This window comes from Ursus americanus, chromosome 16 (assembly GCF_024610735.1).
Source record: "Ursus americanus isolate L20-20 chromosome 16, mUrsAme1.1.p, whole genome shotgun sequence".
Taxonomy (NCBI): Eukaryota; Metazoa; Chordata; class Mammalia; order Carnivora; family Ursidae; genus Ursus; species Ursus americanus.
This window is the reverse complement of record NC_142142.1, coordinates 4934491-4995438: the sequence shown is the minus strand read 5'-3', so window position 1 is coordinate 4995438 and position 60948 is coordinate 4934491. Positions and strand designations below refer to the sequence as shown.

The 60948-nt window shown below is 44.7% G+C and overlaps 8 protein-coding genes across 9 annotated transcripts in view; 3 read left to right on the top strand and 5 right to left on the bottom strand.

The window, feature by feature from the left end:
• Positions 1–519: 519 nt before the first annotated feature.
• LOC123782689 (olfactory receptor 51I2-like) lies at positions 520–1467 on the bottom strand. Its single transcript, XM_045782962.2, is given in 1 exon segment — positions 520–1467. A coding segment is annotated over 1 exon segment (948 nt).
• A 10919-nt stretch (positions 1468–12386) lies between these two features.
• Positions 12387–13343, top strand: LOC123782680 (olfactory receptor 52D1-like). The gene has a single exon (XM_045782952.2). The coding sequence runs from the start codon at positions 12387–12389 to the stop codon at positions 13341–13343; it is 957 nt and encodes a 318-aa protein (XP_045638908.2).
• Positions 13344–18488: 5145 nt separating this feature from the next.
• Positions 18489–19445, top strand: LOC123782697 (olfactory receptor 52D1). The gene has a single exon (XM_045782970.2). It carries the CDS (start codon positions 18489–18491, stop codon positions 19443–19445), a length of 957 nt encoding a protein of 318 aa, XP_045638926.1.
• A 12572-nt stretch (positions 19446–32017) lies between these two features.
• On the top strand, positions 32018–32974 carry LOC123782674 (olfactory receptor 52D1). The gene has a single exon (XM_045782944.2). The coding sequence runs from the start codon at positions 32018–32020 to the stop codon at positions 32972–32974; it is 957 nt and encodes a 318-aa protein (XP_045638900.2).
• A 4332-nt stretch (positions 32975–37306) lies between these two features.
• Positions 37307–38953, bottom strand: LOC123782670 (ubiquilin-1-like). The gene has a single exon (XM_045782938.2). The coding sequence runs from the start codon at positions 38951–38953 to the stop codon at positions 37307–37309; it is 1647 nt and encodes a 548-aa protein (XP_045638894.2).
• Positions 38954–49654: 10701 nt separating this feature from the next.
• UBQLN3 (ubiquilin 3) lies at positions 49655–51622 on the bottom strand. The gene has a single exon (XM_045782914.2). It carries the CDS (start codon positions 51620–51622, stop codon positions 49655–49657), a length of 1968 nt encoding a protein of 655 aa, XP_045638870.2.
• Positions 51623–56117: 4495 nt separating this feature from the next.
• UBQLNL (ubiquilin like) lies at positions 56118–57962 on the bottom strand. The gene has a single exon (XM_045782974.2). It carries the CDS (start codon positions 57960–57962, stop codon positions 56118–56120), a length of 1845 nt encoding a protein of 614 aa, XP_045638930.2.
• A 2220-nt stretch (positions 57963–60182) lies between these two features.
• The window catches only part of LOC123782702 (olfactomedin-4-like), a 5825-nt gene continuing 5059 nt past the window's right edge, over positions 60183–60948 (bottom strand). For both annotated transcript variants that reach the window (XM_045782975.2, XM_087868093.1), the window contains one exon: positions 60183–60948. This exon is cut by the window's right edge and continues 150 nt beyond it. In XM_045782975.2, the coding sequence (XP_045638931.1) occupies positions 60375–60948 (574 nt within the window). In that variant the 3' untranslated portion in view covers positions 60183–60374.

Below are 60948 nucleotides of genomic sequence, written 5' to 3'. Positions count from 1 at the left end.
GTAATATTAACTATCACAGCTGTCAAACTCTAAAATTTGATTTTTCAAACAGCATGATGGGCACTCTGACTCCTGGCAACGTCAGAAACCAATCACCCGAGCTAAACTTGCATACTGGTAAAGATGTGATATCTAGGCCGTAATTAACTCCTCTTTGCCCTTGTCTTTCTCAGAAGTGTGCGGGCCCATAACCAGAAGTCCAAGTATCACGTCACCAAGTATCTTGAAGATAGTTCCCTGCTCCTCCAGAAAATGACCTCACTCTCTAGTGATGTTTGACATTCTTTGGGTTATTCTTGAAAAGAGACCATTTTTCTTTAGATATCCTTTAGATAAAGGGCATTGAAATAGTTGATTTATGGATAAGACCCAAGATGGTCCTGGCAGGTATTGGCCCAATATACCAGACTAAATGTCTGATCATTGATCCTATATTTTAGAGTATAGCACTAACATTCTCTGCTGAATGGTTAGAACTCCAACACCAAATTTTCCACAGGGTCTAGCTCTACCAGAGACTCAGGACTTAACCCTAAAGAGCACCTTGAGGAGCCTGCGACGTATCTCCTTTGTCTTAATGGAGTAGATGATAGGATTGAGCATGGGAGGCACAAAAAGGTAGAGAATAGACATGAGGATATGGACAGCATGGGGCAGGCCAGCACCAAAGCGATGCACAATGGACACGCTCACCATGGGCATGTAGAAGACGAGCACAGCTAGGATGTGGGACACGCACATGTTCAGTGTCTTGATGCGCTCCTCTCGGGAGGCGATGGCAAGCACTGCTCACAAGATTAGTACATAGGAGATGAGTATGAGTGCAGAGTCCAGGCCAAAGGTGAATAGCACAATGGACAGCCCATAGTGGCTATTGAGGGAGACGTCAGTACACGCCAGCTTAATCATATCCACGTGAAGGCAGTAGGCATGGGAGAGGACATTCTGGGGGTGGCAGAAGGGCAGCCTGTGCAGCAGCAGCGGGAAGACTAGGATGAGGGCAAAGCTTCGGAGGACAGTACACAGGCCCATTGCCACAATGCGGGCATTAGTGAGCACTGTAGCATAGCGCAGGGGGTTGCAGATGGCCACGTAGCGATCGAAGCTCATAGCCAGAAGGATGCCAGACTCTGTCCAAGAGAAGAGGTGGATGAAAAACATTTGGGCCAAGCAGGCATTAAAGGAAATCACCCGGGCACGAAAGCAGAGGGCAGCCAGCACAGTCGGCAGTGTGGAAAAGGACACTCCCAAGTCATTGACTGAAAGGAGAGACAAGAAGTAGTACATGGGCTGGTGCAAGCTAGGCTCCTCCTTAACGATGAAAAGGATCAGGGCGTTTCCCACAATGGAGACAGCGTAGAGCAGAAGGAGAGGGAAGGATAGCCAGGACTCCATGGCCTCCATTCCTGGGAAGCCCGTCAGGATAAAGGTGGGAGAATCAGAGACATTGACTGTGAAGTTACCCATGAGAAGCTGGGGACGTTTGTTACCAGCCAATCCAACTTTTTGGAGAAATTATAACTTGTGTCTAAGACTACCGTTGTTCCTAGGAAGGAAAAGCAACATAAAAGTTTATTAAATGTGATTACACATAGATTTTATTCCTAAAATACACTGTGAGGATGAGGCGGAAGTCATGAAATGCTAACCATTGAAAGAAAGACTTCTTTCTTAGACATCTTTCAGAAAAAGAGTAGATTAACAGTTCTTCAGTGTAGTTGACCAGCTCACTAAGTTTCATCAGCAGCCCTCTGGATGACTTCCATGTAATCATTATCACAGCTCTCCTCCAGATTCCTAAGCTTGCATAGCCATGATCTTAGCTACTCCCCACGAGATGTTCACACTTACATCCGTCCTGACATATGAGGAACCAAGTATCCAAGAAAGGGAAGAGAAGTGGTCCAGGTTTTCTTGGAAGGTAGTTACATGGCTTGAACCAGATTTCACTAATCCAGTCTCCACCCTGAGGTGCTTACATGGTCTACAGCCCACATTTCACACTGGACGTGTCCATGCAGAAGCCCTGGAAATTTGGAATATCTCAAGAGGCATCGGAGAATACTAATTAAGAGCATGGCACCAAAACATCCTGGGTTTGAGTTCCAGTGACATTAGGTAAATTTCTTAAACTCTCTTGCCCTGTTTCTTTACTTTTAAGACAGGGATAAAAGAGAGTTGCCCTACGGGTATGGATACAGGCATATGTAAGATTGAAAGAGAGAAACAGAGAGAGGGCGAGAGAGAGAACTTGGACTTGAAACAGGCCCTGCCCACAGTAAGCATTATAGAAGGCTTGCTATAATTGTTATTATTTAAAAGTTATTATTTTAAGAGCATGTTTAGATGGAAAATAAATAGTACATTGTGCTTTCCAAAAGCACAAAAGTCGTTGAATGTATTTATATTAAACTTCAATATATGTATTTTAAAACATTTGTTATCGCATAATAGCTTATGGTATAGAAAAGCAGAAGTCAATTGCAAAAGCTTAAGAATTATTAAGAGAGAAAAACTATAATGCTAAAAACATTCTTTCCATTGCCTTATTTTTTCCTATGAGTTGTTCAAGAATAGAATTCTTTCATTTCTGTAACAGACAAGTGTTTTTCAGCACAGAGTCTGTCAAGTTCACCTGGAGTAGAGAATGAGAAACACTGCCTTAAACCAGCCAAACGAGGTTGTGAGGAGGGGTGATAAAGGAGTAATCTATGCATTTGCCATCTTCCTTGTACTGTGGAATTTCAGAAACAACCTTTTGGGGAGGGAGCTACATTTAGGAATATGTCATAATGTCCAAACCTCCTTGGAACCTAGTTTTGGAATTCAGGTGTTAGAGGCCCTGTACCTCTCATGGCTAGTTCCTAACACTTGAATGAAATTACTCAGCACTGAGTAATTTATTATTTTATGTATCTTTGGGGGGAAACTTGCTTTCTCTCTGCCATAAAGCCGGCATTATACCAATGACCAACCAGATTAGAAATCAGGGAGAAATTCCCTGCTAGAGGGATAAGGGTCTGGGACAAAGTTTCAGAGAACTACTGCCGAAGGGTGGGGCTGCTGAGCCACATCCCTGGACTGGAAGAAGCAGGAGGATGAACCAGAGAAGCCCTGGGAACCCTGCACGGTGTCATGAGCTCTCATTAGGACCACACAAAGAAACTGACCGAGGGTTTTAGAGGCGATGGTCTTAAGGAGATACCATGGGTCACTCCCTTCTTGAGCACTCACCCCTGGATTTCGTTCCATCCCAGCACACGTTCCACTCTAGGAAGTCTAGAATTGTCTTGAGTAAAAGCCTGCTGCTGCAAAAGGTCAGTGTCAGCACCTCCTTCCGGTCCTAATTAGAGATGTTAGAGTTCAGCGGAATGTTCTACTCTGTTCCTTGTTTACTCAGTGCTCATGCAAAGCAGAAAGTGGGCCAGAAGATGAAGAGAGACATGCTAGAGAGACAGAGAAGAACCGAAGGGCAGGGAAGAGACAAAGAGAAGGCGATAAAGAATATAGAAGAAATACTATGGAAATGGGAGAGTCAAGTGAGGGGAGGGGAATGCCAGACCAGAGAAGGAATTTTAGGAAGACGGTAACCAGACCATGAAACACGGAGAGGAAGAAAAAAGAGAAATAAGGCCAAGAACACCTCTTGAGAATACTGAGAACATCACAGGGCGATGCCCCAAGTGCTCCACAAGGATGGGGTGTAAAACACACCCCAAGCTAGGCCAAGTCCGTCGAAGACCTTACACACACCACATTTCATAGGAGCTGCCTGTCAGGCTCTGAGCAGTGGAGGGCCTCGCTATGGTAAACCCTTAATATGCCCCAGTCAAACCCTGCTGGGATTACGTTCCTCACAGCAGAATCCCGGTGGACTCTGCTTGCTGTCTATTCCCATGGGTGAGTCAGACCTGTTTGCCAAGGCCGAAGTAATGCCTCCTCTCCTCCTGCTGAGCAGGGCTTACCTGTCCCCACACCATGTCTTCATGGCTTCTGAGATTCTCTCAAATATGAGTTTTAAGACAGCTCTGGCAGACGATGAATTGTGAGCACCAGGGGGTCCAGTGCTAGTAAATGGGAAGCTAAGAATATAGCTCATTCTTCCAGATCTTCAGCTCCAGGGTTTCCTTTCCCCACACCAAGTCCCCACTCCAGGACTGTCTTCTTACGGGACTTTGGGAAGCCAGAATGTAGGGCTGGCTTGAGTCTTAGGTGATAGAAATGCAACAATCATCAACGATACTGGGTGTTTACAGTGTTTCCTAAACTCCATCAAGAACTTTCTGAGTCTTGTCTCTTTCTATTCTAACAACCACACTTAGAAAGAAATGTTCACTTTTTTTTTTTTTTTAAGATTTTATTTATTTTCTTGGCAGAGAGAGAGAGAGCACAAGCAGGGGGAGTAGCAGGCAGAGGGAGAAGCAGGCTCCCCGCTGAGCAGGCAGCCTGACTCTGGGCTCAATCCCAGAACTCTGGGATAATGACCTGAGCTGAAGGCAGATGCTTAACCAACTGAACCACCCAGGAGCCAGAAATGTTCACTTCCCATTTTACGGATGAGAAAAATTAGTGCCCGTGGGTTAAATCAGCTCCAAAGTTATAATACCACTGAGTGGCAGGGCTGTGTCCAAACATAGACTGTTCGTTTATTCACTTAACATTTTCAGAAAACCTAATAAAAATGTTTATCCAGCAGTGACCCTGGAACATACATCATATACCTATTAATCACTACCATCTTTATCTTTTTCCCTGTTTATCCTTTCTTTCATATTTGATTATCTTTCTTGTCTTTGCCTTTCCCTATGCAACCTCCCTCAAAAACAGAGAACACAGAAGGAAAAAAAGGATAAAATAAATGGAAACTATTCTCTGTCATCCTATGCCTGTAAATGTCTGGCTTTCCCATAAGGCCACTAGCGACTATCTGGGAGACAACCCTGACCCCCTTCTCAGGACCCCTAACCAAACCTAGGGCTTGCACCTGCTTTATGCATGGTGTCACATCTGTAGTGTCGCATAAACAGCTGGCAGTTGAACTTACAAGTTTCAAAGATTACACGATTCTATGATTTCCTTTCTAAAATTCTAAAATTTTGCTATTACCATATAATGCACACCCTGTAAAATTCAGTTTTTAAGTGTACAAGTCAGTGATCTTTGGTGTATTTGCAAAGTTGTGCAATCATCACCGATATCTAAGTGCAGAACGTTTTCATGACTCTGAAAAAAAGCTTCATCACTTACCCTAGCGCCCTGGCAACAACTCATTCACTTTCTATTGCTTTGGACGTGACTATTTCTGAACATCTCATCTAAGTGTAATAAAATGTGCTGCTGATTGTGTCTGGCTTCTTTCATTTATCATGTTTTCAAGGTTCATTATGTATCAGTGCTCCATTTCTGATATAATTTTCCATTGTCTACATAGACCACATTTTTCTATTGGTCACTTGATGGGTATTTGAATTGGTCTCATTTTGGGGCTACAAATAATGCTTCTTTGAATATTAATGTGTAAGCTTTTGTATGGAAATACGTCCTCAGTTCTTTAGAGTATATACCCAGGAGTAAAACTGCCGAGTCATTCTGTAACTCAACGTTCAACTGTTTGAAGAAAAGCCAAATGGTTTTCCAAAGTGGCTTCATCAATTTATATTTCACCAGCAATGCTAGAGAATTCTGAACACTCCACATCTTTGCTAATATTTGTTATTTCCTGTTTTGTTTTCCTAATATGTGTGCAATGGTATCTCATAGTGATCTTGATTTGCATTTGCCAAATGACTCATGAAACTGAACATCTTTTCATGTGCTTGTTGGCTCTTTGCATGTCTGTTTTTGCCAAGATGTCTATTCAAATCATTTGCCCTTTTTAAAATTGGTTCATTTGACTTTTTGTTGTTGAGTTGTAGGAGATCTTTATATATTTTGGATATGAAACTATTGTCAGATATATGATGTGCAAATTATTTGTTTCCCATTTTGTGGGTTGTCTTTCCACTTTCATGACACTATCCTTAGAAGCACAAAAGATTTTTTTAATTTTTATTTTATTTTTTTTTTAAATTTTTGTTATTATATTATGTTAGTCACCATACAGTACATCCCCGGTTTCCGATATAAAGTTCGATGATTCATTAGTTGCGTATAACACCCAGTGCACCATCCAATATGTGCCCTCCTTACTACCCATCACCAGTCTATCCCATTCCTCCACCTCGCTCCCCTCTGAAGCCCTCAGTTTGTTTCTCATTTGTTTTTTATTAAGTCCAATTTATCCATTTTGTCTTTGGTTGCTTGTGCTTTTGGTGTTGTACCAAAACAACCATTGTCTAATACACCTAAGTTTTCTTCTAAAGGTGTAATAGTTTTACACCTTACATTAAGATTTTTTATCTATTTTGAGTTAATTTTTTAAATTTTGAGTTAATTTTTATATATAAATTGAGACAGATCCCTCTCCAGTTTTTTTTCATGTGGATATCCAATTATCCCAGCAACATTTGTTGAAAAGCTTATTATTTACCCATTAAACAGTCTTCATACCATTGTTGAAAATCCATTGACCATAAATGTATGGGTTTACTTGTGAACTGTTCATTCTTTTCTGTTAGACTATATGTTTACCCCTTACATGAGTACCATACTTTCTAGATTAATCTAGATTTGTAATAGAGAGAGCAGACAGCATGGGAATCTGAGACACTGTCTCCGGTCAGTAACAGGACTTTGGAGAGTGCTCAGGAACGGACAGTAAGAACCAAAAGGGGTTTTCTATTTTCACGAGGAAAGACAGGCAAAGGTCCACTATTTTCTTCCCCTGCGTTCTTATTAAGGGCACTGACAGTATCAGCCACGGCCTGAACATTTCTATGCATCATTAACTATTTTGTCTCAACTGTGTTGTCTGATTAGTTGTCACATCTTGTAACATTTCTTCAAATTGTTTTGCCATATCTGCCCAAGAGTAGACCTTCAACACCTGAATTCCCAGAACAGACTTCTGTTGGCCCCTGCACCAAATCTGCCAGCACTCAGCCATTCCATCCCTCCATTGGCAGAGTGATAAACCCAAATCTTCCTGCTTAAGCTCTTCAAAACAGATCTCTTTTAGTTTAAAAGCTAAACAATGACAGAGGCATGTATAATTCTTTAGGTATTGGTCTTAACTCATCTCTCTACTTCTGACCTATTAGCTTTTTAGCTGAAACATCCAATCCCGTCTATTCCTCAAGTCTTATAAGGAGAGGTCCACTTTCTACAGCTTAGGGAAAGTGGATACATTGTGACCTACTAACGGGCATGCTCATGGGCCACCGCCTCTTCTCACTGTCTCTTCTTTCTTGTTCCTCGTTAACTCCGTAACAGACCATATTTTAGTGACGTCACACCATAAAACTATGCTTCCAAGGTCACCACTGACCTCCACATTACTAAATACAATGGACTCTCAGTCCAGAGACTGATTCAGTTGACTTCACTTCTTTCTTGATTTTTTTCTCCTTTCTTAGACCAGTAATGTCACTCCTTCCAGGTCCTCCACCTATCTCGGTGCCTCTCTTCAGTTTCCTTTACAAATGGCTTTCCCTCCATTCTCTCCTAAATATTAACATTATCCATGGTTCTTTTCTAAGCTAGCTTCTGTTTTGACTCTATGTCCTTTCTCTGAACCTTGAAAGAAAAATCAGATTTTCACTATCTTTGAAACACACTAATTAACTCATTTGTATATCCTGCTCTAATTTATTTCTTGTTTTCCAACTGACTACTTTGCACCTTTAATTTGCTGTTTCATAAGAACTTTAAAATCAAAATGCCCAAAATATGAATGTAAACTTTTTTCTTCTTAGATTCCTCTTCTCAATGAGTGGCATGACTTTGGTAGCTAAGGTGAAAAGCTGACTATCACTCCACACATCCTTTCTCTCATGCATTCTTCATATCTATTTAAGTAGTCACCAAATTCTGAATAGTTTAGCTGCTTAGCATAAGTGGTGCAGGAAGTTCTAAGAGATCAGTGGGTGTTGGAAATGGCAGTTAAGGGGAATGATAGAGAAAATTAACTGCATCAAATAGAATAATTGCTTGGTAAAGCTGAAGTATGAGGCTGCAAATTCATAGCGTGTTAATTTGCGGATATTGGTGATTTTTTTCTAGAGTATTAAGCAGTCCTAGGGATACCATCAGAGAAGCTAGTTGATAAGATTGGTTCAGGATAGATAACAAGGAGCTAGTTGAATGGAACAAAGCCTAAATTGCCAGAAAAACCATCTCTGATAGAAAGAGATTGATTTTTATGGTACTGATTTTAACTTTCTTAGGATTAGGATTATAAATTTAGCTATAAAAATTCAGTCATCTGAAAAAAAAATTTAAAATTCAATTTCATGCTTTCTTGTGTCCTTCTCTGGGTCCTAACCAACGAGTCGAGGGCTAATTTCAATAACTGGCTCAGAGCAAGCCACTTTATTAATTACATCACCACATACCAGCTAGGGTTTGCTGTCCCTGCCTTATACATATTTATTCTAAGAATAATAGGTGGCTTTAAATGACAGTATTTTGGCCATTTCGGAAAGTTCTAAAATTAAATATATTGTTAGGCTCTGCCAATAGGAGCCATTAGATGCAGACTGGAGCTCAAAGAAGGGGTTTACTTTTCCTGTTAGCTTTCTGCTTCTGTCATTGTCACCCAAGCAACTGTTTATCCTCGGCAATAGCAGTTGATTCGTATAAAAGGAGCTGGTTCCAGTCTGTGGTGGTTTTTTTCCACGCTTACCTCCCAACAGCCTTGCCATACAACTTACACATACCAGCGCTGGCTCCTGGTGGTCCGTTCTTGAAGGTCTGGGCCCCAGCTCTGTGGGCATGCTCCTTTAAGCTTCTATAAGCAGAATCCCCTCTCTCACAGCAGAAATTGGTTCCAGCACTCACTGAGTCTCTATTAAGTCAGTGTACCAAGCAACTCAAACTCCTTCCACTCGTAACTACTGAGTTCAAAACAAGATTTCCCAGAACTTTTATAAAAATTATATGGAGATAACTAAGGATGAACCTTGTCTCATACCATCAATATTGATTTTTGAATATATAAATTCATTGAAGGAATAATAAGAAAACCCCCATCAATCTTATTAAAAACATTGCATTAAAAATAGGTTTATGTGTAATAATTTATGAAATTAAAGTTTCTTTTTATTGCTTGTATGAATGTGTACTTAAAATAATTGTAATTGTAGAACATTTTAACACTCAGAGCCTATTGATTGAAGAAAATAAAATAATAATTCCAATTTGCATATAAATTTTTATTGCAAGCAAGGAAGGAAGAGTGATCATCACAAGATTTTTAAGCACAAAAATTAATATGTAGGAAAATGGACCAACTTCGAAGAGACAAAACAATAATGTTAAATTTATGACAGTTACAGGGGAGCCTGGGTGGCTCAGTAGGTGAAGCGTTTGACTCTTGATTTCAGCTCCGGTCATGATCTCAGGGTCGTGAGACTGAGCCCCTTGTTGGGCTCCATGCTTAGTGTGCAGTCTGCTTTGAATTCTCTCTCCTTCTCCCTCTGTCCCATCCCCCACCCCCCACTCATGCTCTCTCTCTCTAAAAAAAAATATATATATATATATATATATATATATATATATATATATATATATATATATATGACAGTTATGGAAACCCTGTTCATGTATTTTTAAATAGATAATAAAAAAAAAGGGGGGGGAAGAAAATTTCAAGGCTGTGCACATTCCATAGAATACACTTAAAAGACTGATGTGGTATTTTTATCTTAAAAACATCAATATTCACACTATACTGTACATTGTATCTTTTTCTAATATTTAAATAGTAAATGACAATTTTTTGATGTCAACTTAACATTTTTGAGGGAGTATATACTGTTGCAAAATTCTTTTGGAAAGTACCTAGGCAAAAATTTTGAAGATCCCTGGTTTGTATTAACATGAGAGGAGGGGTGCCTGGATGGCTCAGTAGGTTGAGTGTCTGACTCTTGATTTCAGTTCAGGACGTGATCTCCTTGCTCTGCAAGGAGTCTGCTTGAGATTCTCTCTCCCTCTCCCTCTGCCCCTCCCCCACTCTCTTGTGCATGCTCTCTCTCTCTCTCTCTCTCTCTCTCTCTCTCAAATAAATTAATTTAAAAAATGAGAGGAGACACGCATGGACAAGGGAAAAGAGTGCAGCACTCTGAAGGCTTTGATGGAAGGAACCTTTTCTGCAAAGGCTTGATAGATGGGTAATGTCAAAGGATCTGAGTGAATCTGGCTAGAGAACTGAGGGCTTCACTCCTAGGGTGAGCTCTGGGGGGGTAAAACCAATACAGTGGCATAATGCCTATGCTCAGAACGGTCCTGTATTTGATTTAGTATTCTACCGCCATGTTCTTAAAATTCTTAGTAACTTATTTTTGAACTTATGAAGGGTAACAATGGAGCCTAGGCCTCCCCACTGTCGTTTCTAACCACCCGATTTACATATAGCATTCATGATGCCAGGTGTTCACAGAACACCATGGGCCACTATACCTGGAAATTCAGAGATACCACAATTAAGGGGGAAAGCAGAAAAAGAAGAAAAGGAAAGAAAAGGGGAAGTAAGAGAAGAGACATAAAACTTAATAGATTTTATTTCCACTTTCCTTGAAAATTCCCTAGGGAAAATGTTCTTTCTTCATTTCTTCCTCTTTTTTCAACCCCTCCCAATTGTCTCCCTAAGAATGAGCACCATGGATCAAATCTCTAGAGCAAACAGCCTTGGGTTTTCATAATTGAGCATCAGAGAGAGTCAATAAATAACCTCACTTATCAAATTCTTTGACCAGAGGAGGCTAGAACTCAGAACTAAGCTGAAGATAGTCAGTGAGCTCACAGAGGTGAGGGAGGATCAGACTGTTGAACCCAGATTCCACACTCAGCCCCGATCACCCTCCAGATCACTCCATCCATCCTGCCCAAGAACACAGCTTTCACATCCCTGAAGGAACCACTGCGTTCAGACGCGCATCCCCTGCACAAGCTGTCGCTCTACCACGCACTCTCCACGCGGCCGCATGCTCACAGGTGACCCCGTCACAGACCTCCGGCCTCAGCATGCTCAACTTGTGAGCTCAGGTCGCTTGACACAGGTATGTTTTTGAAATCAGATTACAGAAAAAAAAATGTGCCAAGAAAGAACTCAGAGTTCAGTTATTAAAGTCTAGGTCTCCAAGGCTTCATACTGACCCAGAGCCAAGGCTGAGTGGGACGAATTTGGAAGGATGCCCGCATTGCACTCAGAGTGTTGCTCCAGCACACGTCTTTGTTCCCCTGGAAAACAACTTTGTTTGGACCTAGGCCTTCTGGTACCCACATAGAACGGCAGAGCGGCTCACAAACTAGTAACTTCCCTACAGGAATCTTTGGAAATCTTCCTTTGCCGGAAAGAATAGGCTGGGAAGGGAGAACAGGAGTTCTCTCCCTGGCAGTGACTCCAGCCCTCCATTCCACCACTCACGCTCTTTTCCTCCAGAGGCCGGGGCCATCACTCGAAGTCCCCAGGCACCTAGGAGGGGCTTTCGCTAGTATCTGTCTCTTCGAAGCCCAGATAATGAGTAAAGTGATTGCAGCATTAGATCCTGATATTAGAGTATCTGTGAAGGAAAAGATAGGAATTCAAGTATCGGTCATATAAGCGAGGCTAAGCGAGGTGAAAACACCAAACTTGAGATGTAATTTCAGTCTGACAGTAACATGGGTTGTGATGTGGGTTGCATTAGTTTATTTCCCTGAAATTGGGCTTCCCCTTGGTAAAACAGACATAGAATAAAGATAATACTCAATATGACTCCAAAACGTGGCTATAGGAAAAAGAGCTTACATAAATGGGGAGGACATTATTTTTTGTGTCCAAACATTTAAATCCCATATACTTAACTCTTTCCTACCCACAAAAAAATAATGTGAGATAAGGAAGCTGGGTGTTGTCATTTCCAACTTATAAATGAGAAAATTGAGTCTCAAAAATATTGTGAAACTTATCCAATGTTAAATAGGTAGAAAGGCTGCGACTAGGATTCCAGACTCATTGTTCGTCATACTTGGAGACTCTCCAGAAATGGGAAAAGATTTTTCTAAAGGTTCTACAACATTTTTGTGACAGATTAGGACTAACTTTTAGGAGTCCAGGTATCCTACAAAGGATTTTGTTAGGTATGGTTGGCGCTTGAAATGTGGAAATCAATACAAGTTAAAAACAGTATGTTTTTCTCAGACTAAACAAGATTGTTTCACAGGAAGGTCATCATTTTATAAGAATGAACCAAGGATCTGATGTCATACAATCACACCTTGGACTGAGCCCTTTATTTCCATGCAGAATGTCAGCTGCCGACCTCAGTGATGACAGCCTCCCAGCCACTCTGTTCCTGACGGGGATCCCAGGGCTGGAGTGGGCCCACGTCTGGATTGCCATCCCCTTCTGTGCCGTGTATCTGGTAGCTCTGGCTGGGAATGCTGCCCTCATCCTGGTCATTATGACAGACAGAGCTCTTCATGCTCCCATGTACCTTTTCCTGTGCCTTCTCTCACTCACTGACCTGGCTCTCAGCTCCACCACTGTCCCTAAGACATTAGCCATTTTGTGGTTCCATGCTGGTGAGATTTCCTTTGCTGGATGCCTGGCACAAATGTTTTGTGTCCATTCTATCTATGCCCTGGAGTCCTCAGTTCTTCTTGCCATGGCCTTTGATCGCTATGTGGCTATCTGCAACCCACTGAGATATACAACCATTCTCAACCATACTGTCATAGGCAGAATTGGCCTTGCTGGCATACTCCGGAGTATAGCTGTTGTCTCCCCATTCATCTTCTTGCTGAGGCGACTGCCTTACTGTGGTCACCATGTCATGGCACACACATACTGTGAGCACATGGGCATCGCTCGCCTGGCCTGTGCCAACATCACGGTCAATATTGTCTACGGGCTGACTGTGGCTCTGCTGGCCGTGGGTCTGGATTGCATCCTCATTGCCATTTCCTATGGCTTTATCCTCCATGCTGTCTTCCGCCTGCCTTCTCAAGATGCCAGGCACAAGGCTCTGAGTACCTGTGGCTCCCACCTCGGAGTCATCCTGGTCTTCTACATTCCTGCCTTCTTCTCCTTCCTCACCCACCGCTTTGGCCAGAACCGAGTCCCCAAGAATGTGCACATCTTTCTGGCGAACCTCTATGTGCTGGTGCCTCCTGTGCTCAATCCAATCATCTATGGGGCCAGGACCAAGGAGATTCGGAGCCGACTGCTGAGACTGCTTCACTTGAGGAAGGGCTCAGTATGAGTTCCAAGCAGCACTTGGAAATGATAAAGACTGCTAAATGGGCAGGCTACTTGTCTAGAAGCTTGTACATGGATGGGAGCCTACGATGTGAGACCCAGGAGGAAACACTGGAAGAGAAACGATCAGATAAATTAGATATGTTGATTATGATGGTGAATGTGGGCAATTCTAAATTGCCCTGAACAAGATCATATTTTTTCTGTCATCTCAGAAGGACTAAAATTTGCCAAGAAGAAAGGCTTTCCTGTCTGGAAATCACACTGCACCTCATAGTTGCAATATTTTGCTGGGAAGTGAGGTGAGAAACAAAAAGAACATTCAGTGTGCATTTGAATATGAAATCTAAAATTTGGGCAGTGGCTAAGAGCATGAAAACAGGAATCAAAGTGCTTGTGTTTGAATGGTGGCTCCTCCATTTACTAGTTTTGTGCTTTAAGAATGTTGCTAAATCCTTTTCTCCTTATTCTGGTCGACTGTAAATGGGATAATGATAATATTTAACTCTTGAGGTTGTGGTGAGGATTGACAAATTACTGAATGTATGTAGAAATCTTACAATACTGTCTGAAACATAAAATGCTAAATAAATACGTAAATATAAGATGTAAAAGTTATGTAAGTTCTCAAAACCTTACTATTTCAGTTTTATAACTTGTCTAAGTCTTGCATTATCTGAGCTCACATAATTGTTATAACTGGTGTCTAAAAGACAGTGTTGGGAATATGATTAGCGTGCAATAAAACCATATTTCCTCCCTTTACTCTCCACTCCTCTGATAATCAGGTTCGTTTCCATTTAGCATAATTTCATCCCTTATTAAGTTATTATAGAAGCCTGATTAGAGTTCCAGTACCTTTACGGATAGTCCTTTGTTGACTTCCGTTAACGGCCTTTTTACGTTTATCATACTTGGAATTTGTTGAAGTTTTTGTATGTAAAAAGTAATGTTTTTCAGCAAAAATCATATATATATATATATATATATATATTCTTTTCTCATTACTGTCACCCAAGCATCTGTTTTTGTCTTTGGTGATAGCAGTTGATTCTAATAGAAACAGTAGTTTCCAGGGGTGCCTGGGTGGTTCAGTTGGTTAAGTGTCTGCCTTTGGCTCAGGTCATGATCCTGGGGTCCTGGGATCAAGCCCGACATCGGGCTCCCTGCCCAGTGGGGAGTCTACTTCTCCCTCTCTCGCTGCCCCTCCTCTCTGCTTGTACTCTCTCTCCCTCAAATAAATAAAATCTTTAAAAAATAAAGAGAGAGAAAGAAGCAGTAGGTCCCAAGTGCACTGTTTTATTGTGCTGTACTTTGAACCCACACTGTCACATCCCTCAGAAATACCAGCACCACCTGGCTGGAATCACTCCTCATAGGTCTCGGTCCCAGACATAAGAGCACTCTCCTTTGCCAGAACGTCTTCCTTTAGGACCAGCGTTGATTACAGCAGTTACTCTCAATTATGGTTTGTTTGCCACAATGCAGAAACAAAACTCTCTCCACTCCCGACTAAGTTGCTTACAGAAACAAGGGTCCTTAGAGCTTACTTTTATGAAAATAAAATTAAGAATAAATAAATAAATACGAATCCACTACATTGACTCAATATTGACTTGTGAATACATGAGGTAATTTGGAAAAAAGTATCATCCATCAACCTCATTAAGGAATAATATTTTCAAAGCAAATTAGGCTTATGTCTATAATTTATAAAATTTGAAAGTTTTCATATTGCTTTGTATGTATGTATGATTATAATAATTGTTATAATGAAACATTTTAACATTTGGAAACTAGTCTTAAAGGAAGTAAAATAATTCCTTGTATTATTACAAGTATATAAGAGTTATCATACTGAGATATTCAAGCAAAAAATACACATGTGGGGGGCGCCTGCGTGGCACCGCGGTTAAAGCGTCTGCCTTCGGCTCAGGGCGTGATCCTGGCGTTATGGGATCGAGCCCCACATCAGGCTCCTCCACTATGAGCCTGTTTCTTCCTCTCCCACTCCCCCTGCTTGTGTTCCCTCTCTCGCTGGCTGTCTCTATATCTGTCAGGTAAATAAATAAAATCTGTGGGATAGTGGACCAACTTCAAAGAGACAAGGCAATAATTTAAAATTTCTGACAGTTAAGAAACTGTTGCTCATATACTTTAAATGAGTAGTGCTGAGATGGAAATTTCTAGGGCATAGACTCTCCATGGGATAAATTAAAAATTATGATATAGGACTTCTATTTTTAAATGCCAATATTTACAACATACTAGGAATTAAAACTGTTTCTACTCTTTAAACTTTTAATGATAATTCTTAGACTCAACTCAAAGTTATGAAAAGGGAATATAATATTTTGAAAATTCTTTTAGGAAATTGCCATATAAAATTATTCTTTTTAAGATTTATTTATTTATTATTTTAAAGAGAGAGAGAACGTGGGGGTGGGGTGGGGCAGAGGGAGAGGGAGAGGTAGAGAGGATCCCAAGGAGACTCCAAGGCCAGTGCTCTCAGTGCAGAGCCAACCAAGGGGCTCAATCTCAAAACCCTGAGATCATGACCAGAGCCAAAATCAAGAATAGGGCACCATCACAATATAAAATTTCTAAAGACCGTTAAACTGAAATAATTCGAGAGGAGAGCGGTATGTTACAAGGGAAGAGAGTAGAGTACTCTGAAGTCATGGAAGAAAAACCAATTAATCCTGGAACGAGTTTTGACAGAGGGACTCATTCGTGCAGGGACCTGATGGATGCCTGAAGTTCAGGTGTCTGAGGGGATCTACCTAGAGTATGGATGTCATTTCTTACCAGGTCTGGCTTCATGGCAAATGAACAGGGCGCTTGCATAGCTTCCATGTTCAGAAGGCCTTGTGCTTTCCTTAACGCTCTACAGACATCATCGTGAAATTCTTGATAATTTTATCTTTGGACTCGTGTTTTATACATGTAGCCTATAGTACAATGATGTACGCATGTGTCCACCACCTTATTTGCTGCCCAGGAGCACAGAATTCTTATGGATCCTCAGTGAGATGGAATTCAAGGAGACACACAGAAATAAAGAGAAGAGAAGAGAGGGAGGAAATAAGGAAAAGAGAAAGAGTTGAGAAGGGAAGAAAAAACCTAAAACAAAATATACCAGCTGTTTCATTTCCTCTTTCCTAGAAAAGTCATCAAGGAAGATTTTCCTAATTCTTCCTCATGTCATCAGCCCTCCTTCTCATTCTCTCTCTCACAATGTGCGTCACAGACCAAATCCCTGGAGGAGACCAATTTGGTTTACACTCCTGAACATCACAGATGGAGGCAATAAATAAGCTTGCTGATCAAGGGCATTGACCAGAGGAGGCTGGGACACAGAGCTGAGCTGAAGACAATCACTGAGCCCAGAAAACAGGGAACAGACAAAAGAACAGAGACATTTCAACCCGCATTGCACATTCAGACCCCTCTGCTCCCTCCCACCACACCCACCTGAGCCTGCCCTGAAGCACAGCTTTCACCTCCTTAAACAACACTGTGCATTCAGATACCCACCTCCCGCACAAGCTGTCACTCGAGCGCCCTCCCACACAGCCTCACACTCAGCACACCCTCTCACAGACCTCCAACCTCAGCGGGCTCCCCCTGCAAGTGTGTGTCTACCATACAGGTACGTTCTTCAAATCAGGTTGCCCAATAACCGTGTTCAGTGAATGAACACAGACTTACATTATTGAGGTCTAGGTCAGAGAGGGGGACCTCAAAGACAAGACCTTGGGGCAATTTTGGGAGGATGTCCCCATTAAGAACCAGAGTGGCACTCCATTAATATCCGCATCTCATTATTTCCTAGGGGAAAAAAATCCAACGCTGCTCTAAGCATGGGTTTTCTGCCCTCACATCCCAGATGGTCACAGAGTACTACTGCCTTATAATTTCACTTGAAAACTTCCATAAGGGGCAAGAATAGGCTGGGAAGAGAAGGGAAGGGAAGTTGGTAGTGATTCCAGTTCTCTGCCCTCCACCATCGAAGCCTCTCTGCCTTATAGGCAAGGCATGTGTCACGGCCAAGCCCAAGACCAGTTGGTGTCATCAGCAAAGGTCTTAATACAAAGAGAAGGGGCTCCCTAATTCTTTTACATTTGGAATTCAGATAACAAAAAAGTGTTTGCAGCCTTATGAATTGATATTAGACAAAATGCCTTGTTTGAAAGAGACTGGAATTCAGATATGGGTCATATGCATGGACATTTGGTCAAGTAAAACTTGAAACATGAATCAGGACCCCTAATTTCAGCTCTGCAATGAACATGCTTTGTGATCTGGATGACATCAGCTTACTTCTCTGGACATTGTCATTGATTAACGGTGCAAATGATTATCACACTCTATTTTCTCCGGAAGGGTGTTAGGAGATAAAAAGCTTGCAAAAAAAAGGGTATAATTATTTAGGGTGTTGAAATTTTTATCTCATGAAATGTATTATTTTTTGCAGAACCATAAACTTTGTGAAGGTAATAAACCATATGATGCCATTTCAAATGTAGAGATGGGGGGGGGGAGAAGGCCCGAAGACGTTGTGGGAGTATTCCAGTACCACATAAGGCACAGATGGAAAAGAGAGAATGACTACAGAGTGATTGGTTTTTCTGAATTAGGACAGGCCAAAGACGTAGAAGATTTGCTCAAAGTCACCCATCAATTTTGTTAGTGTATTAGGACTAAAATTCAAGTTTCTCAGAATCCCACACAAGTTTCTTTTAAGTACACAAGGTATTTACTAATGGGGAATGTTTTTAAATAGTACCTAGCCTTCCACAGCACAAACAAGTTCCCTTTCCAGAGTAGCTTCACTGTGAACAACCCCAGGACAATCCCTTGATCTGCCCCTGTCTGCATGTTCATCAAGCCTCAGAATTCAGCCATCACGCCGATGAGCCTGCAGGACCTCTAGCTGCTTTGCCAACGTAGGGACTGGTGTCCCCCAACTAGGATGTCTGATAGAGTCTTTAAGATTCTTGACAAGTTACTAACAAATACGTTTCTCAGCCTAAAAAAAGACTGTTTCACAGAACGGTCATCATTTTACGTGAATGAACCGAGGACCTGAAGTGACAGGGTAGTCATACCATGACCGCTTGGATTGAGCCCTTTACTTCTGTGCAGAATGTCAACTTCCAACCTCAGTGATGACAGCCTCCCAGCCACTCTGTTCCTGACGGGGATCCCAGGGCTGGAGTGGGCCCACGTCTGGATTGCCATCCCCTTCTGTGCCATGTATCTGGTAGCTCTAGCTGGGAATGCTGCCCTCATCCTGGTCATTGTGACAGACAGGGCTCTTCATGCTCCCATGTACCTTTTCCTGTGCCTTCTCTCACTCACTGACCTGGCTCTCAGCTCCATCACTGTGCCCAAAATGCTGGCCATTTTGTGGTTCCATGCTGGTGAGATTTCCTTTGCTGGATGCCTGGCACAAATGTTTTGTGTCCATTCTATCTATACTCTGGAGTCCTCGGTTCTTCTTGCCATGGCCTTTGATCGCTATGTGGCTATCTGCAACCCACTGAGATATACAGCCATTCTCAACCATACTGTCATAGGCAAAATTGGCCTTGCTGGGCTTCTCCGTAGTGTGGCCATTGTCTCCCCATTCATCTTCTTGCTGAGGCGACTGCCTTACTGTGGTCACCATGTCATGGCACACACATACTGTGAGCACATGGGCATCGCTCGCCTGGCCTGTGCCAACATCACGGTCAATATTGTCTACGGGCTGACTGTGGCCCTGCTGGCCATGGGTCTGGATTGCATCCTCATTGCCATTTCCTATGGCTTTATCCTCCATGCTGTCTTCCGCCTGCCTTCTCAAGATGCCAGGCACAAGGCTCTGAGTACCTGTGGCTCCCACCTCGGAGTCATCCTGGTCTTCTACATTCCTGCCTTCTTCTCCTTCCTCACCCACCGCTTTGGCCAGAACCGAGTCCCCAAGAATGTGCACATCTTTCTGGCGAACCTCTATGTGCTGGTGCCTCCTGTGCTCAATCCAATCATCTATGGGGCCAGGACCAAGGAGATTCGGAGCCGACTGCTGAGACTGCTTCACTTGAGGAAGGGCTCAGTATGAGTTCCAAGCAGCACTTGGAAATGATAAAGACTGCTAAATGGGCAGGCTACTTGTCTAGAAGCTTGTACATGGATGGGAGCCTATTATGTGAGACATGGGCGGAAGCCCTGGAAAAGAAATGGTCAGATAAATTGTGTCTGTTGAACATGATGGTGAATGTGCTCCTTGAGCAATTCTAAATTGCCCAGAACAAGATTATATTTTTTTCTGTCATCTCAATTGGGACTATAATTTGCCAAGAAGAAAGACATTCTTGTCTAGAGTTCTCACTGCATTTCATGTTGGAAATATTCTCTTGGAAAGGAAGTGAAAAACAAACAAAAAAGAGAACATTTGGAGTGCTTTTAAATGAATTCCAAAGCTTTGTGCAGTGAATAAGAGCAGAAGACACAAGTGGGATAATCAGAGTGCCTGGGCTGAACACGGGTTTCTCCGCTCACTAGTTTTGTGGTTTGAGTATGTTGCTAAATCTTTCTATGCCTATTCTGTGGTCAAGTGTAAATGAGAATAATAATATCTAACTCTGGGGGTTGTGGTGAGGGTAAAATAAATTATTGAGTGATTGTAGAAATTTTACAACAGTGTCTGAAGCATAAAATGCTCAATAAATAAATGTAAGATGTAAAAGTTACAGAACCTCTCAAAACATTATTATTTTGGTTTATAACTCATCTAAGAATATTTTGTACTGTCTCATCTCACATTATTGTGGTTACTGTATTGTATAACTGCTGCATAAATTTAGGCATTGTGTGGCATATGATTAACATTCAGTAAAACCATATTTTCTTTCATTACCATCCACTCCTCTGATTGTGAGGTTCATTTCCTTTTAGCCACAAATTTATCCCTTATTAAGGATTTATAGAAGCCTGTTCAGAGTCCCAGTGCCTTTCTACATAGTTGCTTGTTGACTTCGGTTACCAAGTGTACTTTTACATCTATCATACTTGAAAATTGTTGAGCTTCTGTAAATTAATACTTTTCGTCAAATTCAAATAGTTTTCTAAAAGATTTATTTATTTATTTATTTATTTATTTATTTATTTATTTATTTGATTTAGAGAGAGAGAGCATGAGTAGGAGGAGCAGAGGGAGAGAGAATCTCAGGCAGACTCTGCACCGAGTGCAGAGCCTGATGCGGGGATTGATGTCATGACCCCAAGATCATGACCCGAAGCCAAAACCAGGAGTCTGATGCTTAAGCAACTGCACCACCCAGATGCCCCTAAGTTCAGAGTTTTGAATGTTAGTTCTTCAGATGTTCCTTCTCTCTCTCTCTGTCTCTCTCTCTCCCTCCTCTCTGTTCCTTTGTAGACTTTCATACATATATATTGGCATTCCTGATGATGTCTCACAGGTCTCTGAGGCTCTGCTCACTTTCCTTCATTCTTTTTTCTTTCAGTTACTCAGACTGAATAATCTCCATTGACCAATCTTCATGTTTGCTGTTTCTTTCATCTGTATAGTCAAATGTACTCTTGAGACCTAGTAGTACATTTTTTAATTTCAATTATTGTACTTTTTAATTCCAGAATTCATATATGATTTTTAAAAATAATTTCTATTTCTTTACTAATATCACCACTATGACAGTTTCCTTCAGTTCTTTGAGCATATTTGAAATAGCTTATTTAAAGTCATGGTTTAGTAAGTCCATTGTTTTGGCTTCCTACAGTTTCTCTTGATAATTTTTTTTTTCCTGTGCATGGGCCACAATTTTTTCTTTCTTTTCATGTCATATAGCCTGTTGAAAACGGAACATTTTATTTTATTTATTTATTTTTAAAGATTTTATTTATTTATTTGAGAGAAGCAGAATGCAGCCAGGAGCAGGGGAGAGGGGCAAAGGGAGAGGCAACTTCTTAATTGTTCCCTGCACAGACTCTGCTAAAGAGGGGTATAGGGAGAAGCAGCTCCCTGCCGAGCAAGAAGCCCAATGTCAGACTCCATCCCAGGACGCTGAGATCATGACCTGAGCCAAAGGCAGATGCTTAACCAACTGAACCACCCAAACACCGCTGCAAAATGGAGCATTTTAAATAACATAATGTGGCAACTCTGAGAATCACATTCTCTTTCTCCAGAATTTGTTTTTGTTGTTGTTGTTACTACTGCTATTTGCTTAGTGATTTGTTGAATTAATTCTGTAACATCAATTCTTTTCTATATGTAGCCACTGAAGTCTTTGCTGAGTTAGCTCAGTGGTCAGTTAATAATTGGAAAGAGATTTTCTTACCTACCTGGAAACAGTAAGTATTTGTTTCTGCTCAGAGTGCTATATGCATGTTGGAGCAAAACTTCAACACTCAGCCATTCGGTGTGGGACTTCCTTTTCCTGTGTCAGCCTTCCTTTTCCTGCTCATGCAGAGCCTCAAGGTGAGACAGGGATGAGACTTTAGGGCTCTCTCAGATCTTTTCTGGTCATATCTACAGCCCTCAGCAGGTGCAGAGACGTAGACATGCACATGGCCTTCTATATCCTCAGGGATGTCAAAAATATTCAAAGCTCCTATAATATCACATTTTTAAGCTTTTCTTCTTTACCTTTTTGGTTAGTTTCTTATTTTCCCCAACGGTTATGCACTATCATAGGCAGTTGCAAAGTTAATTGATAGCTTGTAATTGCTTTTACCCACAGGAAAAAAGAATGTTTACACTAAAAGAGCCATGGACGAGATCAAATAGAGACAGCCTTGCAAGAGTGGTCTTCAGGGGAACTATCAGACAGGACAAATAATGACAGTTTTGTGGGAAGGAGATTTTGAAAGAATTCCAGCCCCTATCTGCTCCCTCTGGACGTCACTGGGCTACTGGTTTTGACTGTTAAGGCTACTGCGGGGCTGGGGAGCGGGTGAATGGCTTAGGGCAAACCAAAATGATACACAGCCGCTGGTCCTACAAAAAGTCAACCATTTTTCTTAAATACAGTTTCCCTGAATGGATAGAGGCAAGCCTTTGTTTAATGTCTAGAATTTTTAAAAAGTTGATTCAAACCATTTTTTTTGCCAGAATTCTCATTGTTTCAATGAAAGAGGAAAATTTCCAAGGTCCGTACTCTGCTCTTTTCACAGATGTCACCCCCATACTCCATATTGTGTCTTTACTGGCAGGCATGGGAGCCAAGAAATGCACTTGGGAAAATGGGAGGAAGTGTGTTATATTTGAGAAAATGGTTTTTGGATCAAACCTGTTATGAATGCCTGGTCAGTCTCTTGTCAGTTTGATGATGTTGACCTAAACCACGATTTAAACCTTAATTTCCTCATCCTTAAGAAGAGATAATATCTTAAAACCTCCTCGTTGTGCAGTTCTTTGTATTATATAAATTATTTACTGAGGTTGTAAGACAGCAGGAGTGCAACAAATGTTATTTCTCTTCACCATCAGCTACTCTCCTTTTGGGACAAAGAAAGGACAGACAGGGTAGAATCAGAGAACTTGTCTCCAGTCAGTTGTGGGTTCTCAGGCAAGAATGTTAGGGCTGAGGACGGAAATTCTGACTTCACAGAGGAAGGACAGGCAAATGCTCATTTGTCTTCCAGTAATTTTTCTCGTGAAGGTATGTATTGTCATTCTCAGCCCTGGCTTAAAATCTTCCACTCCTCTTCGACTATTTACTCTCCTCCCCATGTCCATTTGATTTTCAAGTTTCATTGCCTTTCTACAAACATTTCTGCCACTTCATTTGTACCATATCTGCCTGGGTTTAGACTTTCATCATCTGAATTACAAAGCAACCTCCTCATTGTTCCCTGCACCAACTCTGCCAGAATATATAAATTTCTTCCCTTGGCTGACATAGTGATCATTCTAAAATCCAAATATTCCTGCTTAAATTCTTCAAAGCATACACTCTACCCTTTGTTGAAAAATTGGGAAATGACTCAGGCATTTATCATCCTCGGGAATCGGTCATAATTCATCTCTCTACTTTCTTCCCACTGATTTTTGGCTGAAATACTCAGTCTTCTCCCATTTCTTGGGCAGTACAAGGAGAAGTATGTATATTACAGCCTGGAGTGGGTCACTGTACCATGAGTTGCTCAAGGACATGCTTATTTGCCATCTGATTCCTTTATGTCCTCTTTCCTCTTACTCATTCACTCCCTAATGGACAATGTTTTAGTAGTGTCATACCATAAAACTGGGCTTCCGCTGTCACCACTGACCTCAATATTACTAAATATGTTGGATTCTCAACTTGAGAGATTGATACATTTGACTGTTTCTTATTTATCGATTGTTTCTCCTTTCTTGAATTACTAAATGCCACACTTCCCTGGTCCTCTGCTTATCTCCATGTTCACCTCTCTTCAGTTGCCTTTACAAATGATTCTCCTATTTTCGCTCCACAGCTCCTTTCTAAGTCTGATTCAATTTTAACTCTATGCATTCTTGTTGGATGATCTTGGGGAAAAAATCAGATTTTGAATCTACATCTTTTTTTTTTTTTTAAAAGATTTTATTTATTTATTTGACAGAGATAGAGACAGCCAGCGAGAGAGGGAACACAAGCAGGGGGAGTGGGAGAGGAAGAAGCAGGCTCACAGCGGAGGAGCCTGATGTGGGGCTCAATCCCAGAACGCCGGGACCACGCCCTGAGCCGAAGGCAGACGCTTTAACCGCTGTGCCACCCAGGCGCCCCTGAATCTACATCTTTAGTTATAATGACTTTCCAACTAACAGTTTGGTATCTATAATTGGCTATGGCTTAAAATTTGAAAGCCAACATGTGCCAAATACGAATGTAAACTTGTTCTTACTAGTATCCCTTTCTCAATAAATGACAGGAGTTTTTGTAGCTGGTCAGTATTACTTAGGCTTTTCTGGAGAAGCAGAATCAATAGGGTAGATAGATAGTAGAGAGCTAGCTAGCTAGCTATAGGTTGGATTTATTATAAGGAATTGACACATGTTCTTGTAATTATGGAGGTTGAAAAGTCCCATGATTTGTCATCTCCAGAATGGAAACCCAAGGAAGCTGGTAGTGTAATGCTGTCTAAATCTTAAGGCCTGCAAACCAGAGCAGCTGATGGTACAGATTCTAATTCAGATCTGAAGGCCTGAAAATCAGGAACACCAAGGACCAGAGAAGATGATGTCTCAAGTGAAGACAGGAAAAGCCTAGGTCTTTCTTCTTCCAGCTTTTTGCTTTTCATGTCTTCAGTGGATTGGATGATGCACATAGATATTGGGGGATGCAAATTGCTTTACTGAGTCCAGCAATTCAAACGCTATTTATATCCAGAAACACTCTTAGAAACACAACAAAAAGACGTTTAATCAACTATCCAGGCATCCTGGGAAGCAGTCAAATTGACACATAAAATTAACTATCACACTGACTAAACCAAAAAACCAAGTGCCATTCTGAACATATTTTTCTCATTAATTCCCTATATCCTTTTAAATAGCCACCCAATCCTAAATATTCTACATCCTGAGTAAGCTCCAAAGGTGCAATGAATGCTTGAGATGATACCTCCTGGGGAAAATAGAGGAAATTAACCGGATCAAGCAGAACAATTGCTTGAGCCCAGAAATTTACATTGTGTTAGTTCATGGATATTTATGATTTTTGTCACAGTATTTGCTATGGACTTATAGTATCCCTTCCCCAAAAAATTCATATGTTGAAGCTCTAATCACCAATGTAACTGTATTTGAAGACAGCATTTTTTTTAAAAGATTTTATTTATTTATTAGACAGAGATAGAGACAGCCAGCGAGAGAGGGAACACAAGCAGGGGGAGTGGGAGAGGAAGAAGCAGGCTTATAGCGGAGGAGCCTAATGTGGGGCTCGATCCCATAATGCCGGGATCACACCCTGAGCCGAAGGCAGACGCTTAACCGCTGTGCCACCCAGGCGCCCCGAAGACAGCATTTTTAGGAGGTAATTAAAGTTAAATGAGGTCATAAAAGTAGGGCTCTTGTCTGATATAAGAGAGGGACCGGAGAAGCTCTCTCTCCCTGCTCATGCTCAGAGGAAAAGAAGGTCAAGTGAAGGCAGAGTGCTGTCAGCAAGCCAGGAAGAGAGTCCACACCAGAAATTGAACCCTAACAGATCTTTGACTTGGACTTTCCAGCCTCCAGAGTGGTGAGAAAAGAAATTGCTGTTGTTTAAACTATCCATCCTAAGGCATTTTGTCATGGCAGCCCCAGCAGATTAATATTAATAGTAATAGTATTCCACAACAGGAGAAATAGAAGCTTAGGGGCTACATGGTAAGATTTATCCAGGTTAGGAACCAGAGAACTACTCATTAAAGTAAGAACAAATCCTCAACTGCCAGATAAACAATCTCTGATTTATCATTAGTCTTTACGATTCTTGCCCTGTTAGGATTACAATTACATAGTTATAAAAATTCTGTGATCTTAAGTGTCATTTATACTTTAAGCCTAATTTTCGCATCCAGTCCACTCTCTCTTCTAGGCAACAAGCAAAGGGACAATTTTAATTCCTTATTTAAAACAAGTCTCTTTTTAAATTAATTTTTTACATTTAAATTCAATTTAATTAACATATAGTGTATTATTAGTTTCAGAGGTAGAATTTAGTGATTCATCTGTTGCATACACTAGGGCTCTTTACATCAAGTGCCCTCCTTAATGCCCATCACCCAATTCCCCCTTCCCCCTACCAACCTCCTCTCCAGCCACCCTCAGTTTGTTTCCTGTGGTTAAGAGTCTCTTATGGTTTGCCTCCCTCTCTGTTTTCATCTTATTTATTTTTCCTTCCCTTCCTCTATCTTCATCTGCTTTATTTCTTAAATTCTGCATATGAGTGAAACCATATGATATTTATCTTTCTTTGACCAATTCATTTCACTTAGTATAATACCCTCTAGTTCCATCCACGTCATTGCAAATGGCAAGATTTCATTCTTTTTGATGGCTGAGTAATATTCCATTGTAGATACACACCACATCTTCTTCATCCATCCATCCGTCAATAGAGAGCTGGGTTGAGAAAGTCTCTTCAATGAGCAATTAAATCACCACATACTGGACTAAGGCTTGCTTTCACTGCTTAGGCATATTGATTTTAAGAGAAATGTGTGGCTTTAGAGCTGAGTATTTTGGCAATGTTTGTATGTTCTGAATATAAATATATTATTAAAAACATAGGCAGGGTAGTGGGAGTGGTTTTGTCTCTTTCATCCCCGATCTACAGTTAAAGAAATCAAATTTCTTAACAGGGAGTTACACGAAAGAAAATTAAAGAAAGATTCAAGCAGTAAATATTGCTTTTTTCACATGTTTAACTTCAAGGCACTTTTTTCAATTGCAATTAAATATCTGTCATTAGATTATGTTGTTAACTAGAAAGAAAAATCACCCCAAATAAGTGATTTATTGCATTTAGTAATCCTGAATATAACTGACATGTTTAATGGACTACTATATTTTTCAAAATTCACTAGGTGACTTTTAAAGATGAAAAAAATTATGTCATGTGTATGTATGTGTTTGGTTTTAGAGAATATGTGCATTAGAAAAGCTAAGCATTGTTCAATCAAAAACTATTTCTATCAAATTATATAAAATATTTTTGAGTTACGTTCAATCCTAAAATTATTTAATCTTATGAAATGTTTCCTGTTTTCTTAGTGATATAACATTTCTTTTAAATTTAATAGTAATTTTAAAATTATTGTAAGATATAACAAAATGGATGGAATTATATCTGATTTTTATACTTATATTTCCTCAATCCCCAAATATCTATCAGGTTATATCACATGTATGTACACATGTGAACTATAAGATACTGTGTTAATTGCTAAGCTATCGCCTCTCAGCATTAAAACTTTCTGAGCTCAGCCTGGGGATGCCTAGGATGGGACCACAAACGTCCTCCACCTACTGGCTGGCTGTTAGACTCTGCCAGTAGAGGGCAGTAGAGGCCAATTAGAGGGCTGGGTCCCGGATTGGGGATTTGTTTATCCTCCGCACGTTCTGTTCTGCGTCACCCAAGCATCTGTTATTTTCATGGCCAATAGCAGTTGATTCTAATAGAAACAGTAGGTTACAAGTGACATTTTAAAATCACCCCTTACTTTGAGCCAACCTTCTTATGGCCTTCAGATGTACCAGCACCACCTGCCTGGAATCCCTCCTCAGAGGTCTGAGTCGCAGCTATGAGGGCACTTTGCTTTGTCAGATCCTCCGCTCTTAGGACCATTGTTGATTACAGAAGTTTCTCTCGATTATGGCTTCCTTCCACAGTGCAGAAACAAAACTCCATCCACCCCCAACTAAGGTACTTACATAAACAAAGGTCCTCAGAGCTTACTTTTATAAAAATAAAATTAAGAAAAATTAAGTGTGAACCACACTTCATTGAATCAGTATTGACTTGTGAATACATGAGATAGCTTGGAGGAAAATAAAAGCTCCATCAACCTCATTAAGGAATAATATTTCCAAAATAAATTAGGCTATGTTTACAATTTATAAAATTTAAAGATTTTCATATTACTTTTATTAATGTATAATTGTAATAGTTATTATAATAAAGCAGTTTAACCGTTGGAGTCTAGTGTGATAGGAAACAAAATAATTCCTGTATTATTACTAGTACATAAGAGTTATAATGAGATATTCAAACAAAAAATATATGTGTGAGAAAATGGACCAACTTCAAAGAAACAAGGCAATAATTTCAAATTTCTGACAGTTAAGAAAAGCTTGTTCATATACTTTTATTTTTTTTTTCATTTTAATGTTTTTTTTATTATATTATGTTAGTCATCATACAGTACATCCCTGGTTTCTGATGTAAAGTTCGATGATTCATTAGTTGCGTAAACACCCAGTGCACCATGCAATACGTGCCCTCCTTACTACCCATCACCAGTCTATCCCATTCCCCCACCCCCTCCCCTCTGAAGCCCTCAGTTTGTTTCTCATATATGCTTGTTCATATACTTTTAAATGGATAGTGGTGAGTTGGAAATTCTAGGACATAGAGTTAACAAAGGAAAAATTAAAAATTGTTATACAGGAGTTTTATTTTTAAATGTCAATATTCACAATGTACTGGAAATTACATCTTTTTCTACTCTTTTTTTTTTTTAAAGATTTTATTTATTTATCCGACAGAGATAGAGACAGCCAGCGAGAGAGGGAACACAAGCGGGGGGAGTGGGAGAGGAAGAAGCAGGCTCATAGAGGAGGAGCCTGATGTGGGGCTCCATCCCATAACGCCGGGATCATGCCCTGAGCTGAAGGCAGATGCTTAACCGTGGTGCCACCCAGGCGCCCCACATCTTTTTCTACTCTTTAAACTTTTAATGACAAAGTTATGGAAGGGGAATACAGTGTTTTGAAAATTCTTTTAGGAAACAGCCAGATAAGGTTTTTGAAGACCACTAGATTGAATGAATTTGAGGGGAGAGAAGTGTGTTTGCAGGGAAGAGAGAAGAGTACTCTGAAGTCATGGAATAAAGATCAGTTAAATCTGGAAGGTGCTTTGACAGGAAATCTTTGGCTCAGGGACCTGAGAGGATCTACCTGGAGTATGGGTGTCATTTCTTACCAGGTCCCGCTTCTTGCACTTGCAAGGTGCCCATGTTCAGAAGGCCCTTGTGCTTTCCGTAACACTCTGCTGTCATCATTAGGAAATTCTTGGTCATTTTATCTTTGAATTTGTATTTTGTAAGAGAAGCTTAGGATGCAGTGACGTATGCACATGCTTGCAGTCACTGTTGACCGCCCGCGAGCACAGAACTCTGGTGGATTCAAAGTGATAAGGAGTTCAGCAAACACACAGAATAAAGAGAAGAGAAGAAAGCAAGGAGATAAGAAAAGAAAAGAAAAAGAGATGAGAAGGGAAGAAAAAAACCTAAAACAAAATATACCAGCTGTTTCATTTCCTCTTTCCTAGAAGTCATCAAGGAAGATTTTCCTAATTCTTCCTCATGTCATCAGCCCTCCTTCTCATTCTCTCTCTCACAATGTGCGTCACAGACCAAATCCCTGGAGGAGACCAATTTGGTTTACACTCCTGAGCATCACAGACGGAGGCAATAAATAAGCTTGCTGATCAAGGCCATTGACCAGAGGAGGCTGGGACACAGAGCTGAGCTGAAGACAATCACTGAGCCCAGAAAACAGGGAACAGACAAAAGAACAGAGACATTTCAACCCGCATTGCACATTCAGACCCCTCTGCTCCCTCCCACCACACCCACCTGAGCCTGCCCTGAAGCACAGCTTTCACCTCCTTAAACAACACTGTGCATTCAGATACCCACCTCCCGCACAAGCTGTCACTCGAGCGCCCTCCCACACAGCCTCACACTCAGCACACCCTCTCACAGACCTCCAACCTCAGCGGGCTCCCCCTGCAAGTGTGTGTCTACCATACAGGTACGTTCTTCAAATCAGGTTGCCCAATAACCGTGTTCAGTGAATGAACACAGACTTACATTATTGAGGTCTAGGTCAGAGAAGGGGACCTCAAAGACAAGACCCTGGGCCAATTTTGAGAGGATGCCCCCATTAAGGACCAGAATGGCACTCCCTTAATATCCGCATCTCATTGTTTCCTAGGGGAAAAAAATCCAACTATGCTGTAAGCATAATTGCCTGTCACATCCCAGATGGTCACAGGGAGCTATTGTCTTAAATAACCACTTGAAATCTTCCTTAAGGATTATGAATAGTTTGGGAAGAGTAGGGAAGGAAGATGATAGTGATTTCAGCTCTCTGCCCCCAACTTCCAAGCCTATCTGCCCTGTAGTCAAGGCCATCCCAAGACCAGTTGGTGTCATCAGCAAAGGTCTTAATACGAAGAGGAAGGGCTCCCTAATTCTTTTACATTTGGAATTCAGATAACAAAAAAAAAATTTGTTTGCAGCCTTATGAATTGATATTAGACAAAATGCCTTGTTTGAAAGAGATAGGAAATCAAATATTGGTCATAGTCATAGACATTTGAGTCAGGTAAAACTTGAAACTTGAATCAGGACCCCTAATTTCAGCTCTGCAATGAACATGCTTTGTGATCTGGATGACATCAGCTTACTTCTCTGGACATTGTCATTGATTAAGGGTGCAAATGATTATCACACTCCATTTTCTCCAGAAGGGTGTTAGGAGATAAAAAGCTCGCAAATAAAGGGGGTCATTATTTGGGGTGTTGAAATTTTTATCTCATACATATTACTTTTTGCTGAACCATAAACTCTGTGAAGGTAATAAGCCATATGATGCCATTTCAGATTTAGAGATGGGAAAAAAAAAAACCACCCAAAGAAGTTGTGGGATTATTCTAATGCCACATAAGAAACAGCTGGAAAAGAGAGAATGACTATAGAGTCATTGGTTTTTCCAAATTAAGACAGGCCAAAGAAGTAGAAGATTTGCTCAAAGTCACACATCAACTTTGTGAGAGTATCAAGACTAAAATTGAAGTTTCTCAGAACCCCATACAGGTTTCTTTTAAGTAAACAACGTGTTCACTAAAGGGGAATGTTTTTAAATGCAGCTAGCCTTCCAGAGCAAAAACAGATTCCCATTCCAGAATATCTTCATTGTAAGCAACCCCAGAACAATCGTTTTCTGCCTTGGTCTGCCTCTGTCAGCACTTGTCATACTCATCTAGCCTCAGTATTCAGCCATCACACTGATGGGTGTGCAGGACCTCTGGCTGTCTTTGCCGCAGTAGAGACTGCTGTCTCCCAGCTAGAATATCTTGTGTGTGTCTTTCTTTCTTCTATTATCCCCTGATGAATACTCAAATCACTGTAGGTGCTGAATCATGTGATATATGAGCGTATTCAGGTGGCCTAACTTCTTTCTGGGCATTCCAGGGGAGATACAAAATGAAGTTATGTAGTGTGTATTTATGAAGATAATTAGAAACACAGAAAATATTATCTCATAAAGTCCAAAAGTCAATGTTATGTTCCATTGACTTTAGTGAACATAGAGTCTTGAGTGAACATCGATCAAAATGTCTAGGTCCAGACACAGGCATGGTCAGTGTGGAGGTTACAATTGCATAAGGGCATAATCCCAGCCAATAGGATTTTGTAAAGTAGTAGAAGGATGAAAAACAAACCAAAAGACCATTAGGGACCAGAAGAAAGGGATGGCTCTGGGAGGCAGAAAACTTTCACTGAAGCTTAGAAAACAGAGAAGGAGAAAATAATGCCAGGAGACTCCCTAGGCATGGCAAAAGGCATGAATTAAAGAGGCAAGGAACATCCCCCCTCGTGAGTTGACTAAAGGCTAATAAATGATGGGCAGGATGTGAAGCAGGTAAGACACGAAGGATCAGATTGCAGAGATGCTTCAATAGTTAGCTTGGTGCTTGGAGTATAGACCTCAAAACATGATTGACAAGTACAGGAATTAGCAGAATGAAAAAAAGAGTAGACAATATGTGATAGAGTCTTTCAGATTCTTGACAAGTTAATGACAAATATTTTTCTCAGCCTAAAAAAGATTGTTTCACAGAAGGGTCATAATTTTATGTAAAGAACGAACCAAGAACTTGATGTTACAGGACAGTCATGCAATCACACCTTGGATTGAGCCCTTTATTTCCATGCAGAATGTCAGCTTCCAACCTCAGTGATGACAGCCTCCCAGCCACTCTGTTCCTGATGGGGATCCCAGGGCTGGAGTGGGCCCACGTCTGGATTGCCATCCCCTTCTGTGCCATGTATCTGGTAGCTCTAGCTGGGAATGCTGCCCTCATCCTGGTCATTGTGACAGACAGGGCTCTTCATGCTCCCATGTACCTTTTCCTGTGCCTTCTCTCACTCACTGACCTGGCTCTCAGCTCCACCACTGTGCCCAAAATGCTGGCCATTTTGTGGTTCCATGCTGGTGAGATTTCCTTTGCTGGATGCCTGGCACAGATGTTTTGTGTCCATTCTATCTATGCCCTGGAGTCCTCGGTTCTTCTTGCCATGGCCTTTGATCGCTATGTGGCTATCTGCAACCCACTGAGATATACAGCCATTCTCAACCATACTGTCATAGGCACGATTAGCCTTGTTGGGATCTTCCGTAGTGTGGCCATTGTCTCCCCATTCATCTTCTTGCTGAGGCAACTGCCTTACTGTGGTCACCATGTCATGGCACACACATACTGTGAGCACATGGGCATCGCTCGCCTGGCCTGTGCCAACATCACGGTCAATATTGTCTACGGGCTGACTGTGGCTCTGCTGGCCATGGGTCTGGATTGCATCCTCATTGCCATTTCCTATGGCTTTATCCTCCATGCTGTCTTCCGCCTGCCTTCTCAAGATGCCAGGCACAAGGCTCTGAGTACCTGTGGCTCCCACCTCGGAGTCATCCTGGTCTTCTACATTCCCGCCTTCTTCTCCTTCCTCACCCACCGCTTTGGGCAGCACCGAGTCCCCAAGAATGTGCACATCTTTCTGGCGAACCTCTATGTGCTGGTGCCTCCTGTGCTCAATCCAGTCATCTATGGGGCCAGGACCAAGGAGATTCAGAGTCGACTGCTGAGACTGCTTCAGCTGGGGAAAATTTTAATGTGAAATTTGAGCACAGTTTGGAGACAAGGAAAATAAAGGTACGGTAGCTGTCTAGATGCATTTACATGGATGGAGACCTCTGATATAACAGAAGTGTCTTACATGAGAGGAAGCACTGGAAGGAAAGAGAAGGTCAGATGAATTGGAGGTAGGTATCAAAAATCATATTGAATGTACCACAATCCCGAACCTTCCAGAGGAACTCTGAAGAGCTCGGAGAGATGATAGTATTTTTAGTCTTGGGAATATTTTACAATTAGGAATAAGCATGCCTTGGAGAAATCTCAGTAGTCTGGTATGTCAGTGTAGAATGCACCTAACATTTTTTTCTTTTCTACAAATGTTTCTGTGACTTACTAAAGATCAAGTCAATTCCTCTTCTTAAATGAGTCTGGGCTTCACAGTGGAAATATTCTTCTGTGAGTCCAAAAAAAAAAAAAAAAAAAAGGACATTTGAGGTAAATTTCATCTGATTTCCAATGCTTTGGGTAACAATGGAGAGCACAAAGTCTCAAGTTAGGGCACCTGGGTTTGAGTCCTGTTTCGTCTGCTTACTAGTGTTATAGCCTTGAGCGTGCTCAATCTTCCAACGTCTCAGTTTAGCCAACTGTCAAATGGATCATGTTAATATCTGACTCTTTTTTTTTAATATCTAACTCTTAATGCTGTCTCTAGGAATAAGTAAGGTAATGAATGTAGAAAACTCAAGATAGTGACTACATGTAAAATGACCAATAAATAAATATGACAACGTTATGTAAACTCTGAAAATTATTAGCCAACTCATCACTTATTTAGGACTGTTTTTCATTACATTACTTTACAGGGTTATTATGATAAGTATGTTATACAACATTTCTAAAATATTTAGATTGGGCTTGGTATATAACTAGTGCTCATTAAAACTGTATTTTCTCCCATCCCTCCTCTGGTCTTCCATTTGGAAGTCCCTTTCCTTTTGGCCATAAAATTATCCCTCATTCAGGTTTCAGGGAGGCCTGCTCAAAATCCAAATTGCTTTTTTTAATAGCCCTCCTTTGTCCTAGTAACCTCAGTTCTAAAATACACAAATAAGGGGCGCCTGGTTGGCACAGCGGTTAAGCGTCTGCCTTCGGCTCAGGGCGTGATCCCGGCGTTATGGGATCGAGCCCCACATCAGGCTCCTCCACTATGAGCCTGCTTCTTCCTCTCCCACTCCCCCTGCTTGTGTTCCCTCTCTCGCTGGCTGTCTCTCTCTGTCAAATGAATAAATAAAATCTTGTAAAAAAAAAAAAAATTAAATAAATAAATAAATAAAAAATAAAATAAAATACACAAATAAGTCCCCAGTTACTGCTCCCAATAATTCAAAATGTGATTATTATCTGCAATTTAAATTAAGAGCCTGTGCTTCAGAGAGGCTAATCTTCCCAAGGTTATCCATCTATATGGGCCATTATCTCAAACATTACTCAGAATGCGGTATGTGTGAGGGTGCCAACCTACACGGACATGCAGCAACAAAAGTGCAGACCCTTTGTCCCTCGAGGTAGTAAATGGTAAAGAGACCCAGTAATGTAACGACTTCAGGAATAGAGAAAAATATATAAAAAGAAGCTGAAGGTGGAGAAGGGCAAGGGAGCTGCTGTTCTGCTCTTGAAATGCTTCTTCGCGGGTCTTACGCCTGCTCCCCCTAACATGCTGGCTTCATTTGGTCAAAAGGTCCCCCTCAAAAGGCAACTGCTCACCATTCACACTACTTACCCGCCATGAAACTCACATTTTTCCTGGAAGAGAGTGGGGGTCAGGAACGCAGGAAGTTAGTGTCAAATGCAGGGCCAGGATTCAGGACTCTGGACTCCCATAGTAATACATAAAATGCACGCATCTGTGGACTAGATTTGCAAGACCCTAGAGCTATAGGGACTTGATGGACTGGTAAGGAAAGTCAGGTTCACAAGTGAGAAAATGATGTGTCTGATGTTAGGCCACAAGCCCCATAGTTTGCCGCCTGGTCCTCCCTTAACTCACCCACAAAGTCATCAACCATTCATCATAACTCTTGGGCTCTTCTCCTCTTCCGGCTATGTCTGTGGCCTCAGAGGAGCTCCAAGGAGGAAGGTCAAAGGGGTGGAGCAGAGACTAGAAGAGGAGGGATGCAGGATCACACAGCTGCTGATGCCATGGCATAGGGGTCTAGCTGTGGCCTATACTCCAGACTGATACCCTGTGGACACAGCACAGGGCAGTTCTTCCCCATGGTTTCCCCTTATTGACCAAATTCCAACTTTCATATACCACAAATAACAGACAGATGGAGGATTCTGCAGCCCTGATGCCAAGCTCCACTCCCTAAAGTTCTGGTTTGGGCTCTTTTATTATCCTGAGGCTAAAATGCAATAGTTCCTAGAAGGGGAGGGTGAGGCCTTCTAGAAGACTGGAGGTAACAGGATCCAGTCCCCAGGAAGACTACTAACACTATTGCCAACATCTCCCATCTCACTCAGGTGTCTGGCCATTGGAGCCCACATGATAAAGGAGAAAGCATGCTTCTAGGAGCTCAGGAGACTGCCCTGCCCATCACTCCCACTTCACCCCCAGACTCCCTCTCTTCCCTGGGACCCAATGTGCATCACTCATCTCAGAAATTCAGACCAACATCATTTTGGGATCATTGATGGGTCATGCGGTCCCAAAGGTATTTTTCGCACAGTCCCTGACTGCCACAATCTTCAGGTAAATAGATTCCTGTAGTGTCACAAAACAATTAAGTCACGGTGTGTAACTCAGAGAAGTCCACCCTCCCCAGCCCTGGGAAGCATGAGATTCCGTGGTTTTTCAGCCCAGGGTCAGCTGGCTCTGAATCTACAGTCCCTGGTTTCCCAAAACTAATGCCTCCAATATGCTTCCCACCTCTCTTTCATTAGGTGGTCTCCTGCTGTATGGGTCATACGGCCTCTGGTCCTCTGGAGCACACTTCACGGACATCCCCGCCTCACGTTCACATTTGGAAAACACTCTGAGATTAGGGGTATGAGGATAGGTGCAGCCCAGCTCCAAGACCCCATAACGTGATCAATCTCTCCCCCAAACAACATTCTCTTCACCCACCTACCCCCAAATCGACGTCACACATGAGATCCAAGCAATCTTTTTAATGTAGAACAGCCTTGGGCAGTGAGGGAGGGGGCTGTTCAGGTGCGCACGGGAATTCCCTCATTGACGGATCAGAGTTTACAGAAGAGAATGGAGAATGAAAGGGGGACTTTCACTAAGACACAGGGACCCCGGAATGTAGAGTCGGAATGGGGCCCAGGGAAAGATGCTGAGCTATCTCTGGCTATGCTGAGCCCGAGGTTCCTCGGTGACACCCAAAAGAAGGCTGCTAGGCCTCGGAAAGTATAAATAGACTCAGAGATGAAGGAACTACGAGCACAGAAGGAAGAGCCACAGCCAAGAACATGGTCAAACCCTGAAAGATGAATAAAGAAAGAATCCGTGTAGCTTTACTCTCAGGAAGCACCACTCCACAGAAAGAAAACAAAACCAAAAATGGGTAAGAATATGGATTAAATAAAGCAGCTTAAAGAAAGAGGGGTTAGTATATCAGATTTTGTACAAAATTAAAAACAAAAACAAAAAGTGGGAAGATGAGGAATGAGAGAGTTCTGAGAAAGCTTCTCCACCAGCCTGGGGGTAAGTGCCTGCCTGCAGAAGATGGAGAGACATGGCCACTTTGCAGAAATTCAGAGACGAAAGGAGAGAGAAGTTCGGTGGCTAATAGGGCAGCAAAGTCAAGCATCTTACAGGGTAAAGGGAAAAAACGTGCCCAGGAGGAGAGGATGGGGCTTCAGAAGTGGTAGGGGTTCACCTCACGGAGCAGGATCCTGACACGGGCAGGTAGGAGAGAAAGAGCCCAAGCTGAGGGAGGTTGGACAGACTCTCTGTAATATGGAGAGACTGGGCCTGAAGCCAGAGATACTTGGTGAAAGAGAGAGTGGCTTCCTGGGGGAACAAAAGCCAGGATTCCTTCAGAGTCGCTCTGGAGTTGGAACGGAGGTGGCTTGTGACGATGATGACAATGTTGGTGGGGAACCAGGTTGCTGAAAACACTCAGGACATCCCCACCTCACGTTCAAATTTGGAAAACACTCTGAGGATGGGAGCAGCCCAGCTCCAAGACCCCATAACGTGATCAATCTCTCCCCCAAACAACATTCTCTTCACCCACCTACCCCCAAATCAACATCACACATGAGATCCAAGCAATCTTTTTAATGTAGAACAGCCTTGGGCAGTGAGGGAGGGGGCTGTTCAAGTGTGCACGTGATCTGAGTAAGAGGAATTCAAAATATGCTACTTCCCCTCCCCTCCCCTTCCCCTTCCTCCCCCTCCCTCTCCATGAGGTGGTGCGCTGTGGGCATCAGCTGGAGGGACCGGGGCCTCTGGTACCCCCAGCAGCCTCTCAATGGCAGCGTGAATGTCTCCTCCCGCGGCCATGAGGGCCTGCAGATTGGCATCACGGTTAGTAAACCCCATAACCTTCAGATGCTCCAGGTCTTGCTGGTAGCAGCCTTCAGGGAGGAGGGATGAGGGTAACGAGGATTGTGTGGACTGGGAGCAGGCATTGGCCAATGCCTGGAGAAGCTGAAGAACAGCCAAGGTGGGCTGCACAGAGTCTGCTCTCTGACCCTGCCCTCCACCCCTGGTTTCAGGGGGTTCTCTAGTCCCATGTGGCCTACCTGGACCCCACAAACAAGGTGCCAGCCCAGGCACCTCCTTGGACAGTATCTGCAGGCCCTTTTCTATCTGTATCAATGCCTGCAGGGCTCGTGGGTTGGTCAGGAGGGGAAGTAGCGGCATACGATGTCGCAGGGGGCTTCCGGCTGCCAACGGGTGTAGCAGAGTTGGATTCTTCTGCAGGACGTGCAAGGCCCTACGCAAGGCAGAGGGCGAGGGTCTCAGCTGACTGGTTACAGTGGCTCTCCCTGTAGGCTGCTGGCTCTCCTGGGAGAGAAGATCCTGGCCCGAGTTTACATCTGGCATGCCAGTCCCACATCCTGGATTGGCCTGATTGGAGGCCACACACCTGGCCTGGGTAACTTCTCCTGCCCTGACCTTCTGCACCAATGGCCTGGCTGGTGCCAAGGCTGTGGGGATGGCGGTAGGGTCAGTGTTGACGTGAGGGCTGGCCTCCTCTTTGCAAAGCTCTGAACCTGGGTTGTGGCCTTTGGAGGCAACCAGCGGGGCCAGAGCGAAGAGCAAGAGCTGCTGGATATCAGAGCAGACTGGACGCATAGCATTGTCACCACCTGGCACTGCCTTCAATGCCTCCAGCCCCCGCTTATCGGCCTGCAGGAGCTCCTGTTGCCGGGCTGGGTTCTGCAAGGATTCCAGAGCCTTAAGAGCTGACTCAGGTTTCTGTACTAGCCTTGAGGATTCGGGAGCGTGGCTGGCATTGGCTGGTTTCTCATTTGCCAGGCCTTGAACCACAGGGCTCTCCAAGAGCTGCACCACTGACTCAGGTGCGGCCATTAGGAGTTGAGCCAGCTGGCCAAGAAAGTCAGCCAGATCGGGCGAGCTCCGGGCCAGCCGGCCCAGCCGGCCCAGCCTGGCCAGCATCCCGGCACTCTCCGAGGTGGAGGGTTCAGAACGATGCGTGCAGTGGCCAGTGGGGCCTGACAGGGTTCCGGGACCAGGCAGCGTTCCTTTCAGACGGGTCCTCACCACCAAGTGGACCGTAGTGCCATCCAGGATGCCACGCTGGCTCAGAATGTCTTGATCCCGGAGGATCTTTCCAGTGAAGATGAGCACCAAACGGTTGGTGTCACAGTGCAGGCGTTTGGAGATCTGTTTCTTAAAGTGGTGGACGCTGCTATTTTCCGCCAGCATAAATTCCTGGCAGTCCTGTGGGGTCTTGACAGACACTCTGATGATGCGTGATGACGGCTCCCTACCAGACACCAGCCGGCTGTCCCCTGCTTCTTCCCTAGCCCGAGCCATACTCCTCAAGAGCAGAATGCAGGACCGCCCGAGGGCCTGTAGAAGCCCAGGTGCTGCAGAAAGCACACCTGGGTGCAGGGACCAGCAGGTGTTGAGGGAGGTCCACTCACCCACGACCCCCGGACTCCGCTTCCTAATGTAGCCTCGAGGTCACCTGGCTCCCATAGAGGTGTTGGCTGTCCTTCGCCAGGGCCAGCCTTAAGGGATATGATGTCAGTGATGAGGTCACAGTTGAGAAGTACACCCGCATGGGGGAAGGGCAGAGGTCTCTTCCACCTGCCTGAGGTGGGCTGTCTTTACAACTTGACTTAAAGAGCAATAGGAAAAAAATTAACTATTTCTCTCTAGAAACCTATTGTGCACCAGCCAATTTCACTGTTGAAAATCATACCACCTGAGACTGGTAAACGAATATAGCAAAGTAGGAAAGGCCCTGGTCTAAGTGCTGCTTCTAGTCACCTGTCTTTCACTAAACGGCTGTGTACGGACCGTGGCCCAGTCAAGGCCACGAGTTCCCTTGTTTCCCTATGAACAGAAGGAAGATGGGTACGGTCAGTCCGTGCAGGCGCAGCGGGGGCTGGAGGGCAGCTTGTGTCTCCGAGGCCACCGGGCTGAGTAACTTACTGACGCAGTTCTAAGGAAAATAACATCATGTTCCCCAGGAACTTCTGAACTAAGTCGCTCTCAAAGACATAAACTGTGATCTCAACTCTCCAGCATTAGAGCTGAGGCAAAATAAATTCTAAGAAAGTAATAGTTTTACTCTAGGTCTCTATGACTTAACAGTGATTAGATTTAAGATCCATTCAAAGAGGAAAATCGTCACTTGGGAGCGGACGTATTTCAGCTGCAAAAGCAGAAAAATGATGATTCTCTAAGGCACTGTTTTGACCACTCCAGGCAGGTGGGACCCCAGGTAAAGTCTGTCAAATCTCTGCAGCCATTGTATTGTTTTACTGTGAAGATGAACACAGCAGGCTGCCAGGCTTTTGCCATTATATCCTTGACCCTTTTTCTGATTCTGGCATTTCCAAGGGCTACAGAATTAGCACTCGGCTGTCTACAATACCACCTGCCGAACGTTCTGCTGGACGTGGGGAACACGCGGTCCCTCTACAACTGGATTTTGATATATATTCTTACACGTGGACTAGTTTGAATCAGTGTCTCCTATATCCAACCGATATCAAGACTCTGACAAGTTGTAATTCCTGAGTTTAAAAGACCTTCTCAGTCTGAGGAGACTTCACAGAGTGAGCCTCGTGGCTGGCTGGCAGCAAGCCGTCTAGTGAGCCTTTCCTGGGAATGCCCAGATCTCAGAAAAACTTCTACCGTAAGGAAATTACTAACAAAACCAATTCCTCTGGGGAATTTTTGAGTTTCAGCCAGCAGAACTGGATCTTCAAACTAAAGTTCCTGGCTTTTCATTAGCTAATAAATTAATACGTAATAGGAGTTGAAGAACATTCTGGGGGACAGTTATCCAGAATCGCTTTCTCATACCTCATGTTTCCAGGGATTTTTTTTTTTTCCTCCTGCATAGACTGTGAGGTGAAACATGCCTTTTCTCCTCTCTTTCAGGCTGGAGACCTGGAATGTCTCCTTCCCAAGCACCCACTGACAGCCCTTGCCAGTCCGTTCACATACTGTGTCTCAGTGAAGGAGCCCTGCCCACACCGTCCACTGAGTTCTTCAGCACAAGAATCTCCCTTCATCCTGCCCGAGAAGCCATCGTCATTGGAATATTTGACATTGTACCTATATTTCTTTTATAGTTGGAAAATAAAATAAAACAATCAACTTGCTATTTGTTGGATCAATTTAAAACTTACCACTTAGGACAAAAAAGGGGGAACGTGGACTCTCAAGAGGAAAATAGCGCTGGTTTAAGTCCCACTCCTACCACTTAATAACCTTCAACAAGTCATTTACCTCCTTTAAGCCAGGGTTTCATCCCCTATAAAATGGTAGTTTTTCACAGATTTGTTTTGAAGATTTAAGGAGATAAAGCATATAAAGTGCAAACCAAAGTATCTGACACAGAGCAGACGTTTGTCAAATACTGAGTATGATTTCAACACTAGAATCACTGCTGATCTTCGGCACATCCTGTGGTCAGGCCCCTAACTAGACTGGGACACACGGAGAACAGATGTGCCTGCCAGGGTTGACCGCATGCCCAGAGACATGTTCAGCTGCAGATAATGGAGATAACTCCAAGCAGCCTGGGGAGGGGAGTGTGGTATCTTCTGTTAGACCCAGGACTCCAACCAGATTCAGTAAAATGCTGACCTTATGCACCTGATTTAAAGTGTATTATAATAAGATCTAATTTCCAGAAAACATATTACATTCCCATATTTTTCACAGAGATTGGCTAATTTTTCTTATCCTGATAATACTTTTATTAGACATCAAGCTATATGAAAAGCTCAGTATTTTTTTCTAAGATTTATTTGACAGAGAGAGCAGGGGGAGCGGCGGGCAGAGGAAGAAGCAGGATCCCCGCTGAGCAAGGAGCCCCATGTGGGACTCAGCTGAAGGCAGACGCTTAGCTGACTGAGCCACCCAGGAGCCCCAAAAAGTTCAGTATCATATGCAGTTTCACTGTTTCTTGTCAGCAATTTGCTTCAGAAAGATCTAATGAGAGTTTTGATTTTTTTTTAACCAAAATTGTCACCTGGGAGAAGATGACTCTTGGTGGCCGTGCTAACTGAGCAGGAAGTGCTGTAAGGATTCCCATTAAAAGAGAAATGCCTGATTCTGACCTGCTAGTGAGCTGTGATTTCCTTCCTATAATACATTGAGTAGGTTTGAGCCAAGTGTGGTTTATAAGTTTGTTTAATTAAACTGAAAAACACCCTCTGATGGGAGTAGCAAAGACCGCCTCCATATCACTTTTGCAATAAAATCCAAACTCCTTGTCTAGCTACAGAGCCTTCCCTGGTCGGACTCCTACTCATCTCCTTGACTTCCTGATGATGATTTTCTCCTTTTCTACAAACCTTGGCCACACTGGCCTCCCTTTTATATCTGACACAGGCCAAGTGCCTTCCCATGCTTAAAGTCATTGCAATCGCTGTTCCCTAAGCCTTTAATGCTTGTCCGCCTAATCTTTACAGGGCTCACCCTCTTACCTTTCAAATCGTCTCTTCACAAAGCCCTTCCCAACCATTCCGTATCTTATCAGTCTATTTTAATTATCTGCATAGAATATTTATTTATTTATTTATTTATTTATTTATTTATTTATTTATTTGACAGAGATAGAGACAGCCAATGAGAGCGGGAACACAGGCAGGGGGAGTGGGAAAGGAAGAAGCAGGCTCCTAGCGGAGGAGCCCGATGTGGGGCTCGAATCCAGAACGCCAGGATCACACCCTGAGCCGAAGGCAGACGCTTAACGACTGCGCCACCCAGGCGCCCCTGTCATTATTTCTTCTTTACTATTCATTTATGTTTCCATGTCCCTTCAGTAGAATATAAACTCCATGAGAACAGGGATCTTATCCTACTTGCTACTGTAACCCCGTTGCCAGTAAACACTAAAAAAAAAAAATACATGTAGGAAGGAAGAAAGGAAAGGTGGGAGGGAGGGAGTTGAGGGAGAAAGGGAGATTGAATGAAAGACACAGACACGGGTTTATCGTAATGACAGTTTGTGAAGTTTTGCTCACCTCAATAAATGCCCAACAATAGGATGAATGTGGAGCAAGCATATGTGAGAATCCTTTGTTGTCATGATAAATGGAATCATATAGAACAGTGAATGAACTCTTGTCTCTCTCTCCACAAACCTGTTTCTCCCATAATCTTCCCTATCTCGGTTTTACAAGCAAGCCCGCCCAGGTCAGAGCAGAATCTCCACTTACCACTCCCTGCAGCCCCTTCTCCCTTCTCAGACCGTCATTCGTTTAGTTGTTCAGGCCAGAAACACAGGAATCACCCCTGAGTCCTTTCTTTTCACATCTAATTTATCAGTAACTATTCAGGGCTTTTTCTTCGACATGTGTCCTGACTCTGATCACCTCAACTCTCTCTCTCCACCCAGTGTGGAGCCAAATGTGTGGCTTGAACTCACGACCCTGAGATCGAGAACTGAGCTGAGATCAAGAGCCGGATGCTTTACCGACTGAGCCATTCAGGTGCCCCACCTTGACATTTCCAGGAGCCTCCGAGCTGGTGTCCCTGCTTCCTCTCTCCGTCCAACAGAGTCACTACCTCCCACAGTAGCAAATACAGATCAATTAACCTCATCTCTTTACACAAAACCACCAAAGGTTTTCCTGTGATACTTGAATTAATCTAAATGCCTTCCCAAGTCTAAAACGCTCTGCTAATTTGGCTCCGGGCTGACTGCCTGACCCACCTCCTGAGCACCCTGCCCCAGACCCAGCAGCCTTCTTACATTCTGGAACGCACCCTGCTCGTGGCTGCTTTTTAACTGACATCCCATTTGTCTCGGAACTCAGAACTCGTGCTCCTGACTTTCGTTTGCTCACTCGCTTTATTCACCACATCTCCGCTTCAACGCTGTCTGGAGTCATGAGCTTGATGATCACAACCCCGGAAGAGGCCACCTGTCAATCCCTGTTTACTCTGTGTCTCTTAGCCTCTCCCTTTGCTTGAAATTCCATCATGGGGTATGTCTGTGTCCTCTCCTCTGGCTTCACAAAGGCTGGGCTTTGTGCTCTAGACCACCCCCCGTCTCCAGCACCCAGCACAGAACCTGGCGGAGAGAGAGGGTTCAACTAATGTTAGCTGAATGAGTAAATGAACCCCAATTCCTCCCTTCCCTTAACCTTGCACATCTGATCTTATCAGAACGGTTTGTCAATTCTAGCTCCAAAAATTCTGCAGTTGTCCACTTCTTGCCATTTGCCCTTGTGGGGAACCCCAGTCTGAGAAGGGGCAACACCATCCCTTACCTGGATGATGGCAAGATCTTCTGTCTTGACTTGGTTTCCACCCTGCCAGCCTCTCATTCCTGCTCCACAGAGAGGAGCAAGAAATCACTCCACACTCGGTGGGAGGCAACAGAGCCCTGCACCACCCTGCCCGCCGTCTCTCCCACCTCACCTTGAAGCACCCCCGCACCCCCGCCCATTCTCACTACTCTGGACACACTGGCCCTCTTTCCTTTTTCTTCAAACGTGTTGAACTCTAACCTAACTCAGGGAACTTCTTTACACTTGCCCCCCTGCCTGGAACATTCTTCCCCCAGCTCTCTGAATGTCTGGCTCCCTCTTACCCTTCAAGTCTCTGCAGAAATACTCCCTCCAGAGAGATACACTCCGACCACTCTTCTAAAAATATATACCTCCTCCCCCTAAATGCACTAGCCAATTACCTGCTTTATTTCCCACATGAAATTTATTATGATTCAATTATTGTTTTTGTAGTAGAATAGAGATTAAGAGTGCGGCCCCTAGAAACACAGGTTCCAATCCCAGCTCCAACTCCACCACTTCCGAGCTGTGCAACCTTGGATTAGACACTTAACATTCCCCTGCTTCCTTTACCTATCTGTAAAATCAGTTAATGACAGTACCGACCTTCCAGGGTGGTTGCAAGAATTAAAAGTTAATAGGCACAAAGCTTATTGAACGGGGCCTTGTTCTCAGTGCTCTGTTAGCTATTACTTCTATCTCCTGTTTGTTTGTTGGAAGTCTCTTATCGCCGCTAGATTGCGAGCACCTTAGGGCAAAAACCATAGCTATCTTGTTCACCACTGAATTCCAGCACCAGGCATAGTTTCTGGCATACAGTAAGTGTTCAGGAAATATTGGTTAAACTAATGAGTCGCAAAAGGCTCCTTTGTAACTTGGAAAAAAAGCTCCCTGACTTATTATCAAGTTAAACAGCCAGGTTATGAAACATTACGTACAACAGATTCACAGGTTTGTTAACGTGTTGGAAGGACAACCGCCGTGGTATTAGCATTGCTAGTTTTTAACTTCTTAATCTACTTCTCTGTATTATCTGATACACACAGTTGACCCTGGAACAATGCGGAGTTTAGAGGCGCTGATCCTGTGCAGTAAAAAATCCACGTATAACTTTTGATTCCCCAAAAATGTAACTACCAATAGCCTTCTGCTGACGGGAAGCCTCGGTGATAACATAAACAGTGGATGAGCCCGCACTCTGTATGCTATGTGCGTTACATTCTGTACTCTTACCATGAAGTGAGCTAGAGAGAAGACAGTGTTATGAAGAGAACCATAAGAAGGAGAAAACACATTTACAGTAGTGTGTGTATATTTATCGACAAAATAAATCGCATCAGGCTTCAGGCTCCCTGGGAGCCTGATTCTTCCTCTCCTACTCCCCTTGCCTATGTTCTCTCTCGCTGGCTGTCTCTCTCTTTTATTTATTTATTTGACAGAGAGAGAGACAGCCAGCGAGAGAGGGAACATAGGCAGGGGGAGTGGGAGAGGAAGAAGCAGGCTCCCAGTGGAGGAGCCTGATGTGGGGCTCGATCCCAGGACCCTGGGATCATGCCCTGAGCCGAAAGCAGATGCTTAACGACTGAGCCACCCAGGCGCCCCCTAAATAATAAAATCTTAAAAAAAAAAAGAAAAGAATTTATAATGTAACTGGTGGTAGCACAGTTCCATCACAACCATATCCATCCTGAAAATGTAATGGAAAAAAATCTCACCTAAAATAACCAGAAAAACGTAACTTTTAAATAAATCCAAATGTGTAGGACTAATATAATAAAAGAAGTTTAAAAAAAGTAATAAAATAAACCACAGTTCTTTTATTATTGTTGTTGAAGTACAATTGACATACTATACCCTATTAGTTTCAGGTGTGCATTATAGTGCTTTGACAATTTTAGGCATTATGTCACCAAACGTCATTACAATATGACAACTATATTCCCTATGCTGTATATGACATTCCCGTGACTTATTTATTCTATGACTGGAAGTTTATACCTCTTAATCCCCCTCATGTATTTTGCTTACTCCCATCCCTCCCCCTCTGTTCATGAGCAGTTGGAGAAACCACTTCCTTATAGAGAAACAAAGGAAATTTGAATGGAAACATTCCTTATTCTCCCATCCAAGTACTAACCAGGCCCGACCCTGCTTAGCTTCCGAGATCAGACGAGATCGGGCACGTTCAGGGTGGTATGGCCGTGGATGAAACACTCCTTATTCTAAAAGGAAAGACTGCCAATTGTAAATTTCTCAGTTCTCTCTAATTTACAAATGTAGTGCAAAACCAGTCAAGATCTCATTTGGCCTTTTCTGAAGTTTGACGTCTACTTTAAGTAGATGCAGATAAATAGACAAAATTAAACAATGGTATTTTGCAAAGGAATAATGAGTCAAGCATTGAACATTTTGGCATTAAGTATTTCAAAGTTAAAACAATTTAAGAAGCACGGCACTAGTCAGTTAAATTTTTTTAAAAATACCATAAATAACATAAGGAATGGCAAAGGAAATATTCCAGTCCACTGTGGGTATTTGCAGGGGGGCAAAGGTCCCAATTAAATGCTACAAAGCCCTCTCCTTTTTACTTTTTGTGGGTATGGATTGAAGCATGAATTAACTTGACCAAGGCAGTGGTTAAGAGTGTGGACTCTGGAATAGACTATTTTCAAATCCCGCCTTTGCTATGCGAGAGCTGTACAAGGTTAAGCCATGAACTTTCCCCTCTCCCTATGCCTCAGTTTTGCTCATCTGGAAGATGGGAATAGTAACACGACCTGCATTAGAGGACTATTGTGTGGATTCAGGTATAAAGAGCTTGGAACAGGGCTGGCATTTGTTATTATTATTTAAAGTTAAATGTAAGTAGTGAAACCCTAAAATACCTAGAAAAAAATGCGTGTGTATTTATGACAGGGCTATTAGGAGAAGAAGAGGAAGAGGAAGAAGGAGGAGAAGGAGGAGGAGGAGGAGAACAGGTGCATAGAATCACTTCCTGTTGCTTGCATAACGCCTTGCTCTTACCTTGTCCAGCTACCTGGCTGGCTACGAGGTACAGCATTACAGACTTCAGTGCTGTTGCTGCAGCTGCTTCCTTTTTTCTTTTTTCTTTCTAGCAAATCTCTTGGTCTGAAGAAAGGGTACATTTTTTTTGCGAGGAGCGAGGCACTAGACCCAGTATCACGCAAACTGACCGTGCTTCTCTCCTGCACGTACGCAGGCCCTGCTGTGCGTCCTCTCCAGGCACAGGTCCTGGATTTAGACCTCTCACAGAGGGTGAGAGTCACCGCAGGGAGCAAATGGGACATCCGGAGAAGCCTGCTGTTTTGGTCACATCCGCCTGCGGGATCCCCTCTTCCCCAAACTCCAGTCCCCATTTCCCCAAGCACAAGCCCCGTCCTGGGCTGCCGTCCATCAGTTCACGTCTGCGTCGTCTCTCTAACCACTTTCTCATTTGGTTGCTCACTTCCTCACTCATCATTCAGCCTTCTTTCGTTCAGTCTTTACTGAGTGCTTCCCTTGGGCCAGGCCCTACATTAGATGGAGCCCTAGGCGGAGGACAGTGACCTTCCCTGTCCCAGGAACCCCCTTCTCCTGGACACTGCCTCGGAGCCAGACATGCGGCTGAGGAGTTCAGCCTCCAATGAGGCTAGAGCGAAGATGCCACACACCCAGGTCCACTGTCCAGGGTTCTCCTAACACGGCCTGAAAACATCCAGTGGACACTGTCCTCCCTAGTCACGATTCCCACCTGCTTAGACCCAGATTCCCACCTGCTGTCTGCCCTGGGGTTTACCTCAAATGAGCCCGCATGCCTCCTTTGGCCCGGAGGAAAGGCAAATGAAAGCAATCTTTCCCGAGGCTTTTTCTCAGATACCTGGCCTTTGGAGGATTGAAACTAGAGTTTGCGTGGCACACTGTCCCCAGTCAGAGGCAGCCCCACAGCACTTGCTTTATTGGTTGCAGGAAACAGAGAGGCAAGACTTGCCCCTGCTTTCCTCCCTAGCCCACTATAAACAGCAGTTCCTTTCATCTTGACAGCCCTCCCCACGGAGGGGAGGGAAGAGGCGGTAGAAGGGGAGCTTGAAGCCTCCTGCTTCACCTAGAGATTGAAACCTAAAGCAGTGGGAGAAAGTTGCCCCCAAAGCAGCTGAGGCATGCTGGTTGCTGAAGGTAAGACGGGTTGGTGCACATGTCCTGGGCCCTGCTCCTCCAAGTTCCTAAAAGGACACCCGACGCTGAGTCTCTGATGTTTAAGCACACGCCATGACCACTTTTACTGCAGCGGTCCCCTCCCTCAAAGCCCCTTTTCCTCCCGGGACAGCAATATAACATCAGTGTTTGTGTTTGCATGTCAGTTCTGAGATCCACCTTCAACAGACCGTGCTCCGCATGTAGGCCCGAACACCTGTACAAAGCCGTGCCGTGTCAGGGTGTATTTAAGTGTGACTATGCCCCGTATGTTCGTGCATTGCTCCAGTGTTTACCCCCGTGGGTGACGCCGGTTTGCTCACTTGACTTATGAATCGTATCACTCTTATCCTGGAAGTACTCGGGTCAGGGGCAGCACCCTTGAGTGCAAACACTTTAGTCGGAGAGGCCGAGGGCACATCCTGGTGTCGTACACTGCCTGCCTTCGCATCTTTGTTCCTCCTGGCTCTTCCGCTGGGACGCGCTCCCTTCTCCTGCCACGTGTCTGCCAACCTCGTTCTTACCACTCTAAGATTGCAGCTCGGAGCGCGTACTCAGGAAGCCTCCCTGGCCCCCCACACAAGATCAGGCCGTGTGCTACTCCACAGCCCGCGCTCTTCGCAGCCCCTTTCACAGCTTGCATTCTATGTAACGAGCAGTCTTCACATACAGTTTGAGGGCTCTGGGCTCCCAGCCCAGCGCCTCCTGGAGGAGGCTCCCGTCTCTGTCTCACATCGGCTCTCTCTCCACTAGCAGAGCGCTGCGGGCAGGGGGATACTCCATTTCTGAGCGGGCGGCTGCGAGAAAGACAATATCCAGGACAAACTGTGTCCACCAGGGACAGTACTTGTGTAACCTTGCGAGATTAGGGAATCTTAGAACTCAGCCTGAATTCTTGGGGCTCCCTATCGACTCAGGAATCAGCCTCAAATTCGGAAAGTGAGAGCCACCTGTGGGGTAGTCCTCAGGGGCAATAGAAAGAATGAACCGTGCGTGCTTTGCAGGCAGGCCGCTGTTAGGAACGCTCCAAGGAACACAGCACCTGGGGGTGGCTCCTACAGGACAGCAGATCTGGGGGACCTCTGGAAGGACACCAGGGGAGCTGCAGGCCTCGGCTCACCCTCGTTTGTTCTCCACGACTCTTTGAACCTCAAAACTTCAAGCTCACCCTCCAAGCCATCCCACCCCTGCAGACAGAGGTCTCATCACCAGCTTCTCTCCGTCCCCTTTCCCCCCTGGCCCACAAAGAACTGGACTCAGGCAGCAGCAGACACTGGAGATTGGATGTAATTGCATCTCAAGATAGGCATTAGCAGAGCTCAGACTGGGGCCCCAAGATGGTACAGTGGCAGGGGTGGTTGGGTCACTCGCAGCACCCCCACCCTGTTTCTGGCTCTCATTCTTCCTCATTGGCTCTGGAACAACATTGTCTCCACAGTAAAGGGCATCATAGTGGATTTGGTTCATAGTGTGCAGCTGCATTCAAGAACGGGGGAGTTCGGGTAGTGGGATACGGGGAAAGGGCACAGAGGGAAAGATCTGGCTTGAACAACTGGGGCTCCTACGCCTGCCTCAACTTCTCCACGGCAGCATCCACATCACCCCCCGTGGCTATGAGGGCCTGGAGATTGGCTTCGGGATTCAGAAAGCCCATCGCCCGCAGCTGCTCTAGCTGCGCCCGGAAGTGCGTCTCGGGCTGCGGCTGCTGGGGGTTGGCGCCAGCTAGAGCTTGCAACAGCTGGAGGAAAGGGGTGGAATAGAGGCCCAGCTCCACAGAGCCCTGTGCTGGGGGACCCTCAGGAGCGGGGGCCGGAGGGGCATCCTCGGGCATAAGGGCGCCCTCTCTAGGCTCTGCACCGCCTGCCACGCTTCCCAGCCCTGCTAGGCAAGGCATGAGCCAGAGGAGGAGGCGAGGTGCTTCGGCAGCCAGGATCTGCAGACCCTGCTGAATCTGTAGCAGGGCGTGCATGGCGCGAGGGTTGGCCACGGCGGCCTGAAGGTGCAGTAGCCCCGGCAGCTGCCGGCGCATCTCGTCCTGCAACGGTGGGACCTGGCTCGTGCTGGTAGGCCTCAGAGACCTTGGGTAAGCTGGTGGGGGCAGCCAGGCATGCTCAGGCATCCCGGGGGTAGCTGCCATGGGGGACGGCGGCGAAGGGACAAACGGCGCCCTGTCGGCAGCACGCCCTAGCCCTAAGACAAGGTCAGGCATGTTGGTGCTGTGGCCAGCGGAGCCATTCCCTGCACCACCTTGGCCTCCATCTTGTCCAGTACTGCTCTCTGGGGGGTATCTCAGGAATGATGGGCGAGAGGACTTTCCCTTGATGGCTACCGACTCTTTGCGGAGAGGCTGGCCTGACTCACGTTCCTGGGAGGAGGACGAAGTTGGGGGCGTTCGATTTCCTGGTGGTGGTGGTTCTTGGCTCGGATTGAGGGTGGATGAAGTCCCTTGCAGATAGGTTCCCAGGGACTGGGGGGTCTCACGTAATTGCTGAAGATAGTCATAGAGCCCTATATTGCCCAGAATGTTGGGAACCCTGTTTCTAGTTTCAGATACATCCTGGTCCCCGGGACGCCTGCCTCGCCTGCCTCCTGAGCTTCCATATGTGGAAGCCCAGGGGTTGGGGAGAGGGTCACAGTTCTCTGTCCTGGAAGGTATGCTGCTGCTGCTGGTGGCATTAGCAGTAGTGGCAGCAGCAAAGGGATTGCCACCAAACCGCTCCTGTACCGCATTAAGCATCGGGTCCATAATGTCTGTGTACATGGTACGAAGCACATTGTAGCCACCGGGGATGCTCTCCAGGTTACTGAGCGCCCGGTCCTGGCTACGCATCATCTCTTGCATCATGGCTGGGTTGCGTAGAAACTCCAGCGTCTGCCGCATGATTTCAGGGTTGTTGAGAATATGCCCGATCTCGGGGTTGTGCTGGACCAGCTGCTGCATATGGGGGTTGTCAAGAACCAGCTGGCGCATTAGGCCTGTATTGGACAGCAGACCCTGGATGAAAGGGTCATCAATGATCTGAGCCACAAACTCAGGCACAGAGACATGCTGCCACATCAGTGAGCTTGGCTGGTCAGAGAAACTACCAGAGGTCAGGCCTAGCCCGTTGAGGCCTGTAAGAACACCTAAACTAAAGGTGGGTGGCCCGTCTGCTGGGTAAATGGAGCTTGGTTGAGGGAATGACCCAGGGCTGGGGGCTGGGGCAGGGACTGAAGCAGCCGGACACTCAGTGCCCATGGTACGGCGTTGCATCTTGATGACCAGGTGGACAGTGAGGCCATCTCGCACTCCACACTGTGCCAGTGAGTCAGGGTCCTTGAGGATTTTGCCAGCAAAGATTAGGACCAGCTGATCAGGGTGGGCCTTAAAGCGCTCGGATATCTCTTCCTTCAGCTGCTGGATGGTGCAAGTGTCTGTCACCGAGAAATCCTCCTTGTCCTTGGGCGTCTTCACTGTCACCTTGATGAGGTGGGGATCCTGGATCGGTGCTGGGCTGCCCTGTGGCAGGGCCTCTCCGCTTTTGGCCATGGTGGGCAGCAGGAGGCCCAGGTCTGTGGGGACACAGCTGGGGGATGGGGATGGGGTACCAAGATCATCCTTTCAGGCAGTGGTGAAAGTAGGAAAGGTGAGCGGGAAGAGGGCTTGGGGTCTCAGGGTGTGGGCACAGGGAGTCTGCGTGGAAGGGGCAGTGAGGTCCTCGGGATGGGATGCTTGTGGAGGATTATGGGTCTGAGTGGTGTTGGGTCGGGAGAGGGAAACTGGATGCCCTGAGAAAGAGGTCTATGGTTGGTGAGTGAAGGGCAACGGCAGGAAGAAGGGTCTGGGTCGGGGCATACATACCAGTCAGCTGTGGCCCCGTCCTTCCTCTTATACAGGGCTCCAAACCGCCCTCATCTTGCTAACAGCCACCCCTGAAGCCTTCTGGGCCGGAACCCACTCCATCAGGTCACCTCTGTGACCTCAGCACTGACATCACAGCCTCACACAATGGATTCTTGAGATCTCTCCGAGGTGCCCTGTATCCCCAGGAACTCCACCACCCCCCTTTACCTCTTCTATTTCCTTTACGTTGACGGCTTCTTCACAGTGAGGGGCCTGGGCTGACCCTTCCATCACAGGCCAAGAGCCCTACTTCCGCACACCTGTGTGTGGTGCGTGGGAATCAGCCTAGGATTGCACAATTAGGAAGGCTTAGCCCCCTCTGTTCCCGTGAAGACCCAAATTCAGCTGCACCCTGAATTGTTCTTCCTGGCATTCTATGTTTCCGTCTTCTCTTTGATTCAACATTAGCCGTGAATTTTGTATAGAGCTTCAGCATATTGACTTCCTGATGGGCAAGATCAAGAATATGAGAGAGAGGCCAAAAACGACATGCAGTTTTTATTTCACTTTTTAAAAATATTAGTTATTCCCCAGAAGAACCCAAAGAATGCATTGGCAATTTACTGATATTAAAAACAACAACAGCAGGGCATGAAGGTGTGTGTGTGTGTGTGTTTAAGATTTTATTTATTTATTCATGAGAGACTGAGAGAGAAAGAGAGAGGGAGACAGAGGGGGAAGGAGGCTCCCCACTGAGCAGGGAGCTGATAGAGGACACGGTCCCAGGGCCCTTGGGATCACGACATGAACCAAACGCAGACGCTCAACTGACTGAGCCACCCAGGTGCCCCAGGGAATAAAGTTGTTAAATAGAAAACCCAGAATTCAGAGTCACATGCATTTGAGATGTTTATTTTATACCCAAATGGACATGAAGGGAGGGAGTTCCCTACCGCGAGTCTACAGTTCATCAGCATGGGCAGAGTATTTAGAATCATAAGACTCGTGAGTATAGTAACAGGATAAAGGTAAAAAGACCAAGGCAGGGGCACTACATATTGACATGTCTGGAATATTAGATGTGTTCCACAAAGGAAATTGAGAAGAAATGAAACATCCAGTGAGAAAAAGGGGAGGGGGGAGAACAAAGCAAAGGAAGAAGAGTTCAGAAAGGAGAGAGTAACTGGTGGTGTCGATGATGCTGGTAGGTCAGGAAGATACAGGCAGAGAACTGACCACTGGGTTTGACAAGAGAATGGGGACCGCGATGGGCCTAGGCTTGGAAGAGTGGAGGGGGCAGAAATCTGACTGGATGGGTTTAAAAGCGAGTGGGTTTAAAAGAGAGTGGGTTGGAAATGAAGTAGATTCAATAAGAGTTTGTACTTAAGAGAAAGGTTATGATGGCTGCATGGAAATGTGGGCTTAGGGAAACTTCTGTTTTGTTTTATCTTAAGCTGAGAATATTACATCATGCTTTTATTCTGATGGGAACAACACAATGAGGAGGGACAAATGATGCAGAAGGGAGAGAAAATAATTGCAGGACTAAGCCATTGAGTAGATGAATTAGAGAGACTGGGGTCAGTGGCCAAGTCAAGAGCTTGATTTTGGTCTTTATTCATAACAGGATGGAGCACAGAGTGTACGGGCTGTCAGTGGATCACCAGATTTCAGTTATGGCGAAAAGGCGGGGATCATGTAGGGAAAGGTTAGAGGTAGAGTAGGGTTTTGCTGTTGCTAAATTATGAGTTCTAAATGGTAGGTGGAAAGGTTTGGAGAATTGATGACCAGTGGAAAATTGGGTCACATGAGGGATTTTTGGAGCATATTGGGATAAGAATCAGAAAGATGACACAACAGAGTTTGAGCTTTTCAGGTAACGTGAGGCAAACAGGGTATGAAGCTTAACTAGGTAGATTAATTGATTGGATAGGGACTCCTGGGTGGCTCAGTTGGTTAAGCATCTGACCCTTGGTTTTGGCTCACGTCATGATCTCAGGGTCCTGGGGTCAAGCCCCACTTCAAGCCCCGAGTGGAGCCCCATGGTGCGCAGTCCACTGGGGGTTCTCTCTCTCCCTCTCCTTCTGCCCTCTTCCTGCTGGAGCTCTCTAAATAAACAAACAAACAAATACATAAATAAAATCTTTAAAAAAAAAAGGATGAATTGATTGGATGAAGGCACCTTAATGGGAAAGTGGAAAATCCATTTTAGATGTAATTCTTTCTTGAGACCTATCTTTCTGCTAGTTTGAGGGGGGAGTGGGAGTCTGGCAGTCGATCTGCAGGTGTGCTTGGAGTTTTGTGGACCCTCCTTCAGTCTTGCTGATGGCAGTGTCAGGGCTGGAGGAGGGGTAGTCTGTGAGGAGCACACGGATTTCTGTGGGTACCCTCTGCAGACCAGAGTCTGAGTCCACGTCATCACCTCCACTGCTCCAGCCACAACCAGCTCCCACCTGCTCCATTTCAAGAACTACCTCACTAGTGGGCCCACTTTCACTTCAACCTCTAGCACAGTCTTTTCCCACTTGGCAGCCAGACCCATGCCCTGAAACACCTGCATTGTTTGCTCGAAATCCAGCAGGGATTTTCTACTGCATTCATAGTAAAATCCAGAGTCCTTACCAGACCCTACAAAGTTCTTCCTGATGTCCTGTTTTTCCTCCCATTGTTTAGTTCACTCCACTCCAGCTACAACATCTTGTTATTCCTCAAACACATCAAGAATATTCCCACATCACGCTTTTACTCCTAGGTAGCCTCCTCTGCCTGGAACATATTTCTCCCTAAGGGAGTGTGTGTTCAGTTCTCCCAGTTTCTTCTGATTTCTGATCAATTATTGCCTTTCCAGAGAGGCCTTCCCAGATTACCCTGTGTGTAGAAGACCTTAGCCTGCTTCATTTTTCCTCATAGCAGTTATTCATAGGTTAAGTAGAATACAGTCTTATGCCCACAAAAGTAAACTCCTAAATAAAGGAACTTAATTTGCCCACTGCTATTTCTTCAATGCCTAAAACAATATTTGACTTATGAAATTATTTGACTTATTTGACTTTATTTGCCCACTGCTATTTCTTCAATGCCTAAAACAATATTTGACTTATGAAATTATTTGGCTTATTTGACTTTATTTGGCCACTGCTATTTCTTCAATGCCTAAAACAATATTTGACTTATGTAATAGTTTACATGCCAATTGGCTGGGATACTCCTAGGGAGGCAGGAAGAGGAGGAGATGGGGCCTTTGCTAGGCACAGAAAACACAAGCTATGGACATTAGATATGCTGAAGGATGTGTTTTCTCGGAAGGTGCCATGCCCCCCACCCCCGCCCCGGACGCCTGAGTTTTGGTGATGGGAATATGCAGTCAGGGTAAGCAACTGTATCTCTCTGTGCTAAAGAGAGAATAGGGACAGTCCAGCAAACTGACAGGACTGTCAGCAAAGTCCTACGAGTTTGACAGTGGCAGTTAGGAGGAGATTCCTGAAGAGGATAAAGACTTACGGAGACCTGGCTGAAATGTGGACTTCTCCTACCCTAGCCCACCAGGCCATTCTTCTTCCACTTTCAAACTGGAACAACTTGGACTTGGGAAATTGAGGAAATCTTTATGACTACTTATGTGTCTATCTACAGGAATTTTCCTTTTGTATGGCTACGTTATGACTGTCTTCCCCTACACGTGGGTCTGCGTATGTCTTAGGTATTTGTGCGTTGCTGTGCATGCCCATGACTGTGTGTGCAGGGTGTTGAATGTATGTGCCTGTACACGTGAACCTTTGGCTATGTGACCTCGTGTATGTGTGCACAGCATATGCATGACCTTGGGTATGTGAGCATGGTATGATGTCTGAGTTTGTGGGTCTATGTACACAACCGTGATTCTCTATATTAATATCTGCACATGGTGTGTGTGTGCTCATGTGTGGATTGTAGATGAGACAGGGGTATCACTCACAGATAGTTTCCTTTTTTGCAGAAGAAACAAAGCGAAACCTCAGATGTGGGCATGTGGGAGTAGCCATTTTATTGACAGATCTTCTACCCATGGCCAGTGGTCTATTATTCAGTGGAGAAAACATTGTTTGGTTTCTCCTGTTCCAGGACTTCTCCTGGCTGGAAGCATCAGAAGAGGTGGAAGGGGCAGATGATGTGGTCAAATGGGTCAGCAGGCAGGTAACAAGCAAATAAGTAGGCACGGTGGTTAGAATCCTTGGGATCTCCTGAGCTTGCGAATAGCGGCACTGGTGTCCCCCTCAGTAGCGATGAGTGCCTGCAGATTGGCATGGTGGTTCCCAAATCCCATGGCCTGGAGAGACTCCATCTGCTGACTGAAACGAATCTCAGGGGCTTGTGGAAGTTGGGAAGGGTCTTCAGCTAAGGACTGTAGCTTCTGCTGGACGGTTCCAGATTTGTGGCAGCATTCAGGATCTTTGGGTTCAGCAATATCTGGCACATCCCAGGCCCAGGGCACCGTGTCAGGGTAGCTGCAGCTGGGGGCAGGAAGCCAACCCAGGCCCCATAGGTAGGGTGCAACCCAGGGTAGAACAACAGGAGCCTCTGTGGCCAACAGCTGCAGACCCTGCTCAATCTGCAATATTGCTTGTGATGCTTTAGGGTTGGCTAGGGCTATCAGCATGTCGGGAAGCTGTGTCTGCTGCAGGAATGCGGGCAGCTGCTGCCTACACTGTTCACTCAGCTGGGGCATACTTATGAACAACATCACCTGGGCTGCCAAGTACGGGTTGTTCAAAAGCAACTGCATCATGTTTCCTGTGATCTGGGAGCTGATCTGCTCATCTGAAGCCTGGAGGTCGTCTTCTAATTTCTGGTCAGACCTATCTAGAGAGATGGTGCCATCTTTATCCTCTGCCTGGGGCTGCTGGGTGAGCTCTATGCTAGGTAAGGCTGGTACCCCAGCCGGCTGCTGAACGGGACAGGTGTGACTCCGGCACGTGGCGGAGATAGTGGTGGCATAGGCACTGGGAGTATGGTTCACCCTGTTGGGGGTGACGTTGGCTGAGGTGATGGAGGATAAACCACGAGAACTAGTATAGATGACTCGGGTTGTAGGGAGCTGTGGGAGCTGGTCCCGCCGTTCCTGGGGTGGTGTTGGAGATGGAGGTGAGGATTGAACTTGTTCCAAAACTTGTCCTTCCAGGAGAGCTGTGAAAGGATTGCCCCCAAAGGGATCTTGTGAGCTGTTGAGCATTTGGTCATTGCAATCAACATAACTCTGACCCAGGGCGTTGTCCCCACCGGGCATTGTCTCTAAGCCCAAGTGTGCCTGTGGGCTCAGTGGATGCTCAAGATTCTGTTCAGGTTGCTGGATCTGCATTATCTCTTGAATCACAGCAAGGTTTCTGGCCAGCTCCAGAGTCTGCCATAGGATCTCAGAATTGTCGAGGATGTGGGAGACTTCTGGGTTCTGCTGCATCAGTTGTTGCATGTCTGGGTGTTCTGAGATGAACTGTCTCATGAGGTCTGTGTCAGACAGGAGCTGCTGGATACTAGGATTCTGTAGCATCTGTGCTATGTACTCTGGACTACCCACTTCCAGATCCTGGGTATGCGTTTTGGGTGCATCAGACTCCACGAGGAGGGCTGATTCCACTGGGGTGTGACTCACACCGGCAGGTTGGTACACTCCATTGCTGTTTCCTTCGGTGTTTCTGTCCCGGTGGCAGGGCTCTTCGGTCAGCAGCTTCCGGGAGGAATGGGCTAGGGATCTGGAGCTGCGTTTGGACTTGATGACCAAGTGAATGGTGTGGCCATCTAGGATGCCCCTCTGGCTCAGTGTGTCATGGTCTTTGAGAAGGCGGCCCATGAAGACCAGCACGAGTTGGTCCACCTGGCACTTAAAGTGAGTGGATAGCTTCTCCTTGAATTGCCTCACTGAGGTGTCATCTGCTATCATAAAGTCTTCCTGCTTGCCTGCAGTCTTCACTATCACTCGGGTGACACTTGAAGAGATTTTCTTGTCTGCAGGCAAACCAGAAGGACGCCCACTCTGGGCCATCCTGGGCGTTCGAGAGATGACATGCGGCATGGACCTCAGTGAGCAGGCAGATGGTGAGCAGGTAGAAGCCGGGGCAGAAGGGGTGAGGGCAGACGGATGTTTCTGCAGGCCTTCGTCTCAGGTGTTGTATTCTTAGGCCAAAGGCTAGTTTCCTTGTTGCCCAGAGAGGGATGACTGACCAGGCTGGGGCCAGGTATTTTGCGATGTTATATCATCCCCCACCCCACTTCTCCAGATGTGGCCCAGCTGAGGCCTGTCGTGGCTACTGACTCATACTTGGTACTAGGTGGACTAAGTAAAGATGACTCCACCCAGGGCTGCCCCTCCCTTCTGCCCCACCCACCAAGACCATAACCTCTTCAAAAAAGGGATATTGTGATGTCAACTCTAGTCTCACAGTCTCTGCCAGGACCAGCTGGGGAAGGGAGACATATGTGTGGGGGTGGGGTGGGATCACCAGATCTCCATAATAAAATAAAATAAAGTCATTTTCCAGAAAATGGAGGACAAAGTTCTCAGGATGGAACTATTTAAAAAAAAATGGGAATGCCTGGGTGGCTCAGTCAGTTCAACGTCTGCCTTCAGCTCAGGTCATGATTCCAGGGTCCGGAGATTGAGCCCCTGCTCATTGGGGAGCCTGCTTCTCCCTCTCCCTCTGTCTTCTGTTCTCCCCGCTTCTGCTCTCTCTCTCTCTCTCTGTCACATAAATTTTAAAAATTTTAAAAATCTTAAAAAAAAAAGTCCAGATTGTTTATGTGAGATGTGTTCTTGTCTGTGGTGTGTGGGTCCCTGTTGGGATGGCAGGCTTGTTATGTTGAAAGTTGGGTTTGTTGAAGCCATGGATAAAACTGCATACCTGTAAGAATAGATTCTTTCCTGTAAGAAGGATCTTATTACTTTCGTTAGAGATCACAAAAAAGTGAGGCCTTACAAAGGAAAAGGGAGCAAGGACAAAGTTCACAAGTGGAAGAGGAGGTCATGATTTAGGTCATGATTTTCTTCGGCTCTAGGTTTAGGGATACTGGACTTAACTGACAGTGCTCCCATGTGGAGAAAGCTTTCCTCTATCCTAAAAGCAGCAGCAAGGCTAGCTGCGGAGGCTCCCTAAGGAACATATCAATTAAAGGCACGTGAGTCCTTCCTCGCAAAATATTTTTTATTCACCTATCTCTTGGCCTTTTCTACATGTCATTTTAGCAGAACTTTTAGAAATATTTGATTCAGTGTCTTAGCCCAGTCTCCAGTGCCCACCTCTGTGGCATAGCATTAGGGGGAGAGATGTCTATAATTCAAGAGGTGATGGCGGAGGTGATTCGTAGTGAAATCCCTAACAGAACAGGTTTAGGCAACTAAAACAGATTCTCAGTTCCATGCAGGTTTGGAGGATGGTGCTTGATCTATATTTGGGCAGCAGATGAACTTTCCCTTAGTGGATATGTTAAAATGTGTACTTATATCTATGGAGATGGAAATATTCTACATATGAGAAAGAACCGATATGGCTGCTTGGATGTATATTTGTGAATGTTCGTATATGTGGAAGTATCAGCATGAGACAGTGTGCATGAAGTGTTCTGGTATCCTCTGTGTGACTATGAGGACTTTGGGGTCTGAAATTTTGAACATTCCATCCAACCCCATGGAAGGGAGTTAAACCATGGGGATAGATAAGTAACAGAGGTGGGGTGTCCGGGCCTCCATGTTCTCAGTGTGTTGAAGATGAGCAAAGAAATGACAGACAGTTGGCCAGGGGACTTCCTGTGTCACACCTAAAGGTTCTCTACTGAGAATGTCTAGACCACCAGCTCAGTCCCTGTCAGACCCTCCTCATGCTCAGCCATTCGCTGCTCACTTCCTAGAATGGGACTTAGGCTAAGGCCTTCTCTCAATTGCATTCAAAGTGAGATCGATTCAGGACAGGGAACCATTGATTTTCACACCGACACGCTGTCCCTTTTCTCCCCAGGTACCTGCAGGCGGCTGAGGATAAGAAAGCGGGCTTCTATACCCCTTCTAATGACCAGCTGCCCTGGGTCTCTGCACTGGGACCAGAGGCTCTCAACCTGAGACTTACCATCCTAAGCCTAGTTCATGGAATTTTATAATTGTCAGAGCTGGATTCCTGGTTTTCAAAACACAGAATAGATTTGTTTTAAAAATTAGAGTGCAGTTCCTACAATTCTAGGATTCTAGTAAAGAGGTGTTTGTTAGTGTTAGTTTCCCAGTTAAACCCCAATCAAATCCACCTAGGCCATTACTAAAAAGAACTTTAATGTGAAGATTGAGTTATCCATTCTATAGAATTATCAATTATAAAGAATCATCAATAATAAAGACATAATCAACATTTCTCATTCAGTAGGACTGATGGCCATTTTGGGGGGTGATCCATCTGGAGGATGAGAAGGAGACATGATTCTCCCAGTACTCTGCCCCAGGGGGTCAGGGCCTGGAAGTTTTCTTGGGTGTGACAGGATGTGGTACGGTAGGAAGCCAGGAGAACTTTCCAGCTGGTAGTTTTGATTGCTTGTGCTTCAGCGTCAGGAAGCTGAGGTCATAATTGATCAGGTAGCCATCATTGTAGACATAGAGCTTGTGATCCGAGGGGGAGTAATTGATGCCATGAAGCGTTTCCAGCATCTTATCCAGCAGGATGCTGAGACGGCGCTCCCGCCCAGTGGTGGTATCAAAAGCATAGAAGATCTCCTCTTGGCGGGTGCTCAGGGGGCGTAAGGCGTAGAGCACTCCACAGGCCATGAAGGCTCCTGACATGGCTGGCTTGTACTGGCTGGTGCGCCAGGTTTTCTCCACTTCCAAGGTGCTGGTATTGAGACGGCTCACAACCAGGTTCCCCTTGCTCTCCTCAGTGGCATAGAGCACCCACAGCCCCTTCTCATCACCAGCAAAATCTATGTCTTTCCAGGACACACCAGCATAGGAGAAGCGGTTGTTGTAGGTGGCGCTGGGCAGCGGGCGTCGTAGCAGCAGAGTGTTGGAGGAGAGATTCACCTTGGCA

Excerpts from the sequence above, each read along its gene's own strand:
- UBQLNL (XM_045782974.2), bottom strand. The coding sequence starts at position 57,962 with ATGCCGCATGTCATCTCTCGAACGCCCAGGATGGCCCAGAGTGGGCGT.
- LOC123782697 (XM_045782970.2), top strand. The coding sequence starts at position 18,489 with ATGTCAACTTCCAACCTCAGTGATGACAGCCTCCCAGCCACTCTGTTC.
- LOC123782680 (XM_045782952.2), top strand. The coding sequence starts at position 12,387 with ATGTCAGCTGCCGACCTCAGTGATGACAGCCTCCCAGCCACTCTGTTC.
- LOC123782674 (XM_045782944.2), top strand. The coding sequence starts at position 32,018 with ATGTCAGCTTCCAACCTCAGTGATGACAGCCTCCCAGCCACTCTGTTC.
- LOC123782670 (XM_045782938.2), bottom strand. The coding sequence starts at position 38,953 with ATGGCTCGGGCTAGGGAAGAAGCAGGGGACAGCCGGCTGGTGTCTGGT.
- UBQLN3 (XM_045782914.2), bottom strand. The coding sequence starts at position 51,622 with ATGGCCAAAAGCGGAGAGGCCCTGCCACAGGGCAGCCCAGCACCGATC.